Genomic DNA, 72,089 nt, shown 5'->3' on the forward strand with positions numbered 1-72,089 from the left:
CTTCAAAGACGCTGAGCGTCCAAGCAACAGCGAAACGAGACGAGTCATTGGATAAATGCTGGGCTTTGTCCCGCCCATTGGACGCTCAGCGTGTCTGGGGGTCTATGGGGCAGTGGGCTGGCCTCGGCTGGCCCCCCTTTTTGATTGACAGTGAAATGAGCGAATCAGCGATCTTTTGGTGTAAACATCCGTGGGAGCGTTTTCATTCTGTTGAGTTGAACCTGAGACTTTCTTAATCCTCTTAGCGGCATTTTCTTTGTTAAAAACGACTAGCGACAAATCGAGCTTCTATTTCTGGTGGGTTTTTTTTTTGTAGCTGCTTGTGTTTGGAGACTGACTTCTATCACTCTTTCTGACTTCTATCGCAGTTTCTGTTCCTACCGAGCAGCGGGTGCTGCCGAGCTCCTCCACCGTCACAAAGCGCTCACAGGCGGACAAACTTCACACTAGCCTCGCGCCAGTCCCAGCTAGCGAGCTAGCTAGGTAGCAAGCTGCACATAATGACAGACAATTTGAATGTTGTGGACCGGATTTTGGCGAAGCCATTTAATAGTCTTCCTTACGAAGAAAAACTTAGAGTTAAACAGCAGGGCAGATCAACTCCTCAGATTAATTTGGTGCAAAAGGTGGGGAAAAGTAGCTCAACTCTCGATGGTTTGCAGGCCAAAGTTAAAGCAATAGCCCCCAGTGCAATGTTTGTGCATTGCTCTGCACACACATTGCTATGTTGTGGATTTCTATGTTCATTTTTGAGATTAAGTATTGTATTTATTATTTAAGTATTTAATTTTGATTACAACTTTATTTTTCTGTAAGATAATGTGAATGTCATTTGATTCTATTTTGTATTTGGATATTGAACATTTTACACACCATTGCACATCTGAAAGAAATTAAACTATTTAACATGTTTACTATAGAGGGTTTTCAATCACGTGACCGATTTGCTGCAGGACAGGTGCCAACTCCATTCTGGATTACAAGGAGGCTGGCGCGTGATAGAAAAATGGAGAGAATGTACGGTTATTACGATGCTTTAAATCCTCGAGATAAAGCTATTTATCGTGACAGATGTGTAGCAGTTGGTTCAGTGGATCCGTATCTTATACCAGATAGTGAATTTAGTGGTGATGTAACGAACTGGCTGACAGTGTCACACTGCGATATTGTGAACTAGGAAGCTGCCGACCAGGTCAATCTCGCCGGCCTCCTGCAGAGCATCACGGCGGAGCTCTGAAAGCGGAGGTCGGTCTTGAAGTCCTGAGCGATTTCTCTCACCAGGCGCTGAAAGGGCAGCTTGCGGATCAGCAGCTTGATGCTGGAGGACCACAATGTAAATAAGCATCTTTATTGGAAGCATTCTTGTGTTATCCTCGGCAGTATTTTTATGTATTCTTATCTAATTTTATTGCAGAATAAAATAAAATAAAATTCTGGTAGCAGTGGATTTCTGTTAGCAGTGGATCTCTCTCAGCGCCACGGTGCCGTGAGACTTCTTCACACCGATGTTGAAGCTTCTGCAATTGTTCGGCAAGTGCACGTAGCGTATCACAGCGGCCACCGCGTCGTAATCCAGAATGGCTGCGGGACACAAAATGACGTGACCGATACGTCGCATGAAAACCCTCTATAAATGCAGTCTCTTGCCTGCTGATGTTACTTTCAAATAGTTAAATTAATGAGCCATACTTATACATCACTCTGTATGTAGAAGTTAATTAAAACATATTTATGAGTTTGCTACCCCTTTAAGGTTAAAAACAAGAATGACACCTGTATGATGTAAGATAATTAGAAATAATGCTAATGATTGTGGGTACGTTACACACATAATAGTGTAACCTATGGAATAATGAGGCATCTGGTGCTGAGGTGATGGTAGGGGGGCCCCCCAAATGAAATTCTGCTTAAGGCCCCATAAAGGCTTGGGCCAGACCTGGAGCCTGTTGCCCAAAGTGAACGAGGTTTGTCTGATCGCTGAGGGATCCAGAGCTGTCGTTAGAGGTGTGAATAAAACGTGGCTGGATGATTCTGTGATGGACACTGAGAAACTAAAGTTTTCATATCACCACACCAGACATTTGGATCCTGAAATATAAAAACTACTGACTTGTGCTTTGATTCAATGTCACTATGACAACGGCAGCATTTCTTGGTACTCTGGTCTTACTAAGAAGCTTCAGAATCATCTGCAAACCACTCAGAACAAAATAGTTTGATATATCCTCAATGTCCCTCCCAGGACCCACATAGGACACGCTGAGTTCAAACAGGTCAAAATTATTCCAGTGAGTCACAGAGTTAAAAATGAACTCACTGGATAATATTATTCATGGTACAGCCCCGAACTATCTATCATCCTCCTTTGTCTAAATTCTAATCCTCACTTAGGGCCCTACTTTCTCATTATTTATCCTGTAAAATCTTTTGGACAAACCTCCTTCAAACATACTGGTGCCACAGCCTGGAACAGTATCACTAGTGCAGCGGATAAGTTCAATTTTTCACTAGATCACTTCAGTTAATGATGCAAGCAAAAAAATTGGCACAGATATTCCCCATAGTGTACTTGTGAAAATTCACTGGGTACCCAGTCAAAATTTCAAGATGGCCGCTATTTTTCAAGATGGCCACCAGTCGACTTTCCATATCACAACTCACAACTTTTGTCATATTTCTAAGCATTTGTATTTGCTTGTTTTATTTGCTTAATTTACACCCCAAGCAAATATATGCTGGATATTTGTATACTGATTAATATAGTATATAGATTTACAAGTATACACAAATATGGCAGCCATATTTCCGATCAGAACACATGAATGATTTACAAGGCTCTTGGCAATGTTTTAATGTCATGCAGAAGTGTTCATTTCATTAAATATGTCACACACAATTGGTTTACAATTCAGTTTGGTGTGAAGTTGCTGATTTTGTATTATAATATATTTAAAAGAGTGAAAATCAATGCACAACCAGGGCACACTGGTGACTTCACTGCTGTTCAACTCAGCATGGGGTGCAGTGTCAGCTAATCTTGCTTTACTAATGCCATACTTAGTATTACTAACACCAAAATGGTATGCTAGTGCTAGTTGTAGTGTAGTTTAGCATAGAATAGTGTCCCAAATGCTGTCTAGCAGCCCCAAATCAATTAGCTAGTAGAAAGTAGTTGGTAGATTTAGTTAGACAGCCGCACCTGAATTGACAGGATGTGCCAGCACGGGAGAGCCGAGCCAAGGGTGAGGGGGCTATACATGGGTTACCCATGTACTTACCCAGATGGTGTACAGATCACACGGGACTTAAATGACATTGGATGAATGATCGGGATAGGTGTAGGGTAACCAAACCTAGTTGTATCCCATACATCAATGTGCATACTTGACAAAGGTGGTAAAAGGATAGCCCCTCGGCCTTCGTCAAGCGCTCAAAATGGCAAGTTCTTTCCCAAGCAGAAAGGAAACTGACTGGAGCAAATGCTGTCTTTGTCAAGAGAATCAAAAGGAAGCTCTTATTTCACCCTTAGCCTCTGTGCATCATGATCCAGAGCAGGATGGATATGTTAGCTCTCTCTCAAGCATGTGAATACTCAGATGCTCTTTGTGTTGCTAAGGCAGCAATGATACTCAGGAAGCAGATTCTGGATCATCAGTCCAGGTTTGATGGAACATTTGGTGAGGGATGCATTAATGATGCCATTCCTGAAAGTCTACTGCAGTTCATAAGCATGGTTGAACATGGAGCAGACATCGTCACAGCTTAGGTTTGGCTCATTGAAATCAAACCTGGCTATCACGCAACTGATGCAATACAACTGCTTCTCAAAGCCAAAGAAAGGAGCAACTGTCCATCGACACTCTAAGGATCGTGAAACTCCTTTTCCAGTGTACATGGGCATGGCTGTTTATGCCAAAACCAGGAAAAGGAACTTGGTGGAAATGCTTCATGACAACGGTTTGAGCATCTGCTATGACAGGGTGCTGGAGATATCAGCCCAGCTTGGACATGCCACAGTTAACAAATATGTGGAGAAGTGTGTGGTCTGTCCACCTGTCCTGAGAAAAGGGCTGTTCACCACAGCAGTCATGGACAACATTGACCATAATCCCTCTGCAACCACAGCTACAACTGCTTTTTATGGGACAAGTGTATCAGTATTTCAGCACCCTGCAAAAGACAATCATGGCGAAGAGCGCCATCAGGTCCAGTTTGGACCAGAGAGGGTAAAACATGTACCTGAGCTTCCTGACTCATTCACAAATATCTCTCCTTCCTTCTTCACAACAAAGAACCCAACTCCACCAAGCGGTGAAGTGCCTCTACCAGCCCCTGAACTACTGAAAACGCAACTATCTCTGGAATATGAATGGTTGGAGAAAGTCATTGTCACTGAGGAGGTGGCTGGGGCAACTGACCTCACATGGTCATCACATCATGCATCTCAGAAACGAAACACAGAGTTTGAGGTGAGCATCTCTTCATTGCTGCCACTTCTGAGGGACCAGGCTCACAGTGTAGCCACGGTAAAGCATGTCATGAAGAAAGTAAGTGATGTTGTGGCACATCTGAACCCAGGTCAAGTTCCTGTTATCACAGCGGATCAGCCTATCTATGCCTTGGCAAAGCAGGTTCAGTGGCAGTGGTCAGATGAATTTGGTGAAGACAAATATGTTGTCATGTTTGGGGGTCTCCACATTGAAATGGCAGCCCTGAGGTCACTCTGTTCCTTGCTGAAGGACAGTGGCTGGACCAGTGCCTTAGTGGAAGCAGGAGTTGCTTCTTCAATCTATAGCTTGAAATCGTAATTGCTAAAAAGACGATTGTGCCCCGGCAATTTGAACGATATGCTTTTCAAAATGATATTTCTTATACTGTTGATGATTTTAACTATTGTACAAGCCCAAAAACACACTTTAGCTAAGAAATGGTGCATTTGTTTCATCCATTGTGTGCAGAAATCATCATAAATTAGTATAGCCGTGGCCGTCTTGAAAAATGGCAGCCATCTTGAAATTTTTGTGGGTACCCAAACTTTTTGGAAGAGAAGATTCTACTGAGCTATTGTGCAAAATTTCTTGCTTGCATCATTAACTGAAGTGTTCCTTTGCTTATCTTTGCACTACACTGCTTAGTTACAGTTGATAAGCACCAAGATAAGTTTTTTAAAACGCAGTCATTTTTATTCAGTCAGTTAAGGGAAGAGGAACTCAACCCTTTATTTGTTATTAATGTGATTTTTAGTTCAAATGACTAGCCTGTCTTTTAGTCCACTGTTTTTTTAGTCTTAAATTTGGTGCTAAATTTGTTGTTTTGTTGACATATCTAAAGATAAACAGTTATTTATATTAATTAAAGATCTTATTGTCTTCTTTACAATTTTAGCTTGTTTAATTGGGGTGTGTGTGTGTGTGTATATATATATATATATATATATATATATACAAGGGCGTAGGTTTGGTCTCAGCTTTGGTAGGGACAATACCACCCCCTAACCCACTCATACCATTAGACGCACAAGTACAGCATAATACATAACATATGACGACATAATGCTGAATAATTTAACACTTTATTTACAATATTAAGTGTGTGGACAAACAAACAAATAGCTTAAATAACAAAATTGCACCCAAAATCACAAATCTATTCTATAGGCCTACACCTGAGAGAACAAGACAACAAAAAATATACTTGTGGAGCTAAAAAAAAAAAAAAAAGTTTTTGCAACCAAGATGTATAATCTATTCTCTTAATCAATAATGCAGTTGTAGGTATCTGGCAACCTAATTTGCCCCCCAAAAAAAAAGAAAAAAAAAAGGGATTTCCAATAACATATATGGTGTATTACGGTAAATGTAAGCCTGTGATGTCATAACGCAGAGGAAAAACACGGAAGTTTCACACTAGTGCGCCGCTGATTCTCATTACCGTAAGTTCTCATGTAAGCCCTCACTCTGAAAAATTTCAACACTGACAGCAAGCCAAGAACCCGTGCTTTCCGACAGTGTGCTATATGTTGCATATATTATGGTAAAGTGCGTTCGGTGACTTTTGAAACGAGGGAAAAGTATGAAAAAGAGCGCAAAACTGACAGAAAAGTACAGAGACAGACAGCAAACATAAATGTAGTAATTTTTGAGGAAAAGGCAGGGTGTTAGTGTCATTTGTGAAGATGTGTTTGTGTGGGTGTGCAGTTTATTTTAAGTGTGGCGCACAGCATTGTTCGCAAGCCCCGCCCTTCTTGTTTTTCTGCACCGGAGCAGTGTTGCCAGATATGAAATATGAAACTATCGTACCAAAACCTCAAAATTATCGTATTTTGGGAGAAATTATCGTACACAAACAAAACGCATACAACGTAGCTATTTTTGCGTTTTTGTTTTTTTATTTACAAAGAATTTTGTCACATTTTTAAACAGTAATTATAGTAATGGGGAAACTATGGCACAGAAAGAACACAAATGCACAAGCAAATGCACTACCAGACTAGAAAGATTTTTTTTTTCTGTGAAGGGACACAAACGTGTTAATTACCAGACTAGAAAGAGTCGAATTCAACCTCGAGGTCGCTGTCGTCATCCGATGCCACTTGTGCAGATTTTGTTGAACACAGAAAAAATGTTGACACCTCCATAAGGAACTTGAACCTTTTTTTTTTATTTTTCTTGTATATCTCTTTGCTCCTGTGTTTTGTTCGTTTGTTATTGCATTTGTTAAAATAAAGTTTCGAGAAAAAAAAAAGATGTTGGCTGGGGAATCTTCCTGTCACGGCAGAGATTGGATGGGAACTTGTATAGAGAGGGGGCGGGCTTTCAAATGACTTTGTCCCGGTCGCCCAAAGCCAGCAGCAGCCCTGTGTGTGGTGTGTCTTTGATGCCACCTGAGTGCAACGCCTGCAAAATGATTCTTGGGTGTCAGAGAGAGATGCGTGTTTGGGCAACCAACTGAAATTATCGTACATATTGGATTTTTTCCCCATTATTGATCGTACAGAGGGCAAAACTATCGTACAAATACGATAATTATCGTACATCTGGCAACACTGCACCGGAGCCACCCATCCTCTGCGCTCCGGGACCTCCCACTTTACAAATGAAGCGCTGCCTGCCACGAGATGCGCTTTGTTTACATCCATGTGAGAAGAACGTGAGCTAATGAAATTGCAACATGGGTAACCCTGTCACTCTGGCACGTCGAAAACACAAAACGTGACGACTAAAATTATAGTATCGAGTTCGCAAAAAAATAGTGAATGATTTTGATATATAAAAAAAAATGCTAAATATTGGTTGTGACTTGTCCCTATGGTCCATATGCAAACCTACGCCCCTGTGTGTGTATATATATATATATATATATATATATATATATATATATATATATATACATATGCAAACCTACGCCCCTGTGTGTGTGTATATATATATATATATATATATATATATATATATATATATATATATACACATTAATGTAAATAACATTCATTGCTATTTACATTAATTATTCAAATCTTATTGTCTTCTTTGCAATTTGTACTTAAGTGGTATCCCAGTGCAAACAATATATAATGTGTGTGTATGTGTCATTAATTAATATGCTTTTCTTATTTACAAGTTGTACATCATCAAGCCCCTCTATTTTGTCACGTGATAGTTTCAAAAGGACCACAATGGAAATAATAATTCTTTATTGTTATCCGTCTTTGATATATTCACCTGTGTAATCAATCAGACAGTCTACAAACACAACGAAAGGCAACGAATTACTTGTGCTACAGCAGTGAAAAGCATGTCTAGGCTTTTCAATTGGACAATTCTCAGGAATATTTATAGAGTTCTTACGGTACGTTACGTTTTAACTCCGCGCACGCTGCTGTGCTGCTGCTGCTGTCAACACGACGGGGGAAAGTCGTGAAGTTTAAGCATTTAATCGGTGTAGCCGCAGAAGCACTTCTTGTATTTGTTTCAAAATAAAAGCTCTGTCGAGTTTTATACACAGTCCAGTCTTACACTAGGTTTCAGTTTTGTTTCCGTTTGATCATACAACAGTGGTTGTGTGAGTGACAACCAGTACAAAGATTGACATGACCAAGAGCCAATGACAATTGGGGAAGCACACGGAGTAGCCAATCAGATTGCAGGGAGAGCTGACGCCTGTCACCATGGAAAACCCGCCCTTGTAATCTGAAAAAAGGAAAGTCTGGGGATATGTTCCCAGTCGGGCTTGTTTTCCGGACGGACTGGCTCCTCGGCGAGTGCGTTCGTTGTCGCTCTTCTACTAACTACAAGGTTGGAATCGTCTGTTTAATCGTAGTTAACTGTGCATTTCTTTTGTTAGTCTTTAACTGCTACAGCTACGGAGTTTATCATTAATTTACTACTGTGTGAATCCGAGGAGTGATTAGCTTCGCTCCTTGCTTGTTCTTTTAAGTGCGCAATACTTTAAGATAACTTGTGCGATGTTGTCAGACAGGGTGGCCCTCTGAGGGAGCCGTGACGTAAATTAGAACAGCTTGAGAGTTCAGTGGAGTTAGATATCACGGTGTTGGAGAATGTGACTTTAAACTCAATTTCACCTCAGCACGGGGTGATATGTTATTGGATTAACCCACAGAACGTTTGGTACTTTCCAGAAGCAAGTAAGATCACACTGGACTTTCTATTGCAAATGGGAATTTCCAGAAATAACTGAAGTGAGGTAGGCCAAGTTGTAGAGGGGTAAGAGAATCAGACTTGGAAAATGATCGAAGTGATTAAATAAGTGATTAATGAATGATTCATATGTTTGATTTGAGAAATAATTGAAAGTGTAATTGCTGAAAATGTGATTTATGGATAATTAATAATAATGATTTGATATGTGTTGTGATGATTATACGCTTAAAGAATTGAAGTGTGACAGGCTGAATTGTTTTTAAGAAAGAAAAGGAACTGAATTGTTTGTAAGAGGAAATGTGTTTAACTGTCAGTTAACGAACAGAGAAATTCTTAACTTGTTTTTGAGACGAAAAGAGGAAATCTGCTCAACTGTCAGTTAAAAAGAGGAATCGTGTTTAACAGTCAGTTAAAATGAGGAAGTACAATAGTGTTCAGAATAATAGTAGTGCTATGTGACTAAAAAGATTAATCCAGGTTTTGAGTATATTTCTTATTGTTACATGGGAAACAAGGTACCATTAGATTCAGCAGATTCTCACAAATCCAACAAGATTAAGCATTCATGATATGCACACTCTTAAGGCTATGAAATTGGGCTATTAGTAAAAAAAAAAAGTAGAAAAGGGGGTGTTCACAATAATAGTAGTGTCATTCAGTCAGTGAGTTTGTCAGTTTTGTGGAACAAACAGGTGTGAATCAGGTGTCCCCTATTTAAGGATGAAGCCAGCACCTGTTGAACATACTTTTCTCTTTGAAAGCCTGAGGAAAATAGGACGTTCAAGACATTGTTCAGAAGAACAGCGTAGTTTGATTAAAAAGTTGATTGGAGAGGGGAAAATTTATACGCCGGTGCAAAAAATTATAGGCTGTTCATCTACAATGATCTCCAATGCTTTAAAATTGACATAAAAACCAGAGATGCGTGGGAGAAAATGGAAAACAACCATCAAAATGGATAGAAGAATAGCCAGAATGGCAAAGGCTCACCCATTGATCAGCTCCAGGATGATCAAAGACAGTCTGGAGTTACCTGTAAGTGCTGTGACAGTTAGAAGACGCCTGTGTGAAGCTAATTTATTTGCAAGAATCCCCCACAAAGTCTCTCTGTTAAATAAAAGACATGTGCAGAAGAGGTTACAATTTGCCAAAGGACACATCAACTGGCCTAAAGAGAAATGGAGGAATATTTTGTGGACTGATGAGAGTAAAATTGTTCTTTTTGGGTCCAAGGACCGCAGACAGTTTGTGAGACGACCCCCAAACTCTGAATTCAAGCCACAATTCACAGTGAAGCATGGTGGTGCAAGCATCATGACATGGGCATGTTTCTCCTACTATGGTGTTGGGCCTATATATCACATACCAGGTATCATGGATCAGTTTGGATATGTCAAAATACTTGAAGAGGTCATGTTGCCTTATGCTGAAGAGGACATGCCCTTGAAATGGGTTTTTCAACAAGACAATGACCCCAAGCACACTAGTAAACGAGCAAAATCTCGGTTCCAAACCAACAAAATTAATCCCTCGCAGATGTGAAGAAATTATGAAAAACTGTGGTTATACAACTAAATACTAGTTTAGTGATTCACAGGATTGCTAAAATAGCAGTTTGAACATAATAGTTTTAAGTTTGTAGCGTCAACAGCAGATGCTACTATTATTGTGAACACCCCCTTTTCTCTCTCTCTCTCTCTCTCTCTCTATATATATATATTTTTTTTTTTTTTACTAATAGCCCAGTTTCATAGCCTTAAGAGTGTGCATATCATGAATGTTTGGTCTTGTTGGATTTGTGAGAATTTACTGAATCTGCTAGTACCTTGTTTCCCATGTAACAATAAGAAATATACTCAAAACCTGGATTAATATTTTTAGTCACATAGCACTACTATTATTCTGAACACTACTGTATCTATAGGTGTAAACAAGACAAGTTTAGAGGGAGGTGTGAGATGGGGGCTTTGAGTCAGTGTTCTCTGGTAACCTACAATGATGACGTATAAAAACTGTTTCGGCTGAATCACAATTAAGATGACCAACTGTGGTGCACAAGAGGTGAAAAATGAAGTTCCTCAGATGAAGATGAAAATACTTCTAAAGCAGTCTGTGGTATCTAGAGCTCAATGCCTGAAAATATTTTTGAAGTAACTGTCTTCATTGCAAAATTACAGCGCATTCAACTAAATGTTAAATTCTGAAATTGGCTATGTACGGATACTACATGCTATTGTAATAGCTCTCTCGTACGTGATTATATTATCAGTTTTTACGTTGTGATTGTAGTGTTCTTTGTTTGTATTGTCAGAGATACATGTGACCATAGTTCTTGGTATGGAATGCATTCAGCATATAAGGAATCATTCATGATTTCAAATGGAAACAGCTCAAAATTGATTTTTTTATATGATCAAAAATAGAACATGACATCAGTTCTGAAAAAAGTAACTTTATTGCTTAACTTGAAACATCATCCCCAAAGTGGGAATACACAGTAATACATATATCAAAAGAACTTCTGTCAAAATTGTTTAATGCAACCTCTGCTACCATATAACAGAACTGAAGTTATCTATGTACGGACACTACACAAAAAATCTAATTATTCAAAATCATGCTTTATTTTTTTATTTGTGTATTACTAAAATTTAATTGCTGAAATATCACTGGTTTGCTGTTTACTATCCTGATTTTAGCACAATACATGATAGTATGTGCGGACACTACGGTTTTCAACTGTTAGTGCCCAAATGTTCATTTCAAATGAGAATTGAAAAACATTTTTTCTGTTATAAATAAAGACTAAGCTCGACTACTGTTACATACCATTTGATCCACTGACCTCCTTTGGGTAGAGGATTCTCCAGGGTTATGTACGGACACTACAGGATTTTGGTGAACAAAAGGTGTGGTCACAAAACTCGAATTTTTGGAAAAACAATCCAAATTCAATTATATTCAACATACTGTTAATACAAAGTCCTCAATATACATGAACAATAACCAGTTTATTTTAACATATTTTATTATTTCACGGCCTTTACCTTTACAAGTGCTTACAAAATGAAAAATTGTAACACCGCAGGTTTATCTGAAAAAAAAAGTCTGAAATTAAATATTGTTCTATGTTCATATAGATATGTCATCATGGTTCAGATTGGTTGCTGTGCCTTCCTGAATCTGAAAAAAGTAATTACAAAAATGAAATATCAAGTAATGCTGTATCAATTGAATTGAATATTTTGCATGCACCAGCATAACAGTAAAATTCCCCAAATTACATAATTTGCTCAAATTTGGAAGTTAAGGGCATCTTTGGGCAACAATGGAAATGATGACAAACTCCATACTTTTGAACACACAGTTTATTGTTGATTGTAACATCAACACTTGTAAGTTGGTCAACTTGATTGTGATTCAGATGTTTGCAATGAGGAAGCTACGTTATTCTTCCAGACCTCTGTAAAGGCTTCGGAGGAGCACACAGGAACTGACCAGCTCGTGGCAACTAACTGGAATTATATGCATCAAAGAGTGAGAGAACTTGGAGCAAAATCATCTAAGGAGAGAGATTTCGGCATACATGGGTAATCCAGGGAGGAGCTGCAGAAGGGGAAGATAACCACTGGCCCTTAACCCATGTGTGAGAGTTGATCTAAAGATTTCTCTGTCTGCTCCCAACGATCCACAGACCGACACTTGGCATATGGGTGTTGGATTTAGGTTGGCTGCTGTCAACTGAAGAGGAAGCCATACTCAGCAAACAGAGATCAAGATCCCCTGGCCAGGGAGCGTGATCTCAGATCCTCACCCTCTCACCTCCAAAAGACTATTAGGAAATCAGACCTGTCCCTACTAAAGTGAGTGATCAGTTTAGATTTACAGAATCAGATCATTTTTACCAATCATGTTTTAATCAATTTTATGTTGTCATCACTATGTTGCCTGCACTTGCATGATCTGCAATAAATTTTTAAACTGTTGTTAAAGTGTTGGTTGAGGACATTGGATTATTGGATCTCCTTAAGGTGTAAAAATGAAGTGTATTGGGTGTACGAGGGCTGTCAATAAAGTATAGGTCCTTTTTATTTTTTTCAAAAACTATGGATTTCATTCATATGTTTTTACATCAGACATGCTTGAACCCTCGTGCGCATGCGTGAGTTTTTCCACGCCTGTCGGTGACGTCATTTGTATGTGAGCACTCCTTGTGGGAGGAGTCATCCAGCCCCTCGTCGGAATTCCTTGGTCTGAGAAGTTGCTGAGAGACTGGCGCTTTGTTTGATCAAAATTTTTTCTAAACCTGTGAGGCACATCGAAGTGGACACGGTTCGAAAAATTAAGCTGGTTTTCAGTGAAAATTTTAACGGCTGATGAGAGATTTTGAGGTGATACTGTTGCTTTAAGGACTTCCCATGGAGCGGGACGTCGCGCAGCGCTCCCAGGCGCCGTCGTCAGCCTGTTTCAAGCTGAAAACCTCCACATTTCAGGCTCTATTGATCCAGGACGTCGTGAGAGAACAGAGAAGTTTCAGAAGAAGTCGGTTTCAGCATTTTATCCGGATATTCCACTGTTAAAGGAGATTTTTTTAATGAAAGACGTGCGGACGGATTGCAGCTTCGGCTCGCAGCCGCCGCGACGCTCCGCCACAGGAAAAACACCTCTGTTGGAAGCCTTAAGGACAAGTTGAAACATTCCCAGCTGTTAAACAATTTCTCAGATACTCACTCCACTGAAAGCCATCAAAAGCCGCCTGGATTTTACAAATGGTTATCAACACGGAGGTGTTTTTCCTGTGGCGGAGCGTCGCGGCGGCTGTGAGCCGACGCTGCAATCCGTCCGCACGTCTTTAATTAAAAAAAATCTCCTTTAATAGTGTAATATTCGGATAAAATGCTGAAACCGACTTCTTCTGAAACTTCTGTTCTCTCACAACGTCCTGGATCAGTGGAGGTTTTCAGTTTGAAACAGGCTGACGACGGCGACACCATTTTCCTGACAATGAAAATCCGCCGAGGGGGCTGGACCACTCCTCCCACAAAGCGTGCTCACAGGCGAATGATGCAACCGACAGGTGTGAAAAAACTCACATGCGCACGAGGGTTCAAGCATGTCTGACGTAAAAACATATGAATGAAATCCATATAGTTTTTGAAAAAACTAACAAGGACCTATACTTAATTGACAGCCCTTGTACAACATCAAACAGTTCTTAAATGTTGGCCTGCTTTGACGAAATTAACACATCCCTGGGGTCCACTGTACGGATCGCTAAACATAATTCTAGCAACATTCCAAGAGCCCTGATCCATTAGAGTGAGAGCTGCCGTTAACGGGTGTGGCCGGCTTGTATCCTGGTTCCAGTGGAGGCTGTTCTGCCAGGGTGCGAGTCCAGCTTTAGTGGGGTGGACGTCTGGATGGAGGCAGTGAGCAGCTAGACGAATCTCCTCGCCGCCAGCTTAAACAGTCTTCAATCGATCCCGTGTGGTAATACTGGTGGGAGATTGAGGGTCAGACCCTTGTGACAGAGAGCTGGTCAGAGTGCCCTCTGCAGGTGGTATCTCCAGCCATACAGACATTTTCCTCACAGTGAAAATCCGACGAGGGGGGAGGACCAGTGCTCAGTCAAAGCCTGCTCACTGGCGAATGACGCAACCGACAGGTGTGAAAAAACTCGCGCATGCGCACGAAGGTTCAAGCTTGGCTGATGCAATCGCACGTGATTCAAATCCATAAGGTTATTGCAAAAAATAACAGACCTCATATTAATCATTCATTAATCACTTATTCAATCATTTCTCAAGTCAGATTCTCTTACCCCTCTACAACTTGGCCTACCTCACTTTTGATTATTACATCATTAAAATAACTCATGATCATCACCGTTAATCATTCATAAATCACATCTTTTACTAATTTCTTTAAATGTAACACATCAATACCTTGTTTGATTAAAATACTGTTACATTCTTAATGATAGAAGCACACATCTTTATTTTCACCACTTCAGGTATTTCTGGAAATTTCCATTTGCAATGGAAAGTCCAGTGTGATCTTACTTGCTTCTGGAAAGTACCAGGCTTTCTGTGGGTTAATCCAATAACATATCACCCCGTGCTGAGGTGAAATTAAGCTTAAAGTCACATTCTCTAACAATGGATAGTCCAGACGAGTTTAGTGTGTGGACGGTGCCCACCTTCTTTTCAGAACTAGGCCCATTAGTCAGAAAATCAGTTGGGTTTCAGTAGAAAAACCTCTGAACAATAACATTGAAAAGTAGAAAATGTCTTCAGTTTTATTTCAAATAATATGTATATGTCACGGACATGAATGAGCTAAGCTCTTCAGCATCTCACCTTGTCATTTCTAGGGATGGGTATTGATAAGATTCTATCTATGCCATCACCGATCCGATTCCTTATCAATACCTCTTGTGAATTTTCTCTACTAAAAGTAGGTTTTATGAGTTTTGTCAACAGCATTTTATTGAGTCTTAAAGTAAATAAATATGAAATTAGTCACTGGATCCTTGATCTCTGGACATAAGTATAAATAAACAAAATCTAGTTTTTGTAAAAAGCATTTCTTTCAGACATTAATGGCATGAATGTCTTGCCATAACTCTGAGCTGAACTCAGCCGGCTGTGCTGCAAGTCAGCATCAATGGACGTCTCATTTTGGGAGGAAAGAAACGTAGTAGATTGGCAAGAGTCCCAGCATTCTCTGGAGGACCAATAAGGGAATTGTTAAGCAACAACACTATTGATGTCTGTGGATCGAATCATTTCGTGCCATTTCTGGTTTGCGTTGGTTTGCAGCTTCATCTACCATCGGTTTGTGGCTTTTTCTCCACTGGTACTGAATTTTTGTGCCTCTGTCTACTCGTATAATTCAAAAATAAAATAAACACCAGCCTGAATGAATAGCATGCATATCATGTACTTCTCAACATTTCAAGCAGAGGAACTGCACAAAAGTCTAAAAACAAACCTGAAAAAGAGCAATCAGAGATTTCTGACGGCCGCCAATCTGGATCTAGATCACCTCCAAAATTTAGTGGAGTCTTCCATGCCCAAATAGCTATCTGTGGTGAAAATCCTTGAAGTAGTTTTGAAGAAATCCTTCAAAGCCTATATAAACAGAAATCTTGATCCGGGTCACCGCCAAAATTCAGTGGAGTCTTCCATGGCCCAATGTCTATCTGTGGTGCAAATTTGGTGAATATCTGTGTAGTAGTTCTGATGTAGCTAGGAGCTACACGAGCTACTAGCTGATGCCTCTACTGGTGTTTGGCTCTCACTGCGGTATTGTATCACTTCCTGTTCCGGAGCACAGCGGTGTTTTGCTGTATCTGTTAGCTGTTTAATCTGCGCAGTTAGATTGATCTAGATAACGATTTGTTTCACAGTGTAATCTTCACGTACCTTAACTAAAGCACTCCCTCTGCTGAATCACCTCTAAATTACTTACACATTATTCACTTTGTGTGTTTTTAAGAATCCGCTAGCTTAGCGCAGCTACTAGCTCTTAGCCAATTTAGCATGGCGGCTTCTCCTGTCTCTCCCGCACTTTTCTGCTCTGGGTGTGAAATGTTTAGTTATTCCTTGGCCTCCTTTAGCAGTAATGGTACTTGTAATAAGTGTAGCTTATTCGTAGCTTTGGAGGCCAGGCTGGGCGAATTGGAGACTCGGCTCCGCACCGTGGAAAATTCTACAGCTAGTCAGGCCCCTGTAGTCGGTGCGGACCAAGGTAGCTTAGCCGCCGTTAGCTCCATTCCAGCAGATCCCGAGCAGCCGGGAAAGCAGGCCGACTGGGTGACTGTGAGGAGGAAGAGTAGCCCTAAACAGAAGCCCCGTGTTCACCGCCAACCCGTTCACATTTCTAACCGTTTTTCCCCACTCGACGACACCCGCCGAGGATCAAACTCTGGTTATTGGCGACTCTGTTTTGAGAAATGTGAAGTTAGCGACACCAGCAACCATAGTCAGTTGTCTTCCGGGGGCCAGAGCAGGCGACATTGAAGGACATTTGAAACTGCTGGCTAAGGCTAAGCGTAAATTTGGTAAGATTGTAATTCACGTCAGCAGTAATGACACCCAGTTACGCCAATCGGAGTTCACTAAAATTAACATTGAATCGGTGTGTAACTTTGCAAAAACAATGTCGGACTCTGTAGTTTTCTCTGGCCCCCCTCCCCAATCGGACTCTGCAGCTTCTCTCCCCCTGCCATCCCCTCATTACCCCATCCCTGTAGAGACGGTGCCGGCTCCCAGACCACCAATAACCACTAAAAATCTATTTAAGCATAAAAATTCAAAAAGAAAAAATAATATAGGACCTTCAACTGCACCACAGACTAAAACAGTTAAATGTGGTCTATTAAACATTAGGTCTCTCTCTTCTAAGTGGCTGTTAGTAAATCAACATATTGATTTATTCTGCCTTACACAAACCTGGTTACAGCAGGATGAATATGTTAGTTTAAATGAGTGTTGCCCCGAGTCACACTAACTGCCAGAACACTCGTAGCACGGGCCGAGGCGGAGGATTAGCAGCAATCTTCCATTCCAGCTTATTAATTAATCCAAAACCCAGACAGAGCTTTAATTCATTTGAAAGCTTGACTCTTAGTCTTGTCCATCCAAATTGGAAGTCCCAAAAACCAGTTTTATTTATTATCTATCGTCCACCTGGTCGTTACTGTGAGTTTCTCTGTGAATTTTCAGACCTTTTGTCTGACTTAGTGCTTAGCTCAGATAAGATAATTATAGTGGGCGATTTTAACATCCACACAGATGCTGAGAATGACAGCCTCAACACTGCATTTAATCTATTATTAGACTCAGTTGGCTTTGCTCAAAATGTAAATGAGTCCACCCACCACTTTAATCATATCTTAGATCTTGTTCTGACTTATGGTATGGAAATTGAAGACTTAACAGTATTCCCTGAAAACTCCCTTCTGTCTGATCATTTCTTAATAACATTTACATTTACTCTGATGGACTACCCAGTAGTGGGGAATAAGTTTCATTACACTAGAAGGCTTTCAGAAAGCGCTGTAACTAGGTTTAAGAATATGATTCCTTCTTTATGTTCTCTAATGCCATATACCAACACAGTGCAGAGTAGCTACCTAAACTCTGTGAGTGAGATAGATTATCTCGTCAATAGCTTTACATCCTCATTGAGCACAACGTTGGATGCTGTAGCTCCTCTGAAAAAGAGAGCCTTAAATCAGAAGTGCCTGACTCCGTGGTATAACTCACAAACTCGCAGCTTAAAGCAGATAACCTGTAAGTTGGAGAGGAAATGGCGTCTCACTAATTTAGAAGTTCTTCACTTAGCCTGGAAAAAGAGTCTGTTGCTCTATAAAAAAGCCCTCCGTAAAGCTAGGACATCTTACTACTCATCACTAATTGAAGAAAATAAGAACAACCCCGGGTTTCTTTTCAGCACTGTAGCCAGGCTGACAGAGTCTATTGAGCCGAGTATTCCTTTAACTTTAACTAGTAATGATTTCATGACTTTCTTTGCTAATAAAATTTTAACTATTAGAGAAAAAATTACTCATAACCATCCCAAAGACGTATCGTTATCTTTGGCTGCTTTCAGTGATGCCGGTATTTGGTTAGACTTTCTCTCAGATTGTTCTGTCTGAGTTATTTTCATTAGTTACTTCCTCCAAACCATCAACATGTCTATTAGACCCCATTCCTACCAGGCTGCTCAAGGAAGCCCTACCATTAATTAATGCTTCGATCTTAAATATGATCAATCTATCTTTGTTAGTTGGCTATGTACCACAGGCTTTTAAGGTGGCAGTAATTAAACCATTACTTAAAAAGCCATCACTTGACCCAGCTATCTTAGCTAATTATAGGCCAATCTCCAACCTTCCTTTTCTCTCAAAAATTCTTGAAAGGGTAGTTGTAAAACAGCTAACTGATCTGCAGAGGAATGGTCTATTTGAAGAGTTTCAGTCAGGTTTTAGAATTCATCATAGTACAGAAACAGCATTAGTGAAGGTTACAAATGATCTTCTTATGGCCTCAGACAGTGGACTCATCTCTGTGCTTGTTCTGTTAGACCTCAGTGCTGCTTTTGATACTGTTGACCATAAAATTTTATTACAGAGATTAGAGCATGCTATAGGTATTACAGGCACTGCGCTGCGGTGTTTTGAGTCATATTTATCTAATAGATTACAATTTGTTCATGTAAATGGGGAATCTTCTTCACAGACTAAGGTTAATTATGGAGTTCCACAAGGTTTTGTGCTAGGACCAATTTTATTCACTTTATACATGTTCCCCTTAGGCAGTATTATTAGACAGCATTGCTTAAATTTTCATTGTTACGCAGATGATACCCAGCTTTATCTATCCATGAAGCCAGAGGACACACACCAATTAGCTAAATTGCAGGATTGTCTTAGACATGGATGACCTCTAATTTCCTGCTTTTAAACTCAGATAAAACTGGAGTTATTGTACTTAGCCCCACAAATCTTAGAAACATGGTGTCTAACCAGATCCTTACTCTGGGTGGCATTACCCTGACCTCTAGTAATACTGTGAGAAATCTTGGAGTCATTTTTGAGCAGGATATGTCATTCAATGCGCATATTAAACAAATATGTAGGACTGCTTTTTTGCATTTGCGCAATATCTCTAAAATTAGAAAGGTCTTGTCTCAGAGTGATGCTGAAAAACTAATTCATGCATTTATTTCCTCTAGGCTGGACTATTGCAATTCATTATTATCAGGTTGTCCTAAAACTTCCCTGAAGCCTTGTTAATTCAAAATGCTGCAGCTAGAGTACTGACAGGGACTAGAAGGAGAGAGCATATCTCACCCATATTGGCCTCTCTTCATTGGCTTCCTGTTAATTCTAGAATAGAATTTAAAATTCTTCTTCTTACTTATAAGGTTTTGAATAATCAGGTCCCATCTTATCTTCGGGACCTCATAGTACCATATCACCCCAATAGAGCGCTTCGCTCTGACTGCAGGCTTACTTGTAGTTCCTAGGGTTTGTAAGAGTAGAATGGGAGGCAGAGCCTTCAGCTTTCAGGCTCCTCTCCTGTAGAACCAGCTCCCAATTCAGATCAGGGAGACAGACACCCTCTCTACTTTTAAGATTAGGCTTAAAACTTTCCTTTTTGCTAAAGCTTATAGTTAGGGCTGGATCAGGTGACCCTGAACCATCCCTTAGTTATGCTGCTATAGACGTAGACTGCTGGGGGGTTCCCATGATGCAATGAGTGTTTCTTTCTCTTTTTGCTCTGTATGCACCACTCTGCATTTAATCATTAGTGATTAATCTCTGCTCCCCTCCACAGCATGTCTTTTTCCTGGTTCTCTCCCTCAGCCCCAACCAGTCCCAGCAGAAGACTGCCCCTCCCTGAGCCTGGTTCTGCTGGAGGTTTCTTCCTGTTAAAAGGGAGTTTTTCCTTCCCACTGTCGCCAAGTGCTTGCTCACAGGGGGTCGTTTTGACCGTTGGGGTTTTTCCGTAATTATTGTATGGCCTTGCCTTACAATATAAAGCGCCTTGGGGCAACTGTTTGTTGTGATTTGGCGCTATATAAATAAAATTGATTGATTGATGTAATCCTTCAAAGCCTATATGAAGTGAAACTTGATCCAGGATCTAGATTACCGCCAAAATTCAGTGGAGTCTTTATGCCCCAATATACATCTGTGGTGCAAATTTGGTGAATATCCATGAAGTATTGAAGTAATCCTACAAAGCCTACATGAAGTAAATCTTGATCCAGGATCTGGATTAACTCCAAAATTTAATGGAATCTTCATCGCCTAATATGTATCAGTGGTGAAAATTTGGTGAGAATTGTGTAGTAGTTTTGATGTAATCCTTCAAGGCCTACATGAAGTGAAACTTGATCCAGATCACCTCCAAAATTTAATGGAGTGTTCATGCCCTAATTTCTCTGTGGTGCAAATTTGATGAGAATCTGTTAAGTAGTTTTGATGTAATCTTCAAATGCTTACACAAAGTGAAATCTTTACCCAGAATTCGGACCCGGATACACATCACTTCCAAAGTTTAACGGAGTCTTCCCTGCCCTAATATGTATCAGTGCTGAAAATTTTCTCAAAATCTGCGCAGTAGTTTGGATGTAATCCCTCAAAGCCTACATGAAGTAAAACTTAATTCAGAATCTAGATCACCTCCAAAATTTAATGGGTTCTTTAACTTCCAACACTTGGATATGTGTTATCGCGAGAGGTGGCGAGACGTGATGTTGTTTGGTTGGTTGGTTTGTTTTTCCTCTTGGTCTGTGAGGGAGTAATGGCGGAATAAAGACACTTTCAATGGTACCAGAGATGTTGTGTTTTTGGTATTTACATGGTAGCAGAGGATGGTTTCCAATTATAAAATACCACCAACGTTTGCCAAAGTCAGGCCATACAAGTACTGGAAAAATGAAGTTAGTATTTGGAGACTTGTTACGGACTTGGACAAGAAGAAGCAGATACTTGCAGTGGTGCTGGGGCTCAAAGGGAGAGTCAGAGAGACTGCTTTGGAAATATCCGCAGCCGACCTGAACAAGGATGATGGTATGGAAACCTTGCTTGCTAAATTGGACGCGGTATTCCTTCGAGAGGAAAAAGACCGTGCTTATGAAGCATTTTCTCATTTTGACTCGATAGCCAAAGATAGTGCTTTGTCCATGGCGGACTACATCATAGACTTTGAGCAACGTTACAATCACATGAAGTACAACATGACGCTGTCTGACACTGTGTTGGCGTTTAAATTTCTGGACACAGCTTGTCTCGAGGAGAAGAGCAGGCAGCTGGCACTCACAGCGTGCACGGATCTGTCATTTGCATCGATGAAGTCTGCACTGAAGCGGATTTTCGGAGGCAAAAACAACGGCAGCGAGACTCAAGATGGAGTTTTCTTTTCACAGATCAAAAACCACCGGACAAATTCAGACAGAGCAATGGCTCTTCTCAGAGCAGTAGCACCCGCAGCAGGGCACAGATCCACTTGAGAAATATGGTAAACGAACAAAATGTGCCATTTGTCAGAGCACATACCACTGGGTCAAAGGTTGTCCTCACCGACTAAATGAAGTAAAGTTAACAGAAGATGAAAAAGTGGAGGAATGTAATATTACGCCATTTACCAAAGTTATGACTGACTTCGAGATCTTCCTAACTGAATCACTGGGATCATCACTGCATGCACTTGTACTGTGTGTGGTGAAAAGTGGCTGGATGTTCCGTTAAAGACTTGAGTGAAAGTTAAGTCAACAAAATGCTCAAAACAGAATCTCCAAGCTGTAGACCATTCAGATTTGGAGATGGACAAGTGGTAAACTCCAACAGAAAAGTTAAACTTCCTGCTAAGATTGGTCAAACAGTGTCACATTGAAACTGAAATTGTTTCTGCTGACATTCCCTTGCTGTTGAGCAAAATGTCTCTGAAAAGAGCAGGAACTATTTTAGATATGGAAAATGACAGACTTGTCATGTTCAAACAACCACTACCTTTTGGAGCTCACTAGTTCGGGACACTATTGTGTGGCCATCAGAGATTAAGGTGCTCAAGTGAGTGGCAATGACAGTGAAGTTCTTGTCATCACAGCTATTGCAGCAAATCAATCAATCAATCAATTTTTTTATATAGCGCCAAATCACAACAAACAGTTGCCCCAAGGCGCTTTATATTGTAAGGCAAGGCCATACAATAATTATGTAAAACCCCAACGGTCAAAACGACCCCCTGTGAGCAAGCACTTGGCTACAGTGGGAAGGAAAAACTCCCTTTTAACAGGAAGAAACCTCCAGCAGAACCAGGCTCAGGGAGGGGCAGTCTTCTGCTGGGACTGGTTGGGGCTGAGGGAGAGAACCAGGAAAAAGACATGCTGTGGAGGGGAGCAGAGATCGATCACTAATGATTAAATGCAGAGTGGTGCATACAGAGCAAAAAGAGAAAGAAACAGTGCATCATGGGAACCCCCCAGCAGTCTACGTCTATAGCAGCATAACTAAGGGATGGTTCAGGGTCACCTGATCCAGCCCTAACTATAAGCTTTAGCAAAAAGGAAAGTTTTAAGCCTAATCTTAAAAGTAGAGAGGGTGTCTGTCTCCCCGATCTGAATTGGGAGCTGGTTCCACAGGAGAGGAGCCTGAAAGCTGCAGGCTCTGCCTCCCATTCTACTCTTACAAACCCTAGGAACTACAAGTAAGCCTGCAGTCTGAGAGCGAAGCGCTCTGTTGGGGTGATATGGTACTATGAGGTCCCTAAGATAAGATGGGACCTGATTATTCAAAACCTTATAAGTAAGAAGAAGAATTTTAAATTCTATTCTAGAATTAACAGGAAGCCAATGAAGAGAGGCCAATATGGGTGAGATATGCTTTCTCCTTCTAATCAATCAATCAATCAACTTTTTTCTTATATAGCGCCAAATCACAACAAACAGTTGCCCCAAGGTGCTCCATATTGTAAGGCAAGGCCATACAATGATTATAAAAAACCCCAACGGTCAAAACGACCCCCTATGAGCAAGCACTTGGCAACAGTGGGAAGGAAAAACTCCCTTTTAACAGGAAGAAACCTCCAGCAGAACCAGGCTCAGGGAGGGGCAGTCTTCTGCTGAGACTGGTTGGGGCTGAGGGAAAAATCCAAATCCAGCACAAATTTTCCTTAGATGTTACTCTTTTGGGGGGAAAAAACAAAAACAAAACAAAAAAATGATGGGCCACTTGAATTTTCAATAGGCGGCCACGTAGGGGTCAATGAAGAATTACATAGGGGTCAAAATTTAAAAAGGCTCCAGTCATATTGAAAATTATACCACATTATTTGTCTGATTGTAAAGGTATATCTTATATATTATATTCCAGTTCTAAGGTGGAACTTTGCCAGTATACAAAGAGGTACACCAGGACCAAGCCCAAGCCAGCTGTTGGTTTGCCATTGTCCTCGGAGTACAATGAGACGGTGACAATGGATCTATATGAGTTGGAACCTGGCGTGTGGTACTTGCACATCATCGACCATTTCACACGCTTAGCGCAGAAAACATTGTCAGGACCAAGAAACCCTCGGAGATCATCAGTTCCTTCATTCATTCATGGATAAGTGTCCACGGTTCACCCAAGCAGTTATTTACTGACAATGGTGGAGAATTTAACAATGAGGAAGTATGAGACATGGCAGAAAACTTCAACATTGAGACCAAGACTAGAGCAGGATACAGTCCCTGGAGCAACGGGCTGCTGAAGAGACACAACATGACACTAACTGAAATCCTCCTGAAGGTAAAAAAGGAAAATGGGTGCAGTTGGCAAACTGCCCTAGACTGGACTCTGATGGCCAAAAACAGTATGATCAATGTACGGGTGATTCTTTAACTACAGGCACTATTGGCCTTGTAAATGTAATTTTCACCACACCATTGCCTTACAATATAAAGCGCCTTGGGGCAACTGTTTGTTGTGATTTGGCGCTATATACATGCTCTTATGTCACTGTTTATATCCATAGAAACTGCCCAAACAACCTTTCATACAAACTTTAAAGGGACATTACAGTGTTGTGGTGGAAATTACAGCAATAGTGTGGGACAACTACATTTTGTTTAAAAAAAAATCACAACAGTTGTATGACATTGAATACCCCAATTATGTTTTGATTATTTTACTGATATTTTATTCAGAGATATTTTAAAACATTAGAAAAAATGTTTCTTTACCATTCATTTTTATCATTGAAGATCAAAAGTCTGGGTGTGGGACAAGCACAAAATAGCAATATTTGCATATAATGATGCTGAAAAAAGGCGAAAAAGTCATCATAGACTACTAGAACAAATTTCTTAACACACTTTCATTGTAAAGATAACTATAAAAGTGTGAAATGTCCCCTTTTTTCTGTTTTTCATACAATATGATCAAAGGACATAATAAGTGCCCGTAGTCTAAGAATCACCTGTACACGGTTACAGTCCATACCAGCTTGTGTTTGGACACAGTCCTGATCTTCCTTCGGTTTTGGTTGATAAACTACCTGCTAGAGGGAACGTCTGAGTACTAAAGTAGGACATCTAGCAGCTTTAGATGCTTCGAGGAGGGCTTTCACAGAGGTGGAATGCTCAGAAAGGATAAGAGCATTGCGTAAACAGCTCAGACCTACAGATGAAAAGTATGAGACAAGAGACAGAGTGTACTCCAAGTGAGCAGACGCTACTGAGTGGAAGGGTCCAGGTGTAGTTATTGGTCAGGACGGAGCTGTTGTGTTTATAAGACACGGTGGGATTCTGGTCAGTACATCAGTCCAGGCTCAGTAAAGTGAATGCACAGGATGAGGATAAACCAATACTGCCCAGTCTTCCCGAAAATGAGAAAGAAAATGAAAACATTGTTCATACTGATGTAACAGAGAGTTCAGATGAGATGAGTCTTAATGGAGAAGAATGAGTCACTGAAAACAGAGACAGATGAGAGAGAAAATATTAGTAGAACTAATGTCACACAGTGACAGAGAGTGGTTTAACTAATACTCATGGTTTTACAGTAGTAATGTCAACTGTCAGCTGTCCTCAGTCCATCTCCTCAGATTTTGTGACCAAATGATTAAATTGGCCTGTTTTCAGTCACTCCTGGTTTCTCATGAACAACTCTTCAGCTCACTGAATCTCTGCATTTGTTCTCTCCCTGATAAGTTCACTGATTCATCAATTCACTTGGTCAGTAATTCTTTGTTTCTTTTTAAAGGTTTTCTACAAACATGTCTAAAGCCCAGCAGCTGAGGGACAGGCTGAAACAACTGCCGACAGCTGCTGATGAAGAAATATTTGAGTTGTTAGAAGGATTGATCGCAGACTATGAAGAAGAAATTCATCATTTAAAAGAGAACAAAGGACGGAAAGTTCTGGAAGCTGTTTTTAATCCACAAGTTTGCTTGTTCAAAGCAGGTTTGTTCACTAAACATTATATTATTTTACCCCATAACAGGTTGTTATGACTTAAATTTTTTCCTAATCAGGTATTCAACTAGTAATTTTTCAAATGCTTGTGCAGTAGGATGAGAATTATTTTATCAATCAATCAATCAATTTTTTTTTTATATAGCGCCAAATCACAACAAACAGTTGCCCCAAGGCGCTTTATATTGTAAGGCAAGGCCATACAATAATGATGTAAAACCCCAACGGTCAAAACGACCCCCTGTGAGCAAGCACTTGGCTACAGTGGGAAGGAAAAACTCCCTTTTAACAGGAAGAAACCTCCAGCAGAACCAGGCTCAGGGAGGGGCAGTCTTCTGCTGGGACTGGTTGGGGCTGAGGGAGAGAACCAGGAAAAAGACATGCTGTGGAGGGGAGCAGAGATCGATCACTAATGATTAAATGCAGAGTGGTGCATACAGAGCAAAAAGAGAAAGAAACAGTGCATCATGGGAACCCCCCAGCAGTCTACGTCTATAGCAGCATAACTAAGGGATGGTTCAGGGTCACCTGATCCAGCCCTAACTATAAGCTTTAGCAAAAAGGAAAGTTTTAAGCCTAATCTTAAAAGTAGAGAGGGTGTCTGTCTCCCTGATCTGAATTGGGAGCTGGTTCCACAGGAGAGGAGCCTGAAAGCTGAAGGCTCTGCCTCCCATTCTACTCTTACAAACCCTAGGAACTACAAGTAAGCCTGCAGTCTGAGAGCAAAGCGCTCTATTGGGGTGATATGGTACTACGAGGTCCCTAAGATAAGATGGGACCTGATTATTCAAAACCTTATAAGTAAGAAGAAGAATTTTAAATTCTATTCTAGAATTAACAGGAAGCCAATGAAGAGAGGCCAATATGGGTGAGATATGCTCTCTCCTTCTAGTCCCCGTCAGCACTCTAGCTGCAGCATTTTGAATTAACTGAAGGCTTTTTAGGGAACTTTTAGGACAACCTGATAATAATGAATTACAATAGTCCAGCCTAGAGGAAATAAATGCATGAATTAGTTTTTCAGCATCACTCTGAGACAAGACCTTTCTGATTTTAGAGATATTGCGTAAATGCAAAAAAGCAGTCCTACATATTTGTTTAATATGCGCTTTGAATGACATATCCTGATCAAAAATGACTCCAAGATTTCTCACAGTATTACTAGAGGTCAGGGTAATGCCATCCAGAGTAAGGATCTGGTTAGACACCATGTTTCTAAGATTTGTGGGGCCAAGAACAATAACTTCAGTTTTATCTGAGTTTAAAAGCAGGAAATTAGAGGTCATCCATGTCTTTATGTCTGTAAGACAATCCTGCAGTTTAGCTAATTGGTGTGTGTCCTCTGGCTTCATGGATAGATAAAGCTGGGTATCATCTGCGTAACAATGAAAATTTAAGCAATACCGTCTAATAATACTGCCTAAGGGAAGCATATATAAAGTGAATAAAATTGGTCCTAGCACAGAACCTTGTGGAACTCCATAATTAACTTTAGTCTGTGAAGAAGATTCCCCATTTACATGAACAAATTGTAATCTATTAGACAAATATGATTCAAACCACCGCAGCGCAGTGCCTTTAATACCTATGGCATGCTCTAATCTCTGTAATAAAATTTTATGGTCAACAGTATCAAAAGCAGCACTGAGGTCTAACAGAACAAGCACAGAGATGAGTCCACTGTCCGAGGCCATAAGAAGATCATTTGTAACCTTCACTAATGCTGTTTCTGTACTATGATGAATTCTAAAACCTGACTGAAACTCTTCAAATAGACCATTCCTCTGCAGATGATCAGTTAGCTGTTTTACAACTACCCTTTCAAGAATTTTTGAGAGAAAAGGAAGGTTGGAGATTGGCCTATAATTAGCTAAGATAGCTGGGTCAAGTGATGGCTTTTTAAGTAATGGTTTAATTACTGCCACCTTAAAAGCCTGTGGTACATAGCCAACTAACAAAGATAGATTGATCATATTTAAGATCGAAGCATTAAATAATGGTAGGGCTTCCTTGAGCAGCCTGGTAGGAATGGGGTCTTATGAAAAAAGATTGTAAAAATGTCATTATGTAAAAGCTCTGATTTGACGTTAGAACACAGTGAAGGACAAAAGTCTGCTTTATAAAACAGCCGAGAACGACTCATGCTCATAAAAGCTGAAAGTGGTGTGTGCAAAAAAAAAGTCAGATTGATAAAAGCTATATGCACATGCCTGAAAACAATGATCTTTTCACGCTCTAGAATATGTGGATCAGCCACATATTCCACCCTCTAAATGACCACATTCGGCCATAAATGGTCAATGCAAAGCACCTCAAATGTTTCAGCGAGATGAGCGTTTACTGACCTTGATAACCGAGATGAAGTGCAAGTAAAACCTTTCTGAAACAGACGTTGAGGTGCTTGTGTGGAGGAGAGACTAGGAAAAAAACATTTTGCTTGGTGGTCGCAGCAGTGGGGTAACAAGCAAAACAAAAAATTGCAGTGAGTGTCAAGACGTTGCAGGTACTATGGAACACAATCAGACTGATTTGTTTCTTACCTTGTCCAGATGACTCTGATAATCTAGTCCTGTCACACCACAAATGTATGTACATTTCAGCAGCTGAGATGCAAGACGGCACTGATGAAATCTTAACTGTATCGTAAGATTTGAGATCTGAGTAAATATTGGTGATGGGTAGATGAGGCGTTATGAAGCGTTTCGACCCATTGCCAAACTATTGATACTGTCACTAAATACTGACACCTGCTGGGCCTTAAAAATCCCTACAGGCAACCAAGTTGACAGACTCAACTGACACTGATTAAATGACCTAGTATATACAATAATAATAGTCATTGTATTTTATATTGTATTATTTCATATTTTCATGTCATTTTAAATTGATATTCTTAGATACAGTCAATAAATAATGTGAACATGTATCATAACGTGAACGTGTTGTGAATGAGGATGCTTGTGGACTGGGATTATGTTTTACAGATTTTTATTAAAAACGTTTTGCCAACATTGTGAAATTGAATCTTACACTTTTGTGATACAATTTCTCCAGCTGTAGAAAACAGCTGCTCACACGGCACAGATGAGGCTGGAGTGCAGAGAAATTGTTAGTAAAGCCGGAAGAGGTTTGGATAGATTGTCTTTTGGTTGACCCAGTATCTCATAGGATCCTGGGACCTGGCAATATTGCCCTTTGCCAGGTATCTCTGCACCTCCTGGATGGCATCAGCTGTAGCACTTTTGGTCTGCCTGCCCACTTCGATGTCGAGATGTTGCCAAAGGCTATCTAACAAACAACAAATTGGCATTTTAGTATATGATTTCCAGACAACAACAAATAATGCTGAATAACATGCCTGTTGTGCAGATGGTCCTGGCTGGGGCTCATTTGTGCATCAAATTACAGACGCACATTCTTATGATGGAATCACTACGATGACCAGTCCAATGTGGCGTCTACTCTTGATAATGTCTGTGGTGTGGAGAACAACAAAACAACCAACCAACCCCCCTTTTTGTTTTGTTTTTTTGTGGCGTATAACGGCAGCCGGCATCCTTATTGTTGCATTGCTGCCATCTTCTGCATCTATCTGTCACAGCATCACTAAATCCTCTCGATTAGTCTAGTGTCTTTCAAGTATTTAAAAAGCCATCACACTTTCACGTCTGACTTGATCTCATGGCTAAAATACATACTACAGAAACTTCTTTCAGGCATCATAGTTGATTTCCTTCAATTTTTACTCTTTAATAGTGCAGAAGGAACACGGAAGTCTAGGTCTGTGGGCGGAAGAGAGAGGGTTGAAAGCCATGTACAGCATGAAAGGGAGAATAACCGGTAGAGGAAGATGGATGGGAGTTATGTGATAGTTCAATCCAAATGAGTTGTAAAGACCATGTGGCTGGGTGCTGGGAGGCGAGGATGCGGAGACCTTTCTTGAGCTCTTGGTTTATCCTCTGTTTGCCGTTGGCCTGGGGATGATACCCCGAGGCGAGCCTGAAGGATACTCCCAGCAGGCGGCAGAATTCCTTCCAAAATTGAGACACGAACTGAGGGCCGTGATCTGACACCATGTTCTCTGGAAAACCGTGGAATTTGAAAATGTTAGTGTGCAATGCTTCCGCGGTTTCCTTGGTGGTGGGTGGTGATGTTAAGCTCGAGTCAGTCTGCTCGACACTGCATCAAGCTTTTTGAACCAGAAGTGTCAGTGAGCAGCGTTTCGAGCACGCCCCCATCACGTGACTACTGCGAGCTAGGCCTTGTTACGTCACACCACGTGTCGAGCTTCGCGGAAAATTCGAATAATCTGGGCGTGTCAATACGACCCGCCAAGTATTTAAATGAGATCTGAATCACAGCTCAAACCGTGGGTTTGTGAGAGGAGGCGATTGCTAGCGACACTGTTATTGCCAATTACCACATGAATCGGAGCCAAGGAAAGCATTAGTTTATATTTAGGTCTAGTTTAGAGTTCATTTAGTATAGTTAACTACATACACATAGGATCTAACATAGACAGACACACACCACACACAACAGTCATCCATTCATATACAACATTTATTCACACAGTACATCAACATAGGTTATAGGTTTGACTATATATTATAGGTAGATCAGAGACTGAACTGAGTGACTGAAGAGCTGTGATTTTGTTCAAGTGAAAGGTGTGAGAAAGGTGTGTGTGTGTAAGGTGTGAGAAAGGTGTGAGTGTGAGAGAGAGTGAGTATTGGTGAGGAAGGGACATGGAGGAGCCAGTTCCAAAAAGAGCACGATCAGTTTCTTGGGAGCACTTTGATCTAATAAGCCCCAAAAAAGGTCAAGTGCTTGATTTGTGCTCAAGAGTTGAGGTACAGTAACAATACGTCTTCAATGCTGCGACACCTGAGGTCCAAACATCCCGACACATCAATGGCTGCTGCTTCTGTTGCTGCTCCTGGAGCAGGAATCAGGCCATGTAACCTGTATTTTATTCTTTATCTAAGATTAAAACATACTCAAACAAAAATAGCTCAGCATGTCAGACTGTATTTCCATTAAAGGCAGACAAGCTGGTTTGGATGAGGCACTGGTGGACTATGTTGTGCAAGATGCACAACCGTTCAAAATAGTGGAGAGCAAAGCCTTCAGGGCTTTACTACAAAGGTTTGACCCAACATATGCCTACCTCCAGAGGAGAAGACCGGCTCAAATACTGGGCGACACGAGCCGCAGTCTATCCCAATTTACAGAGAATGGCAAAAAAAATGTCGATACCAGCAACATCAGTGCCTTGTGAGCGGGTCTTCTCCACAGCTGGAGAGGTGGTGAGGCAGAAGAGGAGCCGATTAAAGTCCAGCACTGTTGAAATTATTCTTTTTTTGAATAAAAATTGTTGAAAGTTGCACAATCACTGTCTCCTATCCCCTCTATTCTAATTTACAAATTACAGCAACATAAGCACCAGTTGCAGAAGCTCAGGCCTTTCTCACTTTTCCCGTCACATTTTATCCAACTATAGTTTGAGGAATCAATCAATCAATTCAATCAATTTTTTTATATAGCGCCAAATCACAACAAACAGTTGCCCCAAGGCGCTTTATATTATAAGGCAAGGCCATACAATAATTATGTAAAACCCCAACGGTCAAAACGACCCCCTGTGAGCAAGCACTTGGCTACAGTGGGAAGGAAAAACTCCCTTTTAACAGGAAGAAACCTCCAGCAGAACCAGGCTCAGGGAGGGGCAGTCTTCTGCTGGGACTGGTTGGGGCTGAGGGAGAGAACCAGGAAAAAGACATGCTGTGGAGGGGAGCAGAGATCGATCACTAATGATTAAATGCAGAGTGGTGCATACAGAGCAAAAAGAGAAAGAAACAGTGCATCATGGGAACCCCCCAGCAGTCTACGTCTATAGCAGCATAACTAAGGGATGGTTCAGGGTCACCTGATCCCGCCCTAACTATAAGCTTTAGCAAAAAGGAAAGTTTTAAGCCTAATCTTAAAAGTAGAGAGGGTGTCTGTCTCCCTGATCTGAATTGGGAGCTGGTTCCACAGGAGAGGAGCCTGAAAGCTGAAGGCTCTGCCTCCCATTCTACTCTTACAAACCCTAGGAACTACAAGTAAGCCTGCAGTCTGAGAGCGAAGTGCTCTATTGGGGTGATATGGTACTACGAGGTCCCTAGATAAGATGGGACCTGATTATTCAAAACCTTATAAGTAAGAAGAAGAATTTTAAATTCTATTCTAGAATTAACAGGAAGCCAATGAAGAGAGGCCAATATGGGTGAGATATGCTCTCTCCTTCTAGTCCCCGTCAGTACTCTAACTGCAGCATTTTGAATTAACTGAAGGCTTTTTAGGGAACTAATCAGTAACATCATTCTGCATAAGTGGCCACCAAAATCTCTCTTGAATGATCTGAATTCTGAGTTCTCTTCCTGCCCAGGTGCACGCAAACCAACAGTTATGCCCCCACTGAATAACCTCACTCCTCAAGTTATCTGGAACACAAAGCACAGGGAGCATGAGACTGATCACATTGACGGGAAAGTGCATCTGGTTTGCCATTTTTAGAACCCGGACAGTAGGAGAGCACAAAATTGAATCGACTAAAGAAAATGGTCCAGTGGGCCTGTCTGGCATTCAGACGCTTTGTGGTGCGAAGGTATTCTAAATTTGTGTGCTCAGTCCAAACCAAAAAAGGCTCTTGTGCCCCCTCTAGCCAATGACGCCACTCCTCCACTGTGAATGGTGGATGATTTGACCGAGCTCATGGCCATCCACTGCATGCACCACCAGAGGGCACGAGAGATGATACAACTAAAGCCTGATTGACACGGCAAGATAATTAGGCCAATATTGGACCCGATCTTCCCCTTCCGACAATCTTAAGGACGCCCCGACAATCGTGATGACGCTAAAGATAAGCTTATTAGATATCCCTGCCCTGTGTGGTGTTTAAGAGCGCTCTGATCTGCTCTGAATGACATCAGGAGCGCTTCAGTTGCAATTCTGGGATATTAAACATGTTGGATTGTCTTGGCCTGATATCACAGTGTGTGTTGTCCTCCGACCACAAATGAGCATGCAACCTGCTAAATGTGACGTGTAGTCAATCAGAAAGCGAGGTGACGGACGCACAGAGCGGAAAATAAAATCAAACAGCTGTTCTGACTTACCAAATCAATTTTATTTATATAGCGCCAAATCACAACAAACAGTCAATCAATCAATCAATCAATTCAATCAATTTTATTTATATAGCGCCAAATCACAACAAACAGTTCCCCAAGGCACTTTATATTGTAAGGCAAGGCCATACAATAATTACGTAAAAACCCCAACGGTCAAAACGACCCCCTGTGAGCAAGCACTTGGCGACAGTGGGAAGGAAAAACTCCCTTTTAACAGGAAGAAACCTCCAGCAGAACCAGGCTCAGGGAGGGGCAGTCTTCTGCTGGGACTGGTTGGGGCTGAGTGAGAGAACCAGGAAAAAGACATGCTGTGGAGGGGAGCAAAGATCAATCACTAATGATTAAATGCAGAGTGGTGCATGGGGCCTCTACTGGTGGTTGGCTCTCACTGCAGTATTGTATCACTTCCTGTTCCCGAGCACAGCGGTGTTTTGCTGTATCTGTTAGCTGTTTAATCTGCGCAGTTAGATTGATCTAGTTACCTAGATAACGATTTGTTTCACAGTGTAATCTTCACGTGCCTTAACTAAAGCACTCCCTCTGCTGAATCACCTCTAAATTATTTACACATTATTCACTTTGTGTGTTTTTAGGAATCCGCTAGCTTAGCGCAGCTACTAGCTCTTAGCCGGTTTAGCATGGCGGCTTCTCCTGTCTCTCCCGCACTTTTTTGCTCTGGGTGTGAAATGTTTAGTTATTCCTCGGCCTCCTTTAGCAGTAATGGTACTTGTAATAAGTGTAGCTTATTCGTAGCTTTGGAGGCCAGGCTGGGCGAATTGGAGACTCGGCTCCGCACCGTGGAAAATTCTACAGTCGCCCCAAGGCGCTTTATATTGTAAGGCAAAAGCCATACAATAATTACAGAAAAACCCCAATGGTCAAAATGACCCCCTATGAGGAAGAAACCTCCAGCAGAACCAGGCTCAGGGAGGGGCAGTCTTCTGCTGGGACTGGTTGGGGCTGAGGGGAGAGAATCAGGAAAAAGACATGCTGTGGAAGAGAGCAGAGATCAATCACCAATGATTAAAAGCAGAGTGGTGCATACAGAGCAAAAAGAGGTGAATAAAAAGAAACACTGGGTGCATCATGGGAAACCCCCCAGCAGTCTAAGTCTATAGCAGCATAACTAAGGGATGGTTCAGGGTCACCTGATCCAGCCTCAACTATAAGCTTTAGCAAAAAGGAAAGTTTTAAGCCTAATCTTAAAATTAGAGAGGGTGTCTGTCTCCCTGATCCGAATTGGGAGCTGGTTCCACAGGAGAGGAGCCTGAAAGCTGAAGGCTCTGCCTCCCATTCTACTCTTACAAACCCTAGGAACTACAAGTAAGCCTGCAGTCTGAGAGCGAAGTGCTCTATTGGGATGATATGGTACTATGAGGTCCCTAAGATAAGATGGGACCTGATTATTCAAAACCTTATAAGTAAGAAGAAGAATTTTAAATTATATTCTGGAATTAACAGGGAGCCAATGAAGAGAAGCCAATATGGGTGAAATATGCTCTCTCCTTCTAGTCCCCGTCAGTACTCTAGCTGCAGCATTTTGACTTACCAGAAAGTCCGGTGGTCGCGCTGTCTCCACTCCTTTAAAGAACGCCTTTTCTTTTTCCTTTTATATCGTTTTTTCCCTCTGTTTTAAATAGTCCAGAAACTATCGTCGTCTGTTTACTCTGAAGTCATGTTTAATCATGAGAGATTTTGCAAGATTTCCTGTCTGACCTGGGAATGTTCGTGTGTGAAATCTGTTCGTGTGTGGTGTGTTGACTTCACCGTGTGGCTGAACGCCACACACTGTATGACCAAAACTGTTAGATCTGTGATTTATTTATTTATTTATTTTTTCAATCTCCACGTGTGTGGTCTGTCAGATTTTGGAAACCTGCAGATAATTTTAAAATGCTGCCGTGTGAACCAGGCATTAAGGTGCAGGGACCTGGCGAGAGAAGATGGCAGCAGTTAGCATCGAGTTTTGAGCCCGAGTCAGTAAACACCGGAGCAGATAAAGATGAGTGCTCGGAGACGAATTTAGCTGAGATTACATTCTGTGATATAGAGGAAGAAATTGAGCTTTGACACACCCGTAGTACCAGTTTTGACTGTGCAGGGGCACCCCTGACAAGACAGTCGGACACCGCGTGCCCTGCCTGCCCACAGTAAAAACACAGGCGACCCTGCGACACTGACGTTCCTCCATGGACAAATGGGTGCGACCCAGCTGCATGGGTTTATCCATGGAGTTGTGAGGAGAGCTGGTGCCAAGATGGCTCAGGATGGTGACTTGTGCAGGTGGCGTGGTGGAACGCTGAGCTGAGAGGTGGGGCTCCCGTTGAGACAGGTCTGCCAGGCGATGGTCGCTGCGGATGGCGAGAGAAGTAAGCTCATCCAGCTCTTTGGGGAGGTCAATGGCAATGAGCTGGCTTTGAATATGGTTGGAGAGACCCTGGAAGAACACGTCTCGGAGGGCGGCTGGATTCCACTCAGTCTTGGATGCCAGGATGTGGAAGTTGATCACGTAGTCGTCGACTCGTCTGTTTCCTTGCTTGAGCATCATTAGCGATTGTGCAGCTTCACACCCTAAGGATGTATGCTGAAAAACTTGCTGGAAGGCAGACGTGAAGGCTTGAAGAGAGCCACATGAAGGTGACTGTCTGCTCCACTCTGCTGATGCCCACGCTGCAGCCTGGCCGATGGGGTGAGTTATCATGAATTCCTATCACCCTTATCACCCTTTCAGACAGAAACATTACTGACATGAACTCAAAATGAAGTTCACATTGGGCGATAAAAGGTTTGACGTCTCCGTACTCCCCGGAGAAATGCTCAGGTTGTGACAGCTGGTTGCACAAAACAGGCGCAGCTGCAGATGCCGGCTGGGCTGCACTCAGTCCCGGAAGTGGTTGACTGATATTGCGGGAAGTGAGTCGGTACAGGCCTGATGAGTTAACTTAGCAAGAAGTTGCTCCATAAGTGAGGTCACTGTGGACATGAACGAGTCTTGACGCTTGGCAAGGTTGCTGAACCTGGAGCTCAGAGCAGTAAGATGGTCTTCTTGTTGCGCCAGCTGATGGCTATGATGGCGTACCGCCAGCTGGAAAACATTTGAGTCAACTGCGTCCATTGTTGGCCAGATCGTTCTATCAGGTTATGTGAACAGATGTCTGGACACAAATGCAGGACTCAAACTCGCAGCTCTGAATTTTAAGATCATTTACAGTACTGGTTGGAAATGCAGAGTCCGGTACACAAAAAGGCAGTCCAATATCAACAAATAAATAAACATCGGGCGATAAGGTGTGGTCAAAAAGACAGACAGGTGGTCAAAAAAAAAACCCCAACATGGCTATCAGGACTTGGAACAAACATGAACAAACAGAGCTGGATGCAAAGCATAGAGCACAATGATCTGAGGGAGAAGTAGGGCAACCAGTGAAGCTTTTATACACCCTGGTGATGAGCTACAGATTGGAAACAGGTGTGTGGAAAACTCCAGAACAGGGTGTGGCCCAGACAGTGTGCACTGCCCACTAGGGATGAGCGAGTACACCACTATCTGTATCTCTTCAACCATCTAAATTATCTGTATCTGTACTCAGAGTTGGCAGTGCCTAAACTGGAAGTGGGTGTGGTTTAACAAGAAATGGGCGGGGTTTAAACCAGTACATTATTTTAAGCCTGAAATTGATATGGGTTGATCAGAAGTTGCTATATTTATTGTTTATTTGAAAACTGTTTACAGAAAAGCCTCAAATTTGAGATTCAAATAAATGATTTTGATCACAAAAGTAAGAGAACTATTTACAGAACAAGGTTTTTTATGAACTCAGAACATGAATATTCTTAAGTGTTTCGGCTGCTAGCCTCAGAATTGAGATTCAATGTTTTTGATCACAGTAGTAAAGGAACTATTTACAGAACAGCCTCAAAATTGAGATTCAAGTCAAAGATTCAAGTAAAAAGTAAGAGACCTTCTTACAGAACAAGTTTTTTTATAAACTCAGAACATGAATATTCTTAAGTGTATGAATGAATAACGGAACAGCCTCAGAATTGACATTCAGTATAGTAGGAAATAATGAACTAAGTGTGCATGAACAAGAGTTCATACTCAACACAACTTCTTTTTTTTTAATGATCAAACTGTGATTTATTTTTTTCCAATTATTTGTTTTTACTACCTATGCAGCCGATCTGCTCTGTGTCAGCCTGATCCCATCAGATCTCAGAAGCTAATCAGAGCAGGATCTGATTAGTACTTGGATGGGAGACCTCTTTGGAATACCAGCGGCTGTGTGTGTTTCTCCAGGTAAAATGAGTTGCGTCAGGGCATCCGGTTTAAAACTTGTGCCAATTACCAATGCGGATCAGGTTGTATCCGCTGTGGCGACCCCGAACAAAAACGGGGAGCAGCCGAATGAACAACATATATTTTTACTACCTAACATTCTTGGCATTTTTTTACACACAAAGTTAAACGATGTTGATTAAGGTGTGTGTGTGTGTGTGTGTGTGTGAGAGAGAGAGAGAGAGAGAGAGACTGAGGGAGAGAGAGGTTCTAAGACTGTTTTATTTAATGATCTGTGTAAACTTGGTGATTCATGCAAACATCCAGTGATGGCAAACAGGGAAATAATATGTCAGCCTTGTTCACTGTATTCTTCTGAAAAGCACCGCGTTCAGTACGAGCAAAGTTTTCCAACTGACTGTATATCACCAGCCAAACAAATGGTTAAAAAATAAAAACCCTGACCGGAGTGGAGGCAGTGACCGACACAACACGAGTTGTTTTCAGCTCTGTCTTGTCAAATGCGCCGCGTACGTTATGAAACAAATTCACCAAGTAACTTTAAATGCCATACAAAACAAAATAGAGGTGAATTGAAGAAAACCCAAGGAGTGCTGAAGAGAGCAGCAATGTGAGCTCGAGTCAAGCCAAGCACAAATTTCCACACTTTACATAAAACATTTTTTTCTACCCAGACATGTATGGGTTCATTAGAAAGAGCAATTAAAGGGCTTTAAAACAAGCCTACTTTTATTAAAATCTGTTAACAAGTATCGACAATAGGGAGAAAAGCAGCACAGTTTGTCATAATTTCCCCAAATTTCCGCATTTTACATAAAAGTTTTTTTTTTTTTCACCCACACATGCATAGGTTCATTGGAAAGAGCTTTCAAAAGGCTTTAAAACAAGCCTACATTTATTAAAATCCGTTAAGAAATACTGACGCTAGTGCAAAAAAGCGGTTAGTTTATTATTGATGATCTGCACATCTCCACCCTTAGTAATGGCGCCTTCCTGTCCTGAGCGACGCTAATAGATTGAGGTGCGCATGTCCATTCCAGGTCTATATTTCCATGGCTGCAGAGATGTGTCTGTGTAGGGAGGGGTGGGTGCTGTGAGTGACTGGCCAATCACAGTGTGTGAAGACAGTCAGTTAACTAAACTTGGTGTCAGATCAGTGACAAAACCCACTCATGTAAAAAAAAAAAAAAAAATGCATTCACGCGTAGATATTAACTGAGTGTGAGCAAATAATCGCTCTGCGCGCAAATTATCTGTGCGCACGGTAATGTTACTAAGCAAACCTTACATACACAAATGTCTGTTTTTTTTTGTTTTTTTTTTTAAGGCAAAACCAAACATTACTCACTGGAGAAATAAGTTTAAACTTAATAAGTCTCTATTATTGATTGAATCCAATAATTAAATAATTTAAAAGTAGTTACTTTTGTTGACACATTTGATTTGTAAATGTTTGGTTGCCCTATATTTTCTTTTATTATTTGTAAATCATATTCCCTTATGTTCATATATTTGTATTTTCATGTATGCAGCATTTCAGGATTTTGTACTGGACATGTTTTGTTTGGATTTGATTCATAAATAAATAAGTTGTTATTATTTAAAAAAGGAGATGCTGTTGTCACCTTCAGGGAGGTGATGGCATCATGGTTTGCACGTGGAAATGATTGTTGTACAGAAGCTTCAGAGATCTGTCGATGAGATAGATGATGACTCAAGTGAAGTTTGAAGCAGAAAGGAGATGATAATCGCTTAACGCCGTTGTCTCCGATTGACTTCCGCGTCAGAGGAGGCCTGTCAATCAAACATCGCTCTCCAGAGACGGCCAATCACAGCAGAGTCAGTGCCGACTCTTTTCCCTCCCCCATAGTGCCATAAACTTCATGCAAGTGAGCAGAAATCAAGTTCGAGTGGGCGGGGGGAGCGCTGGTCCTCGCGCGCACAGATTGTTTGCGCGAGTGGGGTTTTGTCAGTGATCTGACACATAGCCAATCAGGATTTTCCTTCAGCACGAGCACAGATATTCATGAGTTTTACTCGGATCGTGCTTGTCAAAAATGCTTTATCCGTACCGGATACTCGTCTCAAATGAGTATCCGGCTCAACCCTACTGCCCACCACCAAGCACCAAACGACAGACAAGAGAGATGGGGAAAGACAAAGCCCAAGCAGGAAAAACCCAACAAGATAAATTACTTAAAAGCCATCACTTGACCCAGCTATCTTAGCTAATTAGAGGCCAATCTCCAACCTTCCTTTTCTCTCAAAAATTCTTGAAAGGGTAGTTGTAAAACAGCTAACTGATCATCTGCAGAGGAATGGTCTATTTGAAGAGTTTCAGTCAGGTTTCAGAATTCATCATAGTACAGAAACAGCATTAGTGAAGGTTACAAATGATCTTATGGCCTCAGACAGTGGATTCATCTCTGTGCTCGTCCTGTTAGACCTCAGTGTAGCTTTTGATACTGTTGACCATAAAATTTTATTACAGAGATTAGAGCATGCCATAGGTATTAAAGGCACTGCGCTGCAGTGGTTTGAACCATATTTATCTAATAGATTACAATTTGTTCATGTAAATGGGGAGTCTTCTTCACAGACTAAGGTTAATTATGGAGTTCCACAAGGTTCTGTGCTAGGACCAATTTTATTCACTTTATACATGCTTCCCTTAGGCAGTATTATTAGACGGCATTGCTTAAATTTTCATTGTTACGCAGATGATACCCAGCTTTATCTATCCATGAAGCCAGAGGACACACACCAATTAGTTAAACTGCAGGAATGTCTTACAGACATAAAGACATGGATGACCTCTAATTTCCTGCTTTTAAATTCAGATAAAACTGAAGTTATTGTACTTGGCCCCACAAATCTTAGAAACATGGTGTCTAACCAGATCCTTACTCTGGATGGCATTACCCTGACCTCTAGTAATACTGTGAGAAATCTTGGAGTCATTTTTGATCAGGATATGTCCTTCAATGCACATATTAAGCAAATATGTAGGACTGCTTTTTTACATTTGCGCAATATCTCTAAAATTATAAAGGTCTTGTCTCAGAGTGATGCTGAAAAACTAATTCATGCATTTTTTCCCTCTAGGCTGGACTATTATATATAATTCATTATTATCAGGTTGTCCTAAAAGTTCCCTGAAAAGCCTTCCATATTGGCCTCTCTTCATTGGCTTCCTGTTAATTCTAGAATAGAATTTAAAATTCTTTTTCTTACTTATAAGGTTTTGAATAATCAGGTCCCATCTTATCTTAGGGACCTCTTATAGTACCATATCACCCCAATAGAGCACTTCGCTCTCAGGAGAGGAGGCAGAGCCTTCAGCTTTCAGGCTCCTCTCCTGTGGAACCAGCTTCCAATTCGGATCAGGGAGACAGACACCCTCTCTACATTTAAGATTAGGCTTAAAACTTTCCTTTTTGCTAAAGCTTATAGTTAGGGCAGGATCAGGTGACCCTGAACCATCCCTTAGTTATGCAGCTACAGACTTAGACTGCTGGGGGGTTCCCATGATGCACTGAGTGTTTCTTTCTCTTTTTGCTCTGTATGCACCACTCTGCATTTAATCATTAGTGATTGATCTCTGCTGTCTTCCACAGCATGTCTTTTTCCTGATTCTCTCCCCTCAGCCCCAACCAGTCCCAGCAGAAGACTGCCCCTCCCTGAGCCTGGTTCTGCTGGAGGTTTCTTCCTGTTAAAAGGGAGTTTTTCCTTCCCACTGTCGTCAAGTGCTTGCTCATAGGGGGTCGTTTTGACCATTGGGGTTTTGCTGTAATTATTGTATGGCTTTTGCCTTACAATATAAAGCGCCTTGGGGCAACTGTTGTTGTGATTTGGCGCTATATAAATAAAATTGACTTGATTTGATTTGAGCCAGCCATCCACCATCTTTGTACTCCTCATAGAAGCTGTGTGATGACATGCGCAGTGTGAGTGTCCAATCAGAATTGGTTCACCGTCACATGGTTTTTCAATCGTAGGGCAGATTTACCTCACGTGGTAAAGCAAAGATCATTTTTAGCAGTAATGAAGAAGAAGAATGCCTTTTATTGTCATTATATGATGTACAACGAGATTAAAAGCCAACTCCATAATGAGTGCAGGCAAGTAAGAAGAAAAGCAGCAATATCAAATAATAAGTGTCAAATATATACATATATATATATATATATATATATATATACGATGTAAACATTAGAAGGTAAGGTGCACGGTCCTGGATGGTATGTACATTGCAAAATAAGTATGGTATTATATACATTGTTAAAAATTATAAATATTGCACATTATTGGATGGAATGTTGCACATTATCACTGGTGTATGTAGGAATTCAGGATGGTTACTGCTTTGGGAAAGAAACTGTTTTTGAGTCTGTTTGTTCTGGTCTTAATACACCTGTAACGCTTCCCTGAGGGCATCAGGTCAAACAGTTCAAAGCCAGGGTGGGAGCTGTCTTTAGTGATGTTTAGGGCTCTGCTAAGGCAGCGGGAGCTGTAAATGTCCATCAGGCAGGGGAGAGGGCAGCCAATGATCTTTTGGGCTGTCTTTACGACTCTCTGGAGCCTCTCCCTGTCTGCAGCAGTACAGCTGCCGTACCATACTGTGATGCAGTATGTCAGCAGGCTCTGAATGGATGCTCGATAGAAGGTCAGCAGCAGGTTGGAGTCTAGCTTGTGCTTCCTGAGGACTCTCAGGAAGTGTAGCCGCTGCTGAGCCTTCTTGGTGACTGCTGTGATGTTCACAACCAGGAAATATCATCAGCGATGAAGACACCGAGAAACTTGAAGGTGTGAACCCTCTCCACACGCTCGCCATTGATGAAACAGGGAGCTGGGTCGGTGCTGTGTTTCCTGTAGTCAGTGATAATTTCCTTTAGAGCCCGACCGATATGGATTTTTTGAGGCCGATAACGATATTTAGATGAAAAATACAGATAATCGATAAATCGGCTGATTTGCCGATAGCCGATAAATGAGCCGATATTTTTTTTTTTTTTTTAAATGAATAAAATGTTCTTTTTTGGACCCTTAACAAAAAAGGTATGAGCTAAAAGCTGAAGCTTTGTCCTCATATTGATTAACTTTATAACAGAGAAGAATTTTCAAGTTCAAAAAATGCAAAAATGCAATTGGAGCAGTTAGAGCGCTATTCAAACGGGCCAACTAGTAAGATATCACTCCTGAAAACGATCTTTGCCATATTACGTGAGGCTTAATAAAAAGCGTGAACGACTCAATAAAGCACATTTGACACATTACTACACTCAACAAAAATATAAACGCAACACTTTTGGTTTTGCTCCCATTTTGTATGAGATGAACTCAAAGATCTAAAACTTTTTCCACATACACAATATCACCATTTCCCTCAAATATTGTTCACAAACCAGTCTAAATCTGATAGTGAGCACTTCTCCTTTGCTGAGATAATCCCTCCCACCTCACAGGTGTGCCATATCAAGATGCTGATTAGACACCATGATTAGTGCACAGGTGTGCCTTAGACTGCCCACAATAAAAGGCCACTCTGAAAGGTGCAGTTTTGTTTTATTGGGGGGGGGGGATACCAGTCAGTATCTGGTGTGACCACCATTTGCCTCATGCAGTGCAACACATCTCCTTCGCATAGAGTTGATCAGGTTGTCAATTGTGGCCTGTGGAATGTTGGTCCACTCCTCTTTAATGGCTGTGCGAAGTTGCTGGATATTGGCAGGAACTGGTACACACTGTCGTATACGCCGGTCCAGAGCATCCCAAACATGCTCAATGGGTGACATGTCTGGTGAGTATGACGGCCATGCAAGAACTGTGACATTTTCAGCTTCCAAGAATTGTGTACAGATCCTTGCAACATGGGGCCGCGCATTATCCTGCTGCAACATGAGGTGATGTTCTTGGATGTATGGCACAACAGTGGGCCTAAGGATCTCGTCACGGTATCTCTGTGCATTCAAAATGCCATCAATAAAATGCACCTGTGTTCTTCGTCCATAACAGACGCCTGCCCATACCATAACCCCATCGCCACCATGGGCCACTCGATCCACAACATTGACATCAGAAAACCGCTCACCCACACGACGCCACACACGCTGTCTGCCATCTGCCCTGAACAGTGTGAACCGGGATTCATCCGTGAAGAGAACACCTCTCCAACGTGCCAAACGCCAGCGAATGTGAGCATTTGCCCACTCAAGTCGGTTACGACGACGAACTGGAGTCAGGTCGAGACCCCGATGAGGACGACGAGCATGCAGATGAGCTTCCCTGAGACGGTTTCTGACAGTTTGTGCAGAAATTCTTTGGTTATGCAAACCGATTGTTTCAGCAGCTGTCCGAGTGGCTGGTCTCAGACGATCTTGGAGGTGAACATGCTGGATGTGGAGGTCCTGGGCTGGTGTGGTTACACGTGGTCTGCGGTTGTGAGGCTGGTTGGATGTACTGCCAAATTCTCTGAAACCCCTTTGGAGACGGCTTATGGTAGAGAAATGAACATTCAATACACGAGCAACAGCTCTGGTTGACATTCCTGCTGTCAGCATGCCAATTGCACCTTTCAGAGTGGCCTTTTATTGTGGGCAGTCTAAGGCACACCTGTGCACTAATCATGGTGTCTAATCAGCATCTTGATATGGCACACCTGTGAGGTGGGATGGATTATCTCAGCAAAGGAGAAGTGCTCACTATCACAGATTTAGACTGGTTTGTGAACAATATTTGAGGGAAATGGTGATATTGTGTATGTGGAAAAAGTTTTAGATCTTTGAGTTCATGTCATACAAAATGGGAGCAAAACCAAAAGTGTTGCATTTATATTTTTGTTGAGTGTATATAAACTGAGTTAATCAAACTGAGTTGAACTGAAACAGGAGAAATATGGGGTGAATGTAATCGCAAAGTTATTACAAACAACATCCTTATAAACTTGTATGCTTTTGTCAGCCAATCAGTGCAGCGTGACGGCGAACTACAGGGGCCGGTGAGGAACACATTTAAGCAGAGGTGTAAGCAGCTCTCAGTTGAATGGAGTCAGAGCTCCATCTACTGGAAAAATGGTGCAAGGAAATTTTACATTGCCGACACAAACATTATTTCAGTAACTGTTCTGTTTATGAGAAATTATCGGCATTCTATCGGCAAAATTTCAGCCGATAGTGAGTACTTGGAAAAGGGCTTATACAACCCCTAGCATAAATTATGGAATCACCGGCCTCAGAGGATGTTCATTCAGTTGTTTAATTTTGTAGAAAAAAAGCAGATCACAGACATGACACAAACTAAAGTCATTTCAAATGGCAACTTTCTGGCTTTAAGAAACACTATAAGAAATCAAGAAAAAAAGATTGTGGCAGTCAGTAACGGTTACTTTTTTAGACCAAGCAGAGGAAAAAAATATGGAATCACTCAGTTCTGAGGAAACAAATATGGAATCACCCTGTAAATTTTCATCCCCCAAATTAACACCTGCATCAAATCAGATCTGCTCATTGACATTGACCCTATGCCATGACATTGACCCTATGTGTCTTTTTGCAAGGAATGTTTTTGCAGTTTTTGCTCTATGGCAAGATGCATTATCATCTTGAAAAATGATTTCATCATCCCCAAACATCCTTTCAATTGTCCAAAATATCAACATAAACTTGTGCATTTACTGATGATGTAATGACAGCCATCTCCCCAGTGCCTTTACCTGACATGCAGCCCCATATCATCAATGACTGTGGAAATTTACATGTTCTCTTCAGGCAGTCATCTTTATAAATCTCATTGGAAAGGCACCAAACAAACGTTCCAGCATCATCACCTTGCCCAATGCAGATTCAAGATTCATCACTGAATATGACTTTCATCCAGTCATCCACAGTCCACAATTGCTTTTCCTTAGCCCATTGTAACCTTGTTTTTTTTCTGTTTAGGTGTTAATGATGCCTTTTATTTAGCTTTTCTGTATGTAAATCCCATTTCCTTTAGGCGGTTTTTTACAGTTCGGTCACAGACGTTGACTCCAGTTTCCTCCCATTCGTTCCTCATTTGTTTTGTTGTACATTTTTCAATTTTTGAGACATGTTGCTTTAAGTTTTCTGTCTTGACACTTTGCCTTCCTTGGTCTACCAGTATGTTTGCCTTTAACAACCTTCCCATGTTGTTTGTATTTGGTCCAGAGTTTAGACACAGCTGACTGTGAACAACCAACATCTTTTGCAACATTGCGTGATGATTTACTCTCTTGTAAGAGTTTGATAATCCTCTCCTTTGTTTCAATTGACATCTCTCGTGTTGGAGCCATGATTCATGTCAGTCCACTTGGTGCAACAGCTCTCCAAGGTGTGTTCACTCCTTTTTAGATGCAGACTAACGAGCAGATCTGATATGATGCAGGTGTTAGTTTTGGGGATGAAAATTTACAGGGTGATTCCATATTTTTTTCCTCTGCTTGGTCTAAAAAAGTAACCATTACTGACTGCCCCAATCTTTTTTCTTGATTTCTTATAGTGTTTCTTAAAGCCAGAAAGTTGCCATTTGAAATGACTTTAGTTTTGTGTCATGTCTGTGATCTGCTTTTTATCTACAAAATTAAACAACTGAATTAACATCCTCCAAGGCCGGTGATTCCATAATTTTTGCCAGGGGTTGTATCAGCCGATAATATCGGCCAGCCGATATATCGGTCGGGCTCTAATTTCCTTGGTTTTCTTGGTGTTCAGTGCAAGGTTATTCTCTGAACACCAGGCTGCCAGCTTCAGGACCTCCTCTCTATAAGCTGTCTCATCACCCTTAAGCCCCTGTCACAGTAGCGTATTCGTAGAGCTGCTCATTATGGGGTTGTGTTTCATTTAAATACGCCCGAAATATGCGCGTAACCTTTAACAGTGTTCGTTCATACTTGCAGCTGCATGTGTTCGCATTTTAATGTGCACACAGTCATGTGTGCCATGCTGCACCAGTTTGTGCTATTTTCTGCCTCTGTGGAAGTGCGCTCTGTTCTCTACTGCATGGTGCGGTGCAGCTCAAAAACAGAGTCAATTAACATTATTATTTATTTATTTATTTATTTATTTATTTTTGGTCTTGGTGGATCACTTTCATTGTGTCCAGATGCTGCTGAGTCTGGCTGTGGTAAAGGCTGCCCTGACCGAAATGCTGTGACTTGTTAAACTGGGAGAGAGCGCTTTTATTGATCTGTGTGTGTGTGTGTGTGTGTGTGTGTGTGTGTGTGTGTGTGTGTGTGTGTGTGTGTGTGTGTGTGTGTGTGTGTGTGTGTGTGTGTGTGTGTGTGTGTGTGTGTGTGAGAGACACACACAGAGAGAGTGAGTGAGTGAGAGAGAGAGAGAGAACCGTGCACAGTACCGTGTTGAAGCATGGGCGGGCTCACAATAGCGGACAGTAGCACGGCGCTGCGTGTACTCGCGTGAAGGCTCCATGCTGTGCTGTACACCGAAGAAAATTAAACATGTTTAATTTCTTCCATCCTACGCATGTAGCCCTCAACATACTGCTGCATATTGAGAAAAAAAACTCCTCGTGAAGTGGGCGGAGAGATGCTCATTACAGCGTAGACGATACGCTGTAATGAACAGCTCTACAAATACACCACTGTGACAGGAGCTTTAGACATGAGTCCGACCACGTTGGTGTTACTAGTTGGCCCGTTTGAATAGCCATCTGGCTGCTGGCTCCAATGCGCCCTGCGCCATTACGCACAGCATTCAGTGAAAGTGAACAGAGAGAGGGCCTCTCATAGAATGTCACGTGCTCAAACAGTGTGTGAGTTTCAGAGATGCTCCACTTGTCATTGCCTGTGAATGTTACTGGATAAGCTGTGGCAAGCTCTCTCGCTCCGGCTTAAAGCACTGTTTACCATATCAATGGAGTGAGGGGGGAGGGGCCACTCCTCAAACTGAATGAGCTTCAAAGTGTGAAAACTGCTTTCAGTGCAGCCACAGTTAACACACAGTCAACTTCATAGATGTAGAAGTTTGTGATGTGACTTTTGTGTAATAGCAGACAAAAATTACTTTGAGATGAAGAAAAACAAAACGCATAGACCATTTTGTATATATTGTTCAGAATGTGCATTTGTGTTTGTTAGAACCGTTTTTGTACAGTCTTTTACAGAAGACCCCAAATTACCTTTATAAAGTGTCAAAACAGTTGTTTGTTATAGTTTGCTGTGTGTTTTGAATGAATGTGTGTGGAAAATTATTTCCGCTTTACTTTTTCCTTTCTTATTTCTGATTGTAAACCTTTATTACACTCATAAAACACCACTATAGCATATATATTCTGAAAATATAGGTTGTCCTGAAAAAAAGGGACATAAAACTTGATTATGGGATGCAGGGAGAGCTGTTAACAGCAATAATAAACCATTTATGCCAGGCAAGTGAACTGTCCAAAAATGCCCTCGGACCCCAGAGGGTTAGTAAGTGTTGTTCTAACATTTATTGTTAATTTGTTTCTTCACAGACTTACAACTGTTGGTGATTCAAGAAGAAAATTTCCCTGAACACCAGGAATGGAATCTGAGTGTTGAGCAGGAGGACATTAAAGAAGAGAAGCTGTGGATAAGTCAGCAGGGAGAGCAGCTTCAGCAGCTGGAGGAGGCAGATCTCACCAAGTTTGGTTTCACTGCCGTCCCTGTGAAGAGTGAAAATGATGATGAAAAACCAGAGTCATCACAGCTTCATCAAAGCCAAAGTGACAAGAGCACAGAGGCTGCAGCTCATCTGTACACACAACACTGACAACAGGAGCTGATGAAGAGGACGATAGAGGACCACAACCAGCCAGCAACTCAGGTCCAAACAGTCATTTACAACCAGATACCAGTGGCAGGAGTTCAGACAGTTCTGGAACTGAGAATGATAATGGTTATGACTGGAAACAGACCAGAGAACTTCAGTCAAATTTTAGCTGTCAAAAAAATACCAATTTTGTTAATTCAGGCAACACTGATGAGAAACAGTCTAAAGACTGTAAATATGGAAAAACGTCTGGTCACATGAACAACTCAGAGCAACAAATGAGGAGGCAAACAAGAAGAAAACCATTTAGCTGTTCTGATCAGAGTAAAAGACAGAAAAAGAAGGGCACTCTGCACAAACACATTAGAATTCAGACAGGACAAAAGCCATTTGTCTGTTCTGAGTGTGGTCAAAGATTTGGACAAAAGGGTGACCTTAACAGACACGTCATAATTGGAGTTCCTACTGGACACGAGCCTCGAGTGTCCTCGGTCCCACTGTGAAGGAGTTTGCCAGGAGAGATCTTGGTATGAGTATGTTTCAAAAGAAACAAACCCCAGCTAAAACCTCCACAAAGCACCTAGGCACCAGGGCGTATGAAGAAAATGGTGCAACTTCTCCCAGTGCTGCGGGGAGACATCTCCTCTGTAGCAGCACTCAGCTGGGTCATCCACCAGATCAGCGGTGTCATCCACCAGATAGTTCTGATCCTGGACCCCAGCAACAACACCATCAAAGGGCTAAAAGAATCAAGTGAAACTGCATCATTGTAAATTGGTCCATTGGGGAGAAGAAAAAGATCTCTCACTGCTTCGCTTACTCAAGCATGAGAAGTGGGGCAGGAGATCAAAGGCAGTATTTGAGGAGAGGAAAGGTCACCATGTTGAAGAGAGCCCTCAGATACAAAGTCAGTAATGTTAAGGGTGCAGCTTTAGACCCCGTGTCTGGGGCCCACTGCACTCTAGTAGAAGGTAATTCAAGGCAAATGAAAAAAAAAAGACAAAAAGCATTTGTCTGTTCTGAGTGTGGAAAAAGATTTGGACAAAAGAACAGCCTGAAGGCACACATGATAATTCATACAGGGCAAAAAGCATTTGTCTGTTCTGAATGTGGTCAAACATTTGGGCAAAAGAGCCACCTGAACACACACATGATAATTCATAACCCTGTGAAGAGTGAAAATCAATCAATCAATCAACTTTTTTCTTATATAGCGCCAAATCACAACAAACAGTTGCCCCAAGGCGCTCCATATTGCAAGGCAAGGCCATACAATAACCATGAAAAACCCCAACGGTCAAAACGACCCCCTATGAGCAAGCACTTGGCCACAGTGGGAAGGAAAAACTCCCTTTTAACAGGAAGAAACCTCCAGCAGCACCAGGCTCAGGGAGGGGCAGTCTTCTGCTGAGACTGGTTGGGGCTGAGGGAAAGAACCAGGAAAAAGACATGCCGAGAAGGGGGGCAGAGATCGATCACTAATGATTAAATGCAGAGTGATGCATACGGAGCAAAAAAAGAAAGAAACAGTGCATCATGGGAACCCCCCACAGTCTACGTCTAAAGCAACATAACCAAGGGATGGTCCAGGGTCACCCGATCCAGCCCTAACTATAAGCCTTGGCGAAAAGGAAAGTTTTAAGCCTAATCTTAAAAGTAGAGAGGGTATCTGTCTCCCTGATCTGAATTGGGAGCTGGTTCCACAGGAGAGGAGCCTGAAAGCTGAAGGCTCTGCCTCCCATTCTACTCTTACAAACCCTAGGAACCACAAGTAAGCCCGCAGTCTGAGAGCGAAGCGCTCTAATGGGGTAATATGGTACTACGAGGTCCCTAAGATAAGATGGGACCTGATTATTCAAAACCTTATAAGTAAGAAGAAGAATTTTAAATTCTATTCTAGAATTAACAGGAAGCCAATGAAGAGAGGCCAACACGGGTGAGATATGCTCTCTCCTGCTAGTCCCCGTCAGTACTCTAGCTGCAGCATTCTGAACCAACTGAAGGCTTTTTAGGGAACTTTTAGGACAACCTGATAATAATGAATTACAATAGTCCAGCCTAGAGGAAATAAATGCATGAATTAGTTTTTCAGCATCACTCTGAGACAAGACCTTTCTGATTTTAGAGATATTGCGTAAATGCAAAAAGGCAGTCCTACATATTTGTTTAATATGCGCTTTGAATTACATATCCTGATCAAAAATAACTCCAAGATTTCTCACAGTATTACTAGAGATCAGGGAAATGCCATCCAGAGTAACGATCTGGTTAGACACCATGCTTCTAAGATTTGTGGGGCCAAGTACAATAACTTCAGTTTTATCTGAGTTTAAAAGCAGGAAATTAGAGGTCATCCATGTCTTTATGTCTGTAAGACAATCCTGCAGTTTAGCTAATTGGTGTGTATCCTCTGGCTTCATGGATAGATAAAGCTGGGTATCATCTGCGTAACAATGAAAATTTAAGCAATACCGTCTAATAATACTGCCCAAGGGAAGCATGTATAAAGTGAATAAAATTGGTCCTAGCACAGAACCTTGTGGAACTCCATAATTAACTTTAGTCTGTGAAGAAGATTCCCCATTTACATGAACAAACTGTAATCTATTAGACAAATATGATTCAAACCACCGCAGCGCAGTGCCTTTAATACCTATGACATGCTCTAATCTCTGTAATAAAATTTTATGGTCAACAGTATCAAAAGCAGCACTGAGGTCCAACAGAACAAGCACAGAGATAAGTCCACTGTCCGAAGCCATAAGAAGATCATTTGTAACCTTCACTAATGCTGTTTCTGTACTATGATGAATTCTAAAACCTGACTGAAACTCTTCAAATAGACCATTCCTCTGCAGGTGATCAGTTAGCTGTTTTACAACTACCCTCTCAAGAATCTTTGAGAGAAAAGGAAGGTTGGAGATTGGCCTATAATTAGCTAAGATAGCTGGGTCAAGTGATGGCTTTTTAAGTAATGGTTTAATTACTGCCACCTTAAAGGCCTGTGGTACATAACCAACTAACAAAGATAGATTGATCATATTTAAGATTGAAGCATTAAATAATGGTAGGACTTCCTTGAGCAGCCTGGCAGGAATGGGGTCTAATAAGCATGTTGATGGTTTGGATGAAGTAACTAATGAAAATAACTCAGACAGAACAATCGGAGAGAAAGAGTCTAACCAAATACCGGCATCACTGAAAGCAGCCAAAGATAACGATACATCTTTGGGATGGTTATGAGTAATTTTTTCTCTAATAGTCAAAATTTTGTTAGCAAAGAAAGTCATGAAGTCATCACTAGTTAAAGTTAATGGAATACTCAGCTCAATAGAGCTCTGACTCTTTGTCAGCCTGGCTACAGTGCTGAAAAGAAACCTGGGGTTGTTCTTATTTTCTTCAATTAGTGATGAGTAGAAAGATGTCCTAGCTTCACGGAGGGCTTTCTTATAGAGCAACAAACTCTTTTTCCAGGCTAAGTGAAGCTACAGCATCCAAAGTTGTCTTCAATGAGGATGTAAAACTATTGACGAGATACTCTAGCTCCCTTACAGAGTTTAGGTAGCTACTCTGCTCTGTGTTGGTATATGACATTAGAGAACATAAAGAAGGAATCATATCCTTAAACCTAGTTACAGCGCTTTCTGAAAGACTTCTAGTGTAATGAAACTTATTCCCCACTGCAGGGTAGTCCATCAGGGTAAATGTAAATGTTATTAAAAAATGATCAGACAGAAGGGAGTTTTCAGGGAATACTGTTAAGTCTTCTATTTCCATACCATAAGTCAGAACAAGATCTAAAATATGATTAAAGTGGTGGGTGGACTCATTTACTTTTTGAGCAAAGCCGATAGAGTCTAATAATAGATTAAATGCAGTGTTGAGGCTGTCATTCTCAGCATCTGTGTGGATGTTAAAATCGCCCACTATAATTATCTTATCTGAGCTAAGCACTAAGTCAGACAAAAGGTCTGAAAATTCACAGAGAAACTCACAGTAACGACCAGGTGGACGATAGATAATAACAAATAAAACTGTTTTTTGGGACTTCCAATTTGGATGGACAAGACTAAGAGACAAGCTTTCAAATGAATTAAAGCTCTGTCTAGGTTTTTGATTAATTAATAAGCTGGAATGGAAGATTGCTGCTAATCCTCCGCCCCGGCCCGTGCTACGAGCATTCTGACAGTTAGTGTGACTCGGGGGTGTTGACTCATTTAAACTAACATATTCATCCTGCTGTAACCAAGTTTCTGATGATGAAAAACCAGAGTCACCACAGTTTCATCAAAGCCCAAGTGATGAGAGCACAGAGGCTGAGCCTGTAGCCAGCAGCTCATCTGTACACAGAACACTGACAGCAGAAGCTGATGGAGAGGACGATGGAGGACCACAACCAGCCAGCAACTCAGGTCCAAACAGTCATTTACAACCAGATACCAGTGGCAGGAGTTCAGACAGTTCTGGAACTGAACAGAAGAACACTCAGCTGGATAATCCACCAGCTCGTGGAAACTGCCCATAAGTTCTCAAAAGACATTGGCATGGAATTTGGACTGGATAAATGCTCAAAATGCACAATGACAAAAGGAAAAAAGACAAAAACCGAAAACATACAATTGGATGAAGGGAGCTACATTGAAGATCTGGCTGCAGACTCCACATACAAATACTTGGGAATTGAACAAAGTAATTCAATTGAGCACAAGAAAATGAGAACAAGAACAACAAAAGAATACCTAAACCGCTTAAAAAAGATCTGCAAAACACAGCTGACACCAAAAAATAAGATCACAGCCATAAACCAGTTTGCAATACCAGTGGTGACCTATGGGTTTGGAATAGTGAACTGGCCACAATGTGAGCTTAATAAATTGGACACAAAAACCAGGAAAATGCTCACCCTCCACAAAATCACATACAGAAATCAGTGCATGGACAGAATATACCTACCTCGCAGAGAAGGCGGTATGGGTCTCACTGAAATCAACCAGGCCTACAGAGCATCGATAGTAAGTACTGGACAGTACTTAAAGAGCTCTGAAGAAGAAATCGTAAAAACGGTCACACAACACCACGAGGCCATAACTGAATGGACCTCAATCACTAAACTGGCAAAAAACTTTGGCGGAGAACTTCTACAAGAGAGAAAAAGTAACAGTCTCATGCCTGCAACAAAACTTGCAAGACAAACCAGAGAACAATACAGCAAAAGAGAAGGAAAACATCGAGTGGAAAGATGGAAACAGCACAAAAGAGCCGGACGTTTCCAAGAAGAACTCGAAAAGGAATACATCGACAAAGTTGGATCAATGCAGTGGCTAAAAAATGGAAAACTTGGTTTTGATGGAGAAAGAATTCTGATTGGAGCACAAGATCAGGGACTTCTAACAAATGGCTTCAAAAAAATGGCAGGGATCTCACAAAATGATAAATGCCGATTCTGTCATACAGCTGTTGAGAGTGTAAACCATCTAACTTCAGCATGCCAGGTCCTCATGGCAGATGGGCATTATACATCCAGACACAACAAGATCTGTCAATATCTCCACTGGAATGTCTGCAAGGAACTGGAGATGGAAGTCAAAGAACATGTCTGGGAGCACGTGCCAACACCAGTCTCATCCAACGGAAAAGTAACGATCTTCTACGACAAAGAGATCCCAGCAGGAAGACACATTGAAGGAGGTGCAATCAAACCTGATATTGTCATCTGGAACAAGCAAGAGAAAACAGCCAAAATCATTGATGTGACAGTCCCCAATGATTACGGCCTGAATCGAGCTGAAAGGGGAAAGATCTCGAAATACCAAGACCTGAAAAATGACCTAAGAACAACATGGTCATTGAAAGACATCGATATCATCCCAGTTGTGGTGGGAGCAACAGGCCTGATGAAGAAGAACCTGAAGAAATACCTTGAGGCAATCCCCGGTCACCCAAGTGCACATGAGGTGCAGTTGTCTGCGATTAAAGGAACGATCACCATCTTGAAGAGAGTCCTCGGATACAATGCCAGATTAGACCCCAGGTTTGGGGCCCATTGCATTCTACACTCGGAAGCCACAAAGGACAAATCATACAGGACAACTCTCCTGTGAAAACACTCAGCTGGATAATCCACCAGATCAGCTTAGTTCTGATCCTGGACTCCAGCAACAACAGCATCAGTGGGGCAAAAGATACAAACGAAACTACGCCACAGTAAATTGGACCACTGAAGACAATAAAAAGATCTTTTACTGCTTCACTTACTCAAGGCATGAGAAGTGGGGCAGAAAGATAAAGGCACTATTTGAGGAGCGCATAAAAGAAGCAGATTTACCAGCAGAAAAGAAAGAAGCCACCACAACTGCAAAACTACAATTGATTGCCTCTCGAATCACAAAATATCTGACAGCAGAGGAAATACAAAAAATAAAGGAAGAAGCCCAAAACGAAGCGATAAAGGATCATCAGATGATGGAGGAAGGGAAACAACTTGAGTTTGAAAGGAGTAAGTGGAACAACTTGAGTTTGAAAGGAGTAAGTGGAAGAAGGAGGAAGAGTGGGTACTGCTGTGGGCAATGGAATATGCAAAAATAAAATACACCAACAGCCAGAGAGAAAGATGTGGAGAATGGCAGAGAATATTCCACCACCACTGTCCAAGTAAAAAAGACATCCCAAGAAAGCAACTCACCACCCAAAGACACAACTTTATCACACAAAAACACTTCTCGGATGCGGAAATACAAGTGATGCAACACAAGGTTGGACAAATGGTCAGAGACGGCATCTGCCCTCTAACACAACCCATTGGACCACCAAGAAATGACTGTCCTCAGAAAACATACAGCCAACAAAAAACACCAGACCAAGCCAGCCTCTCACACCAAAGAAAGTAGGAGTTAAACACAGTCCCAACACAATAGGAGTCAAACACCTAACCAACAAAAAAAGGACTCAAGGCACTGCCCCCCCCCCCCAAAAAAAAAACCGAGTCATTCACTGCGCCCCCAAAAAACGAGTCATTCACCAGCTCATCCACAAAACAATATACAGGTGCACCCAGACCCAGAACAGCGGGAATTAGAAGAGGAACTGGCAAATAAGATTGAGGAAACAAGAAAAATAGACATGAAAGAGCGTCCAAAATTGACTAAATTAAAGGAGAACAAACATTTCAAAACTATCCTACAAAAAGTTAACCTGGGACTGGCTAAACTGGTCCCAGAAGGAACCACATTGACAGATTTAAACAGTGTACATTATGGAGCTGCATGGTACATACAAAGTAAATTAGCCCCACAAGATTTGGAGAGAAAAGGAACCACTATTACATATACGAGGTCTATTAGAAAAGTATCCGACCTTATTATTTTTTCAAAAACCATATGGATTTGAATCACGTGTGATTACATCAGACATGCTTGAACCCTCGTGGGCATGCGAGAGTTTTTTCACGCCTGTCGGTTACGTCATTCGCCTGTGGGCAGTCTTTGAGTGAGGAGTCGTCCACCCTCTCGTCGATTTTTTTCATTGTTTAGGAATGGCTCAGAGACTGTTGCTTTGTTTGATAAAAATTTTTTCAAAACTGTAAGGCACAACTGAGTGGACACCATTCAATAAATTCAGCTGGTTTTCGGTAAAAATTTTAACGGCTGATGAGAGATTTTGGTCTGGTAGTGTCGCTTTAAGGACGGTCCACGGCGCCTGACGGTGATCTGCGCTTCGAGGCGGCAGCGTCTCGCCGTTTCAAATTGAAAACTTCCACATTTCAGGCTCTGTTGACGCAGTAAGTCGTCAGAGAACAGAGAACTTTCAGAAGAAGTCGGCATGAGGAGTTTATTCGGACATTCCATTGTTAACGGTCATTTTTTAATGAAAGAACGTGCGGGCAGAGTCACATGTCGGGCTGGACCCGACCGCGGGGGGTCGCGGCAGGAAAAACACCTCCGTTGGAAATCTTAACGGGCAAGTTGGAACATGCCCAAGCTGTTAAACAATTTCTCAGTTACTCACTTGTTGAAAGCCATCAAAAGCCGCCTGAATTCTACAAATGGTTTTCAACACGGAGGTGTTTTTCCTGTCGCGGCGCACACAGATTTGCCGAGTCGTCACGGAAACGACTCGGCGAATTTGCGCGCACGTCTTTCATTAAAAAAATGTCCTTAAACAGTGGAATGTCCGCATAAATTCCTCATGCCGGCCTCTTCTGAATCTTCTCTGTTCTCTCACGATGTCCTGGGTGAATTAAGCCTTAAATTAGGATGTTTTAAGCTCGAAACAGGCCGACGACAGCGCCTGGAAGCGCTGCAGGACGTCCCGCTCCGTGGGAAGTCCTTACACCGACAGAAACACCCCATAATCTCTCATCAGCCGTTAAACTTTTCACAGAAAACCAGCTTAATTTCTCGAATAGTGTCCACTCGGATATTCCTCACAGGTCCAGAAAAAATTTTGATAAAGCAACGCGCGCCGTCTCGAGCAGCGTGTGAAACAAAGGAATTCAGCCGAGAGGGCGGGACCACATCTCACTCAAGGCCTGCCCACAGGGAGATGACGTCACCGACACGCGTGAAAAAACTCACGCATGCGCACGAGGGTTCAAGCATGATTGGTGTAATCGCATGTCATTCAAATCCATATAGTTAAAAAAATAAATAAAAGGGTCGGTTTATTATCCTATATATACACATACATACATACATATACACATATATATACATATATATACATATACATACATATATATATTTGTTTGTTTATTCATTTTGAGCAGGTTAATACAAAAGAAAAATAATATATATATCCAGTACATATGCAGTTAATTTATCATTTAGCTCGAAAAGGAGTGGGAAGAAGAAAACTTAAATCCCACCCCCATCATTCATTTTAACACACACACACACACAAAAAATAATCACAGTGACTTCCTTGTCAGATCAACTGAAAACAAAAATTAAAAAACAAAACATAAAACAGCAATTTATACATATTCAAGATTATTGTTAACAACAAGAGGTAGATACCAGCAATGGTAAGCACAAAAATACCAAAATGTTAACAACATGATATAGCACACACCAGCAATAGTAAGAAATGCACAGGTAGAGGAAAGCACATACCAACAATGGTAAGAAATTCACAGGTAGAGTATATCACATACCAACAATTATAAGGAATCGTAAGGTACAGCACAACACTGATAAAGAACAGTACATTAAATTCCATTCTCTCTGTATACAGACCAAACCACATTTTTATATGAAGACTTAAATTTGTGAATGTTTCGGCAGAGCCTCTGCTGTAAATCCAGAGCATTCCACAATTTCACCCCACAGACTGTCACACAAAAACTTTTTCGAATAGTTCTAACATTAGACAGAACAAAATCACCATAGCCTCTCCAATTATGAATGTTCTGTCTAAGCGCAAAACATTTTTGCAAGTTGTTCGGTAATTGATTATTAAAAGCTTTAAAGAGCAAGATGAGTGTATTATATTTTACAAGGTCATACAATTTTAATAACTTGGACTGAATAAAGAAATCATGAGTATGTTCTAAGTAGCTAACTTTATGAATGATTCGCACTGCCCTTTTTTGCAGTAAAAATAACGGATTTAATGAGCATTTGAAATTGTTGCCCCCATACTTCAACACAGTATGTAAGGTAGGGGAGCACCAAGGAACAGTATAGCATACGCAGTGTGTCAGAATAATAAATAATTTATTATTTAATAATAATTTAATAAATTTGAATAATGGTAATACTTTTGCTATTTTCATTTTACTTGGGAAACAACCGGACTGGAATGACAAGTTGCAAACATGGGTGAAAGGAGTTACAATATAATCAACAACGCACTTAACAAGTGACATATCAATGCCATGACAATCAGTGGAATATTTGCTTGTACAATTGAGAACTATCCTTTTGATTTCTTGTTCATTGGTTAAAAAGAGAAACATTGAGTTAAATTGACTTTTGGGTTGGTCTGGAATCTCAGCAGACAACTCTGGACCAACATTCACAAAGAACTTGTTAAATTTGTTAACTATATTGATCATGCAGTGATTGTCATCACTGATGTTATCAAAATGATTGGGATATTCTGATTTTGTTGATCCCTGTTTAATAATATCATTCAATATGTCCCATGTTTTCTTTATGTTTGATTTATCAAATAGTTTTTGTTTAAAATACAGCTGTTTAGCAGTTCTAATTATATCAGTTAATTTATTTTTGTAAATTTTATATCTTTGTTCCGCAACTTTAGTTCTAAGCTTAATAAACATTTTGTACTGATATTGCTTTTTTTTTTTTACATGCGTTCAGTATGCCTTTTGTAAGCCAAGGACTATTTATAGATTTTTTTTCTTTATACAATATTCTTTAACTGGACAATAATTATTATACAGGGAAACAAACGTATGCAGGAAATTGTCATATGCTGTATCAACATCTGTTTCAGAAATGACTGAGCTCCAGTCCTATTCTTTCAAGCTGTTGATAAAAGCATTAATGGTTTCATCAGTTCTTATTCGTTTGTAAGTAATTTTCCTTTCTTCATAACTTTTCTTTCGCAGTCACACAGAGTAAACACGGGCAAGTGCAACAGTGGAACTTGTACATGAAACATCTAAGAATATTTTCATCAGTTGTGTATACAGAGCACCAGATTCTTGTGTTGTGAAATTTACAGATAAAATAATTGAATTATTCCATCAAATTAAAAACAAAACGCTTTTTATGTGTGGGGACTTTAATATTAACATAGAAAGCTCCAGCTGCCAAAGATTAAGTGATTTTGTGAATTCAATGTATAGTTTGGGGTTATTCCCCTTGATAACAAAACCAGCCAGAATTACATCGCAAAGTGCAACGGTAATTGATAATATATTTACAAACAGAACAGATGAAATTATCAAGAATGGGATCTTCATGACAGATATTAGCGACCATTTACCAATTTTTTCAATATTTAAATCTAAAAATAGGTACAACAAAAAACTGATATAAACTTTAAAAGAGATAAGTCAGTAAAAGCCTTAGAGGCATTAAAATATGACCTTAAAAATCAAAACTGGGAAGAAGTTTATGTCAGTGATGTTAATGTAGCATATAACTCATTTATGAAAATATTGATGAAATCATACAATAAAAATTGGAAATTAATTGAAATTAGTAAGAAAAGAGTAAATAAACCATGGCTGACAAAGGGAATAAAAAATGCTTGTGCAAAGAAAAACTGTTTATACAGGTGCTTTTTAAAATTGCAAACAAAGGAATCAGAACATAAATACAAAAAATATAAAAATAAACTATTAACAATAATTAGGAAACAAAAAAAAAGATTATTACAGTGAAAAACTAAATAAGAGTAAAGATAATATGAGGGTAACATGGGGAATTATAAAAAGTGTGATTGATAGTGATGGAACGAAAGAAACTATTCCAAATTACTTTGTTAAGGAAAATAAAGAGATATATGATATAAAAGAAGTTGCAAATGGGTTTAATGATTATTTTTCAAATGTAGGGTCAAGTCTGGTGGGAAATAAACCAATAATAGAAGATAAATTATGTACATTGGTAAATACGGTCAATAGTATTTTCCTGGACAATGTGGAAAAAGATGAAATAAGAAATATTGTAAAAAAAACTGTGTAAGCAAAAGATCAACTGACCATGAAGATTTAGACATGGTGACTGTAAAAAGTATAATAGAAATTGTTATTGAACCATTTACTTATATTTGTAATCTGTCTCTGTCAACTGGGGTTTTTCCAGATGAAATGAAAATTGCTAAGGTAGTCCCATTATATAAAAATGGAGACAAACATAATTTTTCTAATTACAGGCCAGTATCATTGCTTCCACAGTTTTCTAAAATTATGGAAAAAGTTTTTGTAACAAGATTGGATAAATTTATTGAGAAACATCATATTTTAAATAATGCTCAGTATGGATTCAGAACAAAACATTCGACAGCTATGGCAATTATGGAACTAATAGAGAAAATATCAACAACAATAGATAATAAGGATTATTTTGTAAGTATTTTTATTGACCTGAAAAAGGCTTTTGATGTTATAGACCACTCAAGATTGCTCCACAAGTTACAACAATATGGAATAAGAGGTGTTGCACATCAGTGGGTAAAAAGCTACTTAGAAAATAGAAAACAGTTTGTTCAGATAAATAATACCAAATCAGAATTGTGTAACATTATTTATGGAGTACCACAAGGATCGGTACTTGGACCCAAACTGTTTATTTTGTATATCAATGATTTTGTGAATGTATCCAATGTGCTTGGCAGCATTTTATTTGCTGATGATACAACGCTGTTTTACTCTGGATCAGATATACAGGAAGTAGCACAAGTGATAAATACAGAGTTGGAAAAAGTTAAACATTGGTTTGATATAAACAGATTGTCACTAAATATTAATAAGACAAATTTCATATTGTTTAATGATAGAGCGAAAAAAAATAATGTGTCATTACAAATAGATGGAATGGATATACAAAGGGTAAAAGAAATGAAATTTTTAGGAGTCATGATTGATGAAGATCTTACATGGAAGTCACACATAAATTACATAAAAGGAAAAATAGCGAAAGCCATTGCTGTTTTGCATAAAGTAAAATATTCATTAAATAGTTATGGTTTATTAACATTGTACAACTCATTGATTGTCCCATATTTAACTTACTGTGTAGAAATCTGGGGATCAACATATACAACCTATATACAACCTTTATTTATTTTGCAGAAAAGAGCTTTAAAAGTGATTAGTAACAGTGGTTTTAGAGATCCATCTAATCCATTGTTTATTAAGTATAGGGTACTTAAATTTCATGATTTAGTCAATTTGAAAATATTACAAATGATGTACCAAGTTAATAAAAATACTTTACCAACAAACATTCAAAATATGTTTGAAAAAAGAGTAAGTAGTTATAAATTGAAAGGAATAGAAGTCTTTAAAAAACCAAGATTTAGAACCAAAGTAAAGGAAAGGAGTATTGCAGTAAATGGTGTCAAATTATGGAACAATCTTAATAAAGAAATTAAAGAATTAAGGTCGCTTAAATTATTTAAAAAACATATTAAATTAGATGTATTAAGTAAGTATGAAACTATGAAATAAGTCAGTGGGCTGCAAGAAAGTAAAAAAAAAAAAAGTAAACTTAATAATGTTTGGAGTGTCTTAAGTTTAAATGTAACCTATCAGTGATGTAATCTATTAATTAATGGTCATAATTATGAAATGGGTCAGTGGTATGTGACAAGTTAAAGAAATGCAATCTGTTAAATAATGTTGACTATGATGCTGTATATTGAAAGATTGTATTGTTAAAAGGGGCAGAAATCATAAGACTTGTTCTTTCTGCTCCTTTTCATTCTGGTATTGTGGTGCTTTTGTTTTTTGCTTTTCTGTTTTTCTTTTAAATGAATGAAATAAATATTTTTAAAAAAAAAAGTGATCTGTGATGTCACATTATTAAACCACTTGTTGCTGGAACACCCATAATATTGGTAAAAATATTATCTATTAATGTAGCACTGTGTGAGGTTATCCCGCTTGGTTTGGTTATTGTAGGGAAAAGAGACAAACTGTACATTGTATCAGAAAAATCTTCTATTGCTTTCAGTTTGGTAGGATTCAGCAAGTCAATATTGAAATCACCGCAAATGAATAACAGTTTTTGGCTAAAAGACGAAAACCTTTCTTCCATAATTGCAGTGAAAGTTTCAGTATTTGAGCCAGGTGATCGATACACACAACTTAGTCATATTTTTCCTTTTGCCATTACAGATTTCGATGGTAATACATTCCATAATCCCCTCTATTGTGAAAGAAAAATTTGATAAAGTTGTAAAATGTACAGATTTGTGGATAAAAAGTGCTACCCCACCTCCTGATTTGCTTACTCTATTCATACATTTTAGCTCATAATCAAGACAAAATGGCATTTCTCTATCGTTGTTAATCCAGGTTTCTGTAATTGCAATAACACTAAATGAAAAATTAAATTTAAGCAAAAACTCTTTGATAGAGCTGAAATTGCTATACATACTTCTACTGTTAAAGTGTATTATGGACATTTTCCCCTCAGAATTTATATTATTAAATTGATCTTGTGTAAAATAGTTACAGTCACCAACAAAGGTAGAAAGACAATTATTATCAGGGTCTATCTCAGGTTGATCAAGTATACTGCACTCCATGTAATTAAACATTTCCAGTTCTATTTGTTTGTGTTGGAGAATAGTCTGTAATATACACAAATCCTTGCTGTTTGGTGATGAAGGCATATTTGGAGTTGTCATATTATTCAAAAAGTCTCAGGACAATGTTAGTTTTGTATTACCTTATCAGAACCATTAGTCAGATGTATTTGTTGAAATCCTCCATCTTCCTCACCACCAACACTCTGGCTTCCTCAGGGCTCCCCGTTCAGTTGTATGAAGATCTTACAGTTGGAAACCCACGTGTGTTGTATCTTTTTAAGTTTTTTGAGTTGTCTAGCCTTTCTAGCAATATCAGCATTACTTTTTGTTAAATGTTCATTGATGAAGACATTAGTTCCTTTCAGTTTGCGACCTTGTTTTAACAGTGTGACTTTGTTTTTCCGATTGGCAAACCTCAGAATGACAGCTATCGGTCTCTCGTTGTTCCTGGCAGCGGGTGACAGGCTTCGATGTGCGCCAGGTCCATCTCTATCCCCTTCTCCTGGAGGAATGATGCCACCTGTTGTTCCACTGACCGCGAATCGTCCTCGCTGGGCCGCCCACTAATAGCGTCGGCAGCCACCGCTCGTGCATATGAGCGTGGCTCGATTTTAATCCCAGTGATGATCAGGTCATTCATGCGAGTATATTGTTCTAACTCGTCCACACGCCGCTCCAAATCCTCAATGCGCCGATCCTTCTCAGCGCTCTGAATACGTAGCAAGTTCACCTGTTCTAACAGAGAGAGAAGCTTGGTTTGTTATTCTCTGACGGCAGTGATTTCCCCGGTCAAAAAGTCGAGGGAAGCTTTTATGTCCTCAAACTCCTCCGGTGACGGACCCTTTTTTTGTGGCATTTTGACGTGTAGCCATGACAAAGTAACACAAGAAACAAAGCACCAAAGTCACTTTTTAGCTTGGTAATATCGGCCGATAGTAGCTAGCTAGCAGCTAGTTGGCAGGTAGGCTTCTAAATCGGCTCCGTGTAGCAAGCAACCAGTCCGTGAAATTATTCTGAAAACCAGACTTTACCGGGCTCAGCGTCCACTCAAGTGATGTGAAGGTGGGCATCAGTTGGCAGTGCACACTGATGAGCATACAATGTGCACCGGACAGTCACAGATCATTTAGCACGATCACCAAACGGAGCGCCCCATCTGACAGGAAGTGACAATTAAGAAAAAGAATACCGCGCCACAATGGAAAAAGAAATTACAACAAAAAATCAGCCACCTAAGAGCAGAGATCTCCCAAATGGCCACATTTTTGGGAAGCCAAAACCACAAAAGGAAGCTCCTTAAAAATAAATAAATAAATCGCATTAAAAGAAAATACAATGTTTAAGATAATCAGCTGGGTGGGAGGCTGGCTGAACATCAAGCCTTAGTAAAAGCTTTTGCAGCACAAATTAATCAATCAATCAATCAATTTTTTAATATAGCGCCAAATCACAACAAACAGTTGCCCCAAGGCGCTTTATATTGTAAGGCAAGGCCATACAATAATTATGTAAAACCCCAACGGTCAAAACGACCCCCTGTGAGCAAGCACTTGGCTACAGTGGGAAGGAAAAACTCCCTTTTAACAGGAAGAAACCTCCAGCAGAACCAGGCTCAGGGAGGGGCAGTCTTCTGCTGGGACTGGTTGGGGCTGAGGGAGAGAACCAGGAAAAAGACATGCTGTGGAGGGGAGCAGAGATCGATCACTAATGATTAAATGCAGAGTGGTGCATACAGAGCAAAAAGAGAAAGAAACAGTGCATCATGGGAACCCCCCAGCAGTCTACGTCTATAGCAGCATAACTAAGGGATGGTTCAGGGTCACCTGATCCAGCCCTAACTATAAGCTTTAGCAAAAAGGAAAGTTTTAAGCCTAATCTTAAAAGTAGAGAGGGTGTCTGTCTCCCTGATCTGAATTGGGAGCTGGTTCCACAGGAGAGGAGCCCGAAAGCTGAAGGCTCTGCCTCCCATTCTACTCTTACAAACCCTAGGAACTACAAGTAAGCCTGCAGTCTGAGAGCGAAGCGCTCTATTGGGGTGATATGGTACTACGAGGTCCCTAAGATAAGATGGGACCTGATTATTCAAAACCTTATAAGTAAGAAGAAGAATTTTAAATTCTATTCTAGAATTAACAGGAAGCCAATGAAGAGAGGCCAATATGGGTGAGATATGCTCTCTCCTTCTAGTCCCCGTCAGTACTCTAGCTGCAGCATTTTGAATTAACTGAAGGCTTTTTAGGGAACTTTTAGGACAACCTGATAATAATGAATTACAATAGTCCAGCCTAGAGGAAATAAATGCATGAATTAGTTTTTCAGCATCACTCTGAGACAAGACCTTTCTGATTTTAGAGATATTGCGTAAATGCAAAAAAGCAGTCCTACATATTTGTTTAATATGCGCTTTGAATGACATATCCTGATCAAAAATGACTCCAAGATTTCTCACAGTATTACTAGAGGTCAGGGTAATGCCATCCAGAGTAAGGATCTGGTTAGACACCATGTTTCTAAGATTTGTGGGGCCAAGTACAATAACTTCAGTTTTATCTGAGTTTAAAAGCAGGAAATTAGAGGTCATCCATGTCTTTATGTCTGTAAGACAATCCTGCAGTTTAGCTAATTGGTGTGTGTCCTCTGGCTTCATGGATAGATAAAGCTGGGTATCATCTGCGTAACAATGAAACTTTAAGCAATACCGTCTAATAATACTGCCTAAGGGAAGCATGTATAAAGTGAATAAAATTGGTCCTAGCACAGAACCTTGTGGAACTCCATAATTAACTTTAGTCTGTGAAGAAGATTCCCCATTTACATGAACAAATTGTAATCTATTAGACAAATATGATTCAAACCACCGCAGCGCAGTGCCTTTAATACCTATGGCATGCTCTAATCTCTGTAATAAAATTTTATGGTCAACAGTATCAAAAGCAGCACTGAGGTCTAACAGAACAAGCACAGAGATGAGTCCACTGTCCGAGGCCATAAGAAGATCATTTGTAACCTTCACTAATGCTGTTTCTGTACTATGATGAATTCTAAAACCTGACTGAAACTCTTCAAATAGACCATTCCTCTGCAGATGATCAGTTAGCTGTTTTACAACTACCCTTTCAAGAATTTTTGAGAGAAAAGGAAGGTTGGAGATTGGCCTATAATTAGCTAAGATAGCTGGGTCAAGTGATGGCTTTTTAAGTAATGGTTTAATTACTGCCACCTTAAAAGCCTGTGGTACATAGCCAACTAACAAAGATAGATTGATCATATTTAAGATCGAAGCATTAAATAATGGTAGGGCTTCCTTGAGCAGCCTGGTAGGAATGGGGTCTAATAAACATGTTGATGGTTTGGATGAAGTAACTAATGAAAATAACTCAGACAGAACAATCGGAGAGAAAGAGTCTAACCAAATACCGGCATCACTGAAAGCAGCCAAAGATAACGATACGTCTTTGGGATGGTTATGAGTAATTTTTTCTCTAATAGTTAAAATTTTATTAGCAAAGAAAGTCATGAAGTCATTACTAGTTAAAGTTAATGGAATACTCAGCTCAATAGAGCTCTGACTCTTTGTCAGCCTGGCTACAGTGCTGAAAAGAAACCTGGGGTTCTTATTTTCTTTAATTAGTGATGAGTAGAAAGATGTCCTAGCTTTACGGAGGGCTTTTTTATAGAGCAACAGACTCTTTTTCCAGGCTAAGTGAAGAGACGCCATTTCCTCTCCAACTTACGGGTTATCTGCTTTAAGCTACGAGTTTGTGAGTTATACCACGGAGTCAGATACTTCTGATTTAAAGCTCTCTTTTTCAGAGGAGCTACAGCATCCAAAGTTGTCTTCAATGAGGATGTAAAACTATTGACGAGATACTCTATCTCCCTTACAGAGTTTAGGTAGCTACTCTGCACTGTGTTGGTATATGGCATTAGAGAACATAAAGAAGGAATCATATCCTTAAACCTAGTTACAGCGCTTTCTGAAAGACTTCTAGTGTAATGAAACTTATTCCCCACTGCTGGGTAGTCCATCAGAGTAAATGTAAATGTTATTAAGAAATGATCAGACAGAAGGGAGTTTTCAGGGAATACTGTTAAGTCTTCTATTTCCATACCATAAGTCAGAACAAGATCTAAGATATGATTAAAGTGGTGGGTGGACTCATTTACTTTTTGAGCAAAGCCAATAGAGTCTAATAATAGATTAAATGCAGTGTTGAGGCTGTCATTCTCAGCATCTGTGTGGATGTTAAAATCGCCCACTATAATTATCTTATCTGAGCTAAGCACTAAGTCAGACAAAAGGTCTGAAAATTCACAGAGAAACTCACAGTAACGACCAGGTGGACGATAGATAATAACAAATAAAACTGGTTTTTGGGACTTCCAATTTGGATGGACAAGACTAAGAGACAAGCTTTCAAATGAATTAAAGCTCTGTCTGGGTTTTTGATTAATTAATAAGCTGGAATGGAAGATTGCTGCTAATCCTCCGCCTCGGCCCGTGCTACGAGCATTCTGACAGTTAGTGTGACTAGGGGTGTTGACTCATTTAAACTAACATATTCATCCTGCTGTAACCAGGTTTCTGTTAGGCAGAATAAATCAATATGTTGATCAATTATTATATCATTTACCAACAGGGACTTAGAAGAGAGAGACCTAATGTTTAATAGACCACATTTAACTGTTTTAGTCTGTGGTGCAGTTGAAGGTGCTATATTATTTTTTCTTTTTGAATTTTTATGCTTAAATAGATTTTTGCTGGTTATTGGTAGTCTGGGAGCAGGCACCGTCTCTACGGAGATGGGGTAATGAGGGGATGGCAGGGGGAGAGAAGCTGCAGAGAGGTGTGTAAGACTACAACTCTGCTTCCTGGTCCCAACCCTGGATAGTCACGGTTTGGAGGATTTAAGAAAATTGGCCAGATTTCTAGAAATGAGAGCTGCTCCATCCAAAGTGGGATGGATGCCGTCTCTCCTAACAAGACCAGGTTTTCCCCAGAAGCTTTGCCAATTATCTATGAAGCCCACCTCATTTTTTGGACACCACTCAGACAGCCAGCAATTCAAGGAGAACATGCGGCTAAACATGTCACTCCCGGTCCGATTGGGGAGGGGCCCAGAGAAAACTACAGAGTCCGACATTGTTTTTGCAAAGTTACACACCAATTTAATGTTAATTTTAGTGACCTCCGATTGGCGTAACCGGGTGTCATTACTGCCGACGTGAATTACAATCTTACCAAATTTACGCTTAGCCTTAGCCAGCAGTTTCAAATTTCCTTCAATGTCGCCTGCTCTGGCCCCCGGAAGACAATTGACTATGGTTGCTGGTGTCGCTAACTTCACATTTCTCAAAACAGAGTCGCCAATAACCAGAGTTTGATCCTCGGCGGGTGTGTCGTCGAGTGGGGAAAAACGGTTAGAGATGTGAACGGGTTGGCGGTGTACACGGGGCTTCTGTTTAGGGCTACGCTTCCTCCTCACAGTCACCCAGTCGGCCTGCTTTCCCGGCTGCTCGGGATCTGCCAGGGGGGAACTAACGGCGGCTAAGCTACCTTGGTCTGCACCGACTACAGGGGCCTGGCTAGCTGTAGAATTTTCCACGGTGCGGAGCCGAGTCTCCAATTCACCCAGCCTGGCCTCCAAAGCTACGAATAAGCTACACTTATTACAAGTACCGTTACTGCTAAAGGAGGCCGAGGAATAACTAAACATTTCACACCCAGAGCAGAAAAGTGCGGGAGAGACAGGAGAAGCCGCCATGCTAAATCGGCTAAGAGCTAGTAGCTACGCTAAGCTAGCGGATTCCTAAAAACACGCAAAGTGAATAATGTGTAAATAATTTAGAGGTGATTCAGCAGAAGGAGTGCTTTAGTTAAGGCACGTAAAGATTACACTGGGAAACAAATCGTAATCTAGATAACTAGATCAATCTAACTGCGCAGATTAAACAGCTAACAGATACAGAAAAACACCGCTGTGCTCCGGAACAGGAAGTGATACAATACCGCAGTGAGAGCCAACCACCAGTAGAGGCAAGCAAGAGGATCCAACAAGATCCAAATTAGGAACAAAGACAAGAAAATACAAGCAAAACAGATAAACAATTTGCAAAAAACCCCAGACTAGTGTACAGGAAGTTGGCAAAGGACACAATAGAAACACAACAGCCACCCGAGAGGGAAGAAATTGAAAAATTCTGGAGACCACTCTTTGAAGACCCAAAACAACACCAAGAGGCCGAGTGGATTGAAAAAAATAAAACAGAAAAACAAACAGCAAATGCCAGCAATTGTAATCACTGAAGAGGAGATCAGAAAGAAAATGAGTGAATACAGTAACTTGGCATCGACAAAATCCCAAATTTTTGGTTGAAAAGGCTGACAGCATTGTATCACCAATATGCCGTGGCTTTCACAAAAATATTAAACGGAGAAGAGGACACACCAGACTGACTAACGACTGGGAACACAATGAACATAGAAACGTTCACAAAGATCATAGGAACAGTTGAACCAGAACATTAAATGAACATTTGTAGAATGTTCGAATGCGAACATTACCTGTCCTCATTCTTTGTTCATATGGTGTTCATGCAATGTTCTTTCTCAATATATCTCTACCATCGACATTAATGCTCATCACTCGGAACTAAAATACCTGACCGCCACCTTATGTTTTCTTATTTACATCACGTCTTGTCTCACACCTCGCGGGATAGCGTCTTCAGTTTTTCCTCCGCGCAGTGGACAATCGGAAAACATGATATCACAGGGTTCTCCCCAGACAATGGAACAACAGCGCCGTGCCATCAGTGTTATGACAGCGCCGTCACACTCTGCTCTGCTCTCAGGTAGTTTTCTAAAATCCAGCCAGACTGTTTGTGCTGAAATGCCCGCTTGTCCCTCCCCCGCCGGCAGGCTGCAGCTCAGAGAGCACAGTGGGGAAAAAAAAAACTCAGTCTTCAGATAAAAAGAGCTCCTTCTGCTTGTATAGCTCCAGAAATTCATTTATAGGCTTTATTTTACAGTTGAAAGCCTTCATGTTTCCAAAGTTTGCTCATATATGGTGAGAGTGAAGAGACTCTCGTTCCCTTACAGAGAGAGAGAGAAGAGAGAAGGAGAAAGTGTGAACAGACGCTACATGCTGTAAAAAGCAGCGAAGCAATTTTAATCAACGATCATCTTCACCACACAGCCTCAGTGAAACAGTAAAGTGTGAAAAACTGATTCAGAATGTTTTTCATCCATGATTTCATCATTAAAAGAGCAAATTTACTCCTTCCAGAATTTTTTTTTGTTGTTGTTGTTGTTTATGCACCAATGACCCCAGATCAAATTACTTGTATGTGAGAACTTACTTGGCAATAAATTTGATTCTGATTTGACAATCAAATCAGTCCAGATTTAGCTCTTGTTCAAACAAGACAATTAGGGGTTATATTGGTTTTTTTTTTTAAATAAGCATGCAATTCTTTTTTCTACAAGATGGCGCTGTTGAAGCAGCTGCCTGTTACTTCAGCTCCCTCTTTTCCTACTTTCACTATTTTTAATACTTTTTAATGGTGCTTATTTGTTTTTATTTGCAGTGGGTGGTACCCTGTGCAAGTATGCACATGGGAAACCCACTTATGTTACTCTTGTGATTATTTTCATGATGCTCTCATGGATGGCGGCCAACTATTTGTCTTTAAATATAGCAAAAACTGAGGTCCTTGTTTGTGCCCCTGACGAGTTTGTTCCCACTGTGATTGGGAATCTTGGTTCTCTGGCCCCTTTTGTTCGCTCATCAGTGAGGAACTTGGGTGTTATGTTCAATCACTCCCTCAATTTTGATGCATATGTTACCCGCCTGGCACAGTCTTGTTTTTTCCATTTGCGTAATATTGCTCGTCTGCGCAGCATTGTGTCTTAGGCGGAGTTGGAGATGATCATTCATGCATTTGTGTCGTCACGTCTGGATTACTGTAACTCACTATTTTTTAGCCTTAGCAAGTCCTCTTTGGACCGCTTACAAACAGTTCAGAATACGGTTGCAAGGCTGCTGACGAGGTCATCAAAGAGGTCACATATAACCCCAATCCTCTCCTCCTTGCACTGGCTCCCCATCCATTTCAGACTCCAATTTAAAATTCTAGTACTGACTTTTAGAGCTCTGCATGGTCAAATGCCATCTTATATCACCGAGCTATTACATCCATATGTGACAAACAGGTCTCTGAGATCTTCGGACCTGGGCCTATTGGTTGTGCCTAGGACAAGACTGAAGACCAGGGGAGACTGTGCTTTCGAGGTGGTGGCACCTAAAATCTGGAATGCACTGCCTTTGGACCTACGCTCCGTGGACTCTGTTGAAACATTTAAAGTGAAGCTAAAGACCCTTTTGTATAGGCTGGCTTTTACATAGTTTTATGATTCTGTGTTTCTGCTGCTTTTAATTTCTTTGTTCTTATGTGAAGCACTTTGTGATTTCTGTCTTGAAAGGTGCTATATAAATAAATCTTACTTACTCTCTGAACTTTTCGAGGCAACGCGGGGTAATCCCTTTGTTTCCTCCGGACGTCCCATTGTTTATAGTCGGGATCAGCTGCTTGGACTAAGAGACTCAATGCACAGTGGGCCGGGTCCCCGCTATGCTGAGCACCCAGACGTACCTGCAGACATTCGGAAGAAACGTAGGGGCTGCAGGGCCGGCCGGACAAAGTGGAGAAGGACTTATATACTGTCTGTGGCCATGGGGAATGTAAGATCTCTCCGCAACGAGACCGAGGAGCTATCAGCACTAACCCGTTTCCAGAGGCTGTATAAAAACTACAGTCTCATGTGCTTCACGGAGACGTGGTTGGATGAACATGTACCGGACTCTTTAATTAACATGGACGGCTTCACACTCATCCGTGCGGACAGGACGCTGGCAGAGAGTGGTAAAAAGAGAGGAGGGGGGCTTTCCGTTTATGTGAACGAGAAATGGTGCAGCGGGTCTCATATTCACGTGAAGGATCAGATCTGCTTCTCGGACGTGGAGCGACTCGCGGTGAGCATGAGGCCATATTATCTCCCACGCGAGTTTGGAAGTGTGATTACGCTCTGTGCGTATATTCCTCCCTCTGCAGACACAGCTGCCTGTGAGCAGATTCATAGCACAGTCACGCGGCTGCTGACGCAACACCCACGTGCGCTCTTCCTCATCACCGGAGACTTTAATCACACCTCCCTCTCCGCCACCCTCCCCACATTCACCCAGTACGTCACGTGTAAAACCAGGGACAATAGAATACTGGACCTTTTTTACGCTAATGTGGAGGACGCTTACACCTCCACCCCCCTCCCCCCGCTGGGACGCTCTGATCACAATCTCGTCCATCTGCTCCCCCAATACACACCCAGAGTGAGGAGAGAACCAATACACAAAAGGTCAGTGAAACTCTGGACTGACGAGGCCACTGAGAGGCTGAGGGAAAACACTTCCCAAAACACTGCACGCCAAGGAACCGGCCCACTACAGACCAGTTGCCCTGACCTCCCACCTCATGAAGACCATGGAACGGCTCATCCTGTCTCACCTCCGCACCGTGGTGAGCGACACCCGGGACCCACTGCAGTTCGCCTACAGGCTCAACATCTACCTACTGCAACTAGTGCTCACCCACCTGGAGACTGGCGGGAGCACTGTGAGAGTCATGTTCTTTGATTTCTCCAGCGCTTTTAACACTATCAGACTGGCACTGCTGCGGGGGAAACTGGAGGATGCAGGTGTGGATGGACACCTCGCTGCCTGGACCATTGACTACCTCACTGACTACCCGCAGTACGTGCGGCTGCACGGCTGTCAGTCTGAGGTGGTAAAGTGCAGCGCCGGGGCCCCCCAGGGCACCGTCCTCTCACCTTTCCTCTTCACCCTCTACACCTCGGACTTCACCTACAACACAGACAGCTGCCACCTCCAGAGGTTCTCTGATGACTCCGTCATTGTGGGTCGCG

General features: G+C 41.0%; 2 long non-coding RNA genes across 2 annotated transcripts; both read left to right on the forward strand.

The window, feature by feature from the left end:
• The first annotated feature begins 15,321 nt into the window (after positions 1–15,321).
• On the forward strand, positions 15,322–47,742 carry LOC117530265. The gene is made up of 4 exons (XR_004566274.1): positions 15,322–15,332; positions 18,647–18,650; positions 25,423–25,622; positions 47,601–47,742. It is a non-coding gene; the product is annotated as an uncharacterized LOC117530265 (long non-coding RNA).
• A 6,568-nt stretch (positions 47,743–54,310) lies between these two features.
• On the forward strand, positions 54,311–55,200 carry LOC117530263. The gene is made up of 2 exons (XR_004566272.1): positions 54,311–54,363; positions 54,394–55,200. It is a non-coding gene; the product is annotated as an uncharacterized LOC117530263 (long non-coding RNA).
• Positions 55,201–72,089: the final 16,889 nt, after the last annotated feature.

Source organism: Thalassophryne amazonica, chromosome 18, assembly GCF_902500255.1.
Source record: "Thalassophryne amazonica chromosome 18, fThaAma1.1, whole genome shotgun sequence".
In the NCBI taxonomy this organism is placed as follows: Eukaryota; Metazoa; Chordata; class Actinopteri; order Batrachoidiformes; family Batrachoididae; genus Thalassophryne; species Thalassophryne amazonica.